Below are 72,089 nucleotides of genomic sequence, written 5' to 3' on the forward strand. Positions count from 1 at the left end.
ATCCCATTACTGGGTATATACCCAAAGGATTATAAATCGTGCTGCTATAAAGACACATGCACATGTATGTTTATTGCGGCATTATTCACAATAGCAAAGACTTGGAACCAACCCAAATGTCCAACAATGATAGACTGGATTAAGAAAATGTGGCACATATACACCATGGAATACTACGCAGCCATAAAAAATGATGAGTTCATGTCCTTTGTAGGGACATGGATGAAATTGGAAATCATCATTCTCAGTAAACTATCGCAAGAACAAAAAACCAAACACCGCATATTCTCACTCATAGGTGGGAATTGACCAATGAGAACACATGGACACAGGAAGGGGAACATCACACTTCGGGGACTGTTGTGGGGTGGGGGGAGGGGGGAGGGATAGCATTGGGAGATATACCTAATGCTAGATGACGAGTTAGTGGGTGCAGCGCACCAGCATGGCACATGAATACATATGTAACTTACCTGCACATTGCGCACATGTACCATGAAACCTAAAGTATAATAATAATAATAATAAATAAATAAATAAATAAATAAATAAAGTATATGTTATCTATAAAATTTAGTACAATTTTAAAAATATGATATTAAATGTTCATAAATTATATCTCATGTAGCCATATAAATATCATCATAGGCTAGCCAAAGGGCATAGCTGATTAGTTTACTCCATGTTTTAAAACTTTTAGTTATGTATCCATTCAATTACAGCAGACCTTCTGCACCTTGGCACTCCGGACATTTGGGGTCAGATAATATTTGTTCTGGGGCTATTTTGCTCAGCATGGTAACGCTGTTTAGTGGCATCTTTGGTTCTATTGCTATCTCCATGAGCAGCTCCCACCTCAAGTTGTGACAATCAAATTGTCTCCAGGCATTACCAAAGGTTCCCTGGTGGGCAAAATTGCTTCCAATTGAGAATTATTTACCTACAGTATAAAGTTGAAATTATTAAACAGAATATGAAGGCCTGTGGTGACTTTATTTATTGTCATTCTTTTTCCCTGATTTTTGCTGGGAAAATATTAATCCCTTTCTGTTTTTATGCATTCCCCCTGTGATTTTCAAACTCTGTGTGTTTACTTCTTTTCTCCCTTCTATCTAATCCATCTTTGTGACTCCTTCACCTGGCAATGGGATTAGCATCTTTTAGAACTTGCCTTAAAAATAACCTCTTAAAAAAAGTTTTCCTAATGCACCAAAGATGAGTTAAGTGCTTTGCTTTGGGGATTATTTACTTCCTTGAGGCTATCTCTGACTTTGCACTTCCACATTGCAAGCAAGGGTTACCAGAGAAAAGTGTCTCAAGGTCATTTAACAAAAACATCTAACTCTACAGACAAATTCTGGCTGTTATTCAAAGAAAGAATTGTGAAAGTAAAGCAGAAAGATGCATTACTAGCAATATTAATTTTAGTGTTAAACTATCATGTGTCTGTCTTTCATCTATCTACTATCTACCTTCTATCTATCTATCTATCTATCTATCATCTATTTTTTTAGTGTAGTTGCCTCCAGTCAAAGAAGGTGATGGTGATGCTATATACTCATACACTGATGCACTCATGTACACCATGAGTACTTCATATACTCATGCACACCCATCCAATGCACCAAGTCATGGGGCTGGACCTTGGGCACGTGTGAGGATTTGCACTCATCCCAAAGGTGGTCCTATGCCCCAAGAAATTTGCCATTAAATAGCAAATACTAACACCATGACAGGTTAGGAAAGAGACTGCAGAAAAAGAAAAACACATTTTTTAAAAAATAGGGTCTCCACATTTTAAATTTGCTTTTGGCACCACAAATTATGTAGGTGGATCTACTTCTGGATGTAAGGAAAGATTCACTTCTGTTCAACTGAAAAAAATCAGACCACCACTACAACTTAAATTTTGATCATTTTAAATTTACTTAATACCACTAGATTTCTTATTTTTAAGTCTTTGAACTCAGAATCAAGACTTTGAAGGTTATTTTCTATATGAGCAGGCAATAGCATCATAATACATGATACTATTAAAATTAAATATTGTCTTCAATTTTTAGTAGAAAATATCAAAATGAATGAACTACAGCTGTGTGCATGTATGTCAATGATTCAATAAAAAATATTGATGTGAAATGTTGCCTTTAAAATTTTTATAGCTCGATTTAATTTATATGACCTTATAGAGCCCATGTTTTATTGCCAGTATTGCAAAGGTTCAATTCATTAAAACACTCATTTTCATTAGTAAGTCACAAAATTTAATATAAAATGAGGATATGCAATCTCACAATTGGTAGCTATTAAGATTACATAAAATTTAACATCATTACATAAAAAATCAGACAGAAAAAGTGAAAATGTCAAAGAAATGACTTTTAAAACTATTACAATAACATTATATGATTATTTCACATTTTATTAGTTAAAATCAAGGCATTTTACTTTTTAAAATCTGTCATTAGTCTTGTATTTGCAAAGCCAATTATGCACACAAAATTAGGTAGCTAATGGGGACTAAAAATTATCCTCTTGCTTCAGTTATAAGAAAATTATAGCATACAGTACCTGTCATTTTGTGACTGGCTTATTTCACTTAGCATAATATCCCTCAGGTTCATTTATGTTATCATATATGGCAGGATTTCCTTTTTTTTAAGGATCAATAATATTCTATTCTATGTATATCACACTTTTTAATGTATTTATCTGTCAATGACCATTTAAGTTGTTTTCATACCATGGCTATTGTGGGAAGTTGCCTTTCAACAGGTAAAAAGTTTCAGTTATTCATGATGAATAAGATCTAGAGATCTGAAAGGCCATGCTAAGAAACCATTCATTTGCCAAAAACGTTATTCAAACATTTAGGTCAGTGATCTCATGTTCCCTTGTTCCCTGTCCATCAAACTGCTATGCAGGGAATGCTATTAAAAACAGTTCTTGCAATAAAGACCACCCACGCTTTTAGATGCTTTCTTCAAAAACACTGATATATTTTACTGAATTTATCAGATTGATTGCATTTTGTCCAGTGAATGTATTTTCAGGATGTATATATCTTCACAGAATAGCTTATTCAATTGTTCCACGTAAACCTTTGAATAATATACATCAGCTTTAGACAGCACTTGTTTCCATTTCTAGTGGTGGGAAACCCTTCTTAGTACTTACAAAAAGAAATCAGGTATTGTCCATGTGTAACAGCCCCTGCACTCATCCACCTCTTATATAGTTAGCAATATTTTGAAAAGTGAGAAAGAAATTAAAAGAGGCTAATATGTTTGACAACACAAATTTAAATTGTCCTGATATCTTAGATTTATAAAAGTGAGATTATACACTATATGACCTTTTGTTTCTGGCTTCTTTTACTATTACTAACATTACTTTTAATGTTATCAAATTCATTTATATTATAGCATGTATTGCTATGTTATTTATTTTTTATAGCTGGGCACTATTCCATTGTATGACTATAACAAATTGTTTCTTCATTTTTCAGTTGATGAACATTTTGTTTGTTTTCAAATTTGTGATATTATGAATAATGCTGCTATGAACATCTGTGAACAAGTTTTTGGGTGGATACGTATTTTGATTTCTCTTGGTTATGTGTGTAGTGCATACATATGTATAAATTGCTTCAATATATGGTAACTCTATGCATAAAATTTAGGGATTGCCAAACTGTTTTCTGAAGTGGGTGCACCATTTTACAATCCTTCCAACAATATATGAGGGTTTCAATATCTCCTTAACCTTGCCAACATTTGTTATTATCCATCGTTTTGATTATAGCCATCATAGTACATGGGAAGTAGTTCCTCTCATCATGGTTTATATTTGCATTTTTATACTGGCGAATGATATTGAGCATATTTTTATGTGATTATTGGCCATGTGCAATAGAAGTTTCCTTCTGCTAATAGTTTGTTGAGTGATTCTCATAAAAGAGTATTTGAATTTATTAAATGTTATTATTGTGTGTGTCTATTGAGATGATCATTTTTTGCCTTTAGAATATAATATATTATATAGATATATTTTCTTAAGTTGAACTAACCTGGCAAGGCTGGAGTAAATCACACTTTGGCAGATTGCATAATTCTTTTTAATATCTTGCTGAAAGTGGTTTTATAGTGTTTTGTTGAGAACACTTAACATCTATATTCATAAGTAATATTGGTCTGTAGCTTTCTTTTCTTGTGATGCCTTTGTCTAGTTTTGGTATAAAGGTAATACTGGCCTCATAGGGCGAATTGAGAATGTTTCCACCTCTTCAAATTTTGGAGAAAGTGGAGAAATATAGATGTTAATTGTCTTTAAATATTTGCAGAATTAACCAGTGAAGCCATTTGGCTCTTGCCTTTTTTAAAAAAATTATTTTGTGAATGATTTTAAAATTATTAATTCATTTGTACTTACTTGTAAGTACATTCATATTTTCTATGATTCTTGATTCATGTTTTATAGTTTGTATTTCTAGGAATTTGTCATTTTTTCTAGATATGTTACCATACAATTGTTCATACTATTTTCTTATAATTATTTTATTTTATTGTTTTTTACTGATTTTAGCAATTTGAGCTTTCTTTATTTTTAGCTTGATCAGTCTATTAACTTTTGTTATTTGCCAATCTGTTCAAAGAAGCTGCTGTTGGTTTTAAATTATGTACATATATATTTTTTCTGTTCTTCATTTATGTTCTAATCATTATCATTTTATTTTAGCTGCTGGTTTAGAATTTAATGTTCTCTTTTTTTAGTTTTTAAAGTGAGACTTTAGATAATTTTCTTAAAATATAGTCATTTACAATTATGTCTTTATCTTTCAGCTGCCGTTTAGTTGCATCCCATAGGCTTTGGTAAGTTTTGTTTTTGTTTTCATTCATCTCAAAGTATATTCTATTTTCCCTTGTGATTTCTTCTGTGGTTATTAGGTTATTAGTTATTTAGGAGAGTGTTTGTGGTTTGAAAGAATAAAATTATTAACAGAATATGATATTTACATAATTAACACAATATTTTTGAAAAATACTGATATATTGGTTTCTCCTAAGAAATAATTGGGGCACAGAAATTGTGTAGTAATTATAACATCAAAGGATGAATGCATTTGAAGCAGTTGATTGAAAGTAGGTACATTAGAAGATATTACAACAATGAAATACAAGATTACCTTAAGAAAATTTAAAAATTACATAAGAAAATTTAATAAAATTTGTCAGAAATTTTTTTAAAGACTTCTAAAATGTTATTTAATACAATGTTAGAATAAATATATGAAGCTATTATTAAAATAGAAGTCAGCTATGTTTAATTAAATATAATTAAATTAATTTATGGAATTAAATTGAATTTATTATAATTAATGAATTATAATTATACTAAAACATTAATTTTATTATAATTTTAATTATTTTATTATATAAGATAAAATTTGTAATATATGAATTCATTATAAAATATTAATTTGAAAATAAAATATTAATCTTGGTGACTCATAATAATTTGACTTATTCAACAAATTATAATTAATTTAGAAGAAAATATTAAATTCAAAAGATAATGAAATTAATATTGAATCAAGCTATTAAAAATTTAATAGCATATGAGGTACCACAATTAGAATCACATGATTTTATATATTTTATTTTTACTCTTAAATATTTTGTATATATAATTTATAATATTTTTTCAAACTTTTAAAGCTACAAAATTTTGTTTTGAAATTATTATTTGGTGATCTTGATGATAACATATGTTTTCCTATATGAGTCAATAAGAAGTAATTTGTAATATTACTTACAAAGAAATTAAATATTTCAGTTAAATTTTGAAGTCAGTAAATGTGTTAGATAAGTTGTGCTGGCAACTTGGTAAAATGATCCTTGGATGAATTAATTTCCAATAAGTTGATTTCTGGAGAGCTTTTAGTAAATGTGGCTAGATCAGAACAGAAAGGAATTTTTAAAGCAACTTATAGTCAATTTCTGTGTGAAAAAAGGGTGACTTTCTAACAAAGGGTAAAATGGTTTTAATGGTGAGATTGAACTTAATTTTCTTTTACTTGCTCTGGATGTTAAAATAATGAGATTCATAAGCATAGCTGTATATACATGTATATACATTTGCATATTTAAGTAAAAGAGTAAGGAACAAAGACAAATGGAGGAAGAAAGAATAAAGGAAGTTTGGAAAGAAGGAGAAATAAAGGGTGCATAATAATAGAAAAAACGTAAGTTCTAAATAAAGATAAATAGAGAATTTGCATTTGCTATTTAGTCTATTTTGAGACATCTACCTATCTTTCGCTCAACATACAGCAGCTTTGTTAGTACTTTGCAAAATAATTATGCTATTATTCTATTAGTTCCATTTACTCTCATTAGAAGGATAATTAGGTAATAAGATGGTGTCAATGACTTTATATATTAAGATATTTACTCAGAAGGTAATGCAAACATACACACATGAATATACACACAGATAGAAGAAAGAAACATACAATTTTATTCTATATAAATATTACAAGAATAAAGACCTTCAGTAAAAGAAAAAGAGATAAAACTTAAAATCAAAGTAGTTAATTTTAAAGACTATACAATTCTAAGTTTGAAAGGAAATACTATGAACTCATAATATATTTTCTTTTAAAATAATATTTCTTACACCTGTCAACATAAAACTTTGACAATTATGTCAGCTGTTTATTGTTGTACTAAAAAAAAACAAAACAAATTTTTAGTGGCTTTAAACAACAGCATTAAATTGTTCACAATTCTGAAGGTCAGAAAGTCAGGACCAGATCATTAGGGACAGCTCAGATCTGCTCCCATAGCATTGTCTGAGAGGCCTGGTAGAAGCCAGAGGCCCTAAGAAAGTTTCACTCTGGCACCTCAGCTGGAATGGCTCATGTGACTGGGGGGCTGCTGGGAATGGCTAAGCATTTTTCTTTTCTTGACCATTTTAAATATTTGGATCCTTATCCTTCATATGGTCTCCCTCTCCATATAGAGTCTTAACCTGCAGGTCTTATCTCTTCAAAAAGATAGCTCAGGTTTTATGTGGTGACTGGCCTCCCAGAGTGCAAACAATGGGAGCTGCAAGGTCTCCTAAGGCCTAGGTCTGGAAGTCACAGCATCATTTCCACCACATTATACAACGGCCTTCACATACACAGTGGCTGAAGAAATAGACCTGACTTCTTGATGGGAGGAGTTAAAATTTCACTACACAAAAGTGTACATGATGGAACTGTTGCCTCTACCTTTGGAAGCATTGTACCATAATCAAATGGCAACAGAACAGGCACTTGTAGCATGAATTCGGGTTAGCTAGATAACATTCCCCATTAAAAGGAACCAGGGCTTTTAAATAAATGGCCAAACCTAGCTGTAGACAGAAAACATCCAAAATAAATTTGTAATATCTTAACATATCAGGAAACAAAGAGAAAGACAATCATGTAGTGTATGCCTCTTGATGTGATGTTTTAGAAAGTACATAGCATATAAAATATTGCTTCAAAAAATTATGAACGTTCAAATATTTAATTATGACAGGCTTACTGGAAATTCAAGAGTCAGAGGAACAAGTTAAATAATAGCATTTTGACAGCATACCAATATCGTGCTAATTTGTGTTAGAAACTAAGTTTTATAATTAATTAGCTTTATATTTTTGAGAAAATTATTATATAGAGACAAATCAGTTGTCTATATCACAGAGGTAAAAAGATACAAGTTTATGAATACATAGCTTATTCATATAAAAATATAAACTGAATAAAACAGTAATCAGCATAACAATGCTGCCCAGGAAAAATAAACTCCCTTATCTGCCCTCTTCTATTTTTCCTAACTTGCCTAATAATACCAATAGTCAAATTCTCTCAGAGTTGGCTGTGGTTCCAAAAAAAATTGATCTTTATGGCTGCTCTTCATCAATAGAATAAGCAGTATTTCGTTAAGAAGATACCTCTCAAAAATAGATTATTTTCTAATGTGTAATGAATAGCCAAACAATGATCCCAACAAAAATCAAAGATTTCTCAGCAAACGCAGAAAACAAACAACTGCTCTAGCTTCTATTGCCCCAATGAACCACCTGTCTACTTCTGTTTCTCTCCTGGTACATTAGATATATTTCCATGTTGTTTAGCAAAGATCAACACTAGCAGATCCCATTCCCTCTCACCTACTCTGACACTGCTCCCACAATCCTCCTCTGACACTGCTCCCACAATCCTCCTCTGACACTGCTCCCACAATCCTCCTCACTCTCTGCAGAATCATTCTGTGTTCTCTGCACTTTCTACTGAATTTTTAACCACTATTAGGCAAATATCAGACCATCATTCTATCTTAAAAATAAAGCTCTGTAACCCTATTTTCACCTGCAAATAATTGCTCATTTTACTTTTTCCCTTATATGAAAACTCCTCCAGTTTGACATAAACTTCTCAAGACTTGTTTATAGTCATTGTGTCCAGATGAGTCTTCTTTGCTGCTTCATCTTCAGCTCCCAACCTTTTTCATAATGTAAACTTCCAGGGCCTAGACCTTGGCCATTTTTTCAATGCTCACTTCTTTTTGGTTGTCTCAAAAACAGTCTGATAGCTTTAAACTATCTAAATGCTCTAAATTAAGACCATTCCAAATGTACAATTCCAGGACGATTTCTCCGTACTCTAGACCTATATACTCAGTTACCACTTGGATATCTAATAGGTATTTTGAAATTATAATGTAAAAGCCTGAACTCTTAATAGCTCTACCTTCAAATATACTATTCCTGCAATCTTTCATATTTCAGTAAATGGCAACTCCATTCCAGATTAATTTTTTTTAAAATAATTATTAATTCCTTTATTAATCTTGTGCTAACATTTAATCCATCACAAATCTAATTTCAACATATAATTTTAAATCAAACCAATTCCCAACCTTTTTATGGTAGATGGTATTTTGGTACCCCTCCCAGATTTCCTTTATGGAGTCAACACCCACACCCTAACTTTTTTGAATGTTGCCCCCTGTTGACTAAAGAAACGAATATTGGAGGGTGAGAGCAGGTTAGATCTCATCTACTTTTCAGTTGGCTCAAATCAAATTCATACTTACAGACAGGGCCATAAAACAACTCTGAAATGTGGTTTGTGCTGCAGTGCCTACTCCTTTTGATTGGGTCAATGTCAGCACTTACCAGAATCATTTTCCTTAGTTTCCACCCCACACCCTGCCCCTTCTGTATCATGCTTCATTCCATACTTTACAGGGTATCTGTTTCGTTTTTCGTGAAAATTATTGCTTCAGCAATTTAGGCATACTACATTCTTATCTCTGATCTAGATAGTTAAAATATTTTTCTTTATTATTGCTTTCACTCTTTCCCTTCTAGTTTATCACCAATACAGTATCTAGAATATTCTGTTAAAACAAAGGACAGGTCATTTTATGCCTCTACTCAAAATATCTCAATAGTTTCTCACATTATTCAGGATAAATGTGTAAGTAACTACCTTGGCTTAAAAAGCACGGCATTATCTGAAGTCTACCTTCTCCTTTCCTATTTCTCTTCAATTCATATAATAATCTCCCTGGATCACTCCACTTCATTGACACTGGCCTTCTTGAAGTTCCTTGAGATAATAGTCATGTTTGCAAACTCAGGGCCTTCACATATGTTCCCTCTGCCCGGATTGTACTTCTCTAGGATATTTGCCTGGTTTGCACCTACACGTCCTCCTGATATTTAGTTCTATGTTAATATTCCACCATAATATTCCATGACCAGTTTAATTAAAAGAGCAAACCCAACTTTTTACTCCATGAATATTACATATGCCTTTTATTACTTTTTTCAAAATCTCACAACACATTCCAAATTGATAAATATCTATAGCTAGAGCTATGTGTATTTGTATGTGTGCTTAATTTGTTTACTGTTACTGTCCTTTCACTACAATAAAAGATTCATGAAGACTGTAAGTTTTAACTTTCATTCACTGATCTATCATCATTCCCTAATAGGTTCTCAATAAATATTTGTTAATACAAAAACCAGTTCAGAGAGCTTAGCATTAAAATCTTATCGTTGTAGCTACAACTCTATTTGATTCCATAGTTCATGTTACTTTTAGCAACCATCTTCCACTGCTTACTTGTCAAAATTTACATTTTGGTATTTAAGAAAAAGTTTCAAACTACTTTTTACATTTTCCCCTAATGACATAAAATATGTGCAAATGTCATTTGTTTTGCATCTCACAATTATTCAAGATGTAAATGAAAGATAAACTTTATTAATGCTATCAAAGAGCTGTAGCTGTTTCATTTTCTTCTCATCAACACCAAATCATCTTATTAAAATGCCCATCCATGCATTATTTTTCTATAACTTTATATGACTACAAGCACATCAGAGATATTTTCATGTTGAGTCGTGGTTTAAAGGTTTGCATTTATTTATCATTTTCCATTTTTTTATTTCTCAATAGACATAAAATTGAATGTATTTATTTTGTACAACATGATATTTTGAATAATAAAGATTTTTAATCATGTTGAAAAAAAAAGAGCTGTAGCTAACACAAACCCACATGCATTATATAACAATAAAGGAAAAGGAAACAAAATCTACCTTTCTCAGCTTCTAGTTTTCACTTTTCAGCACTGTGATATTACAAACCTTGATTTTCTTCTCAATACAATTATCTAAAATATGTCAAAGGTATTATTTTATGGCTATAGAATATAGGGAGATGATATTGAAACCTTGAGACATAACTTTATGCATTGCTAGGGTATCCCAGACCTTGATTATTGCTTTAATATTTCAAGAATTTTTCTTAAAATATATATATGTATATGTACACATATGTGTGTCTGTGTGTATACACATACAGAGAGAGTGAGAGAATGTACAAGCAATTGAAGGCCATAAAGGTATTGTAAATTGTCATTGAATTATTGTTAGACATTTTCCTGATACAAATAAAGTATTTATTATTGTCACAAAGAGGCAGCTATTTGCACAAAATAATCTATTTATTTGATGTTGACTAGTTGTTTCCATGTCAACTGCATTCAATAATGAGGCTTAGTCACCATATGGTTTGTAGAACAATCTGCGTACTCCATGGACTAGCATATTGATGCAAATGAAAACTTCTTTCCTAAAAGGTTGAAAATGACAGAAATATATATATATTAACTGAACTGCCCAAAATATATGTTTCCAGCTGTTTGTGTTCAGCGCTCATGGTTAGTATTATAGAATGACATTTTACTCTAGGTAATAAACACCAAAATGCATTGAACAGATTTTTTTTTTCAAAGAAGGAAACAACAACAACAACAAAGTTTAGTGATTAAGTCGATTTCACCAGGAATTACCTTACCACAATACTCACTGGACATTTTAAGATACCACCATTAAGTTCATTCTAATACATAACCGTATGTAATGTTTTTCAAGCTTAAAAATTTTTTGCTCTGTTTATGGAAGAAATTATAGTGTATTTTAGTAGTAAAACTTTTAATTCATCTTAAATTTATTTCCTATAACCCAGTGGGAATTAAGGCTACTTCCATGAGTATAACTCTTTGTTCCAGGACATTCTTGCCCAGGAAGATACGTTTATAAACAGTAAGTATTCTTTATGCTTTTACAGAAATGTCTTTCAATCTAATTGATTGGATCAAATAGTTTGCTCATCTGAGTAAATACCTCCATTCTCAGAAAAAATAACTTTCTCATTCAGGCATTCAGCTCATTTATCAACAGTGTTTAAGTTATCAAGGCATATTTAAAGACCCTTGGCTTTCTGAGACCATAAGTTCTAACATTATGCCACAATATCAAATTTTCCCAATTTAATTTAGATATCCATACCAAAAGACTCAAATTAAATCTCTTGAACACAGACCCTCCTCCAAGCCTATGAATATCCATCCATGACTTACTTGAGACATTACTAAATCTCTGTCAAGATAGTGTTTTGTCTTCCTGCAAAAGGCTTCATAAACAGCTTTATTTAATCAACCGTTGTCATTTTGGTAAGTACGCTGTCAGCCAACCCAGTGGACTCAGGTACAGATTGTCTTCAACTTAACAGTGGTTTGACTTAACATTTTTTAAAAAATTTATGATGGGTTTATAGAGGCATTTTTGACTTGCAATATTTTTTACTTAATTATGGGTTTCTCCCTAATTGTAAGTTGAATAGCAACTGTATGTCCAATTGAAAGCCCATTTCTCTGGGGATCAAGAAGCTTTACTTAAAACTCAGAATGCTCCTCTGAGATTCCTTTGGCCTTCTTCTTAGGAGTCCTTCAACTGAAACAATTATTGTGACTCTTTTGCTACTGTAGTTTGGTGACCGGAAGGGAGTGGTGCCCAGCGGCTTCTCCAGTCCCATTGTTTACCAAGTGGGAGGGAGGATTACAACTCTTTTACTTCCACTGCTTGCAGCTTGGTGAGCAGGAGGGGAGTGTTACAGGTCTTTCACCCCAGCAGTCTGGAAAGTTCTGGGTTATTGTCCCATGACCAAGAGAAATAAGGTAGGTGGACACCAGAGAGTGAGAAAGGCAGAGTAGAATTTTACTGAATGACAGAAAGAAAGCTCTCAGCAAGGACAGGGGACCTGAAAGCGGATGCCATCTGTGAGGCTGAGTCTGGGGTTTTTATGGGCTTAGAATGGGAAAGGGCATGCTTTTTGGTCCATGAGTGGTCTTGGAAAAAGCACCATTTGATTGGTTAAAAGGCATCATTCAGAAAGAACCAATTGAGAGAGAGTGGGTAAGATGTAGATAGAAGTTCTCACTCCGGTTGTGGACTCTATATGGAACTGGCAGCTCAGTTTTCAGGCTTCAAACTGTCATTGGCTTAAACAGCAGATTTCAGTGGGGACCCATCCCTGTCTGCCTAGGAATTTGTTGGTTTCCTGTCACTATCACAATGAGATAAATCATTCAATGATTTGTGCTCTGATTTCATCTTGCCATGCTCTGAATTTTGACTTTATTTTGATTTATAAGGTTGAATTTTTTTTCTTTTTGAGATGGAGTTTCACTCTTGTTGCCCAGATTGAAGTGCAGTGGCACAATCACAGCTCATTGAAAACTCCTCCTTCTGGTTTCAAGTGATTCTCCCACCCCAGCTTCCTGAGTAGCTCGGATTACAGGCGCCTGCCACCACAGCCAGCTAATTTTTGTATTTTTAGTAGAGATGGGGTTTCATCATGCTGGCCAGGCTGATCTTGAACTCGTGACCTTGTGATCCACCCACCTCAGCCTCCCAAAGTGCTGGGATTACGGGTGTTAGCCACTGTGCCCAGCCAGGATGAAAATACTTTTTAGTGTTTCTTTCATTAACTCCTCTGATTTGGAAGCTTTTATCCTTGATGCAAATCTACCTAATTACTAACAACACTATTCTTTCATTCTCTGATTGTCCTTATCCATTTTTGGGTGTCTTTAAGCAAATATTAATAGCTAAGAGAATATACATAGGACGGTAGCATCAAAAGTTCTCATCAGATTGGCCACCTTTTAAGATAAATTGTGCCTTGGGTCATCTATTAGAACTTATGAGTATTGAATTCAGACCTGTCTTATAATATCTGTAGGAATATGGCCTTGTGAAAAACCTCCTCACCATATTTTTTATCTGCCAAGAATAGTAGATTTTTGGATGTTACTAGAGGAAAATATGCACCACTTGTTTTGGACCCCAGTAAAACCCAAGGTATAAAAGTAATATATCATACCAACTGTTGCCAAGTTTTCATGAGTTTAACTAATTCTACATTTACTCACTCATGGATAGTCTCCTATGATCCTTTCTTAACCTATGCTCTACCCATCTTATATAACTATTTCTCTTCCCTGCAAGCCATTGAAATAATATTTCAAGTGTGTTACGGTTCATATTAAGCACTTGTCTTTTTCAAAGTGATGACATACTGTTAGAGACTTTTTAATGGTTAGACAAGATACACAGACATTTAGAGATTATTTAAAATAGTTCCATTAACATATGATCTAAGGCTCTAAAATATTTATCCATTTGTTTATAGGTTAGTAGGGCCCTCAGATTAAAAAAAATTAATGGAAAAATCAGAATGAAAAAATCCTGATAGTCACTGCAGAGGTCATGAATTTAAGAGACAACATCTTTTGGAGGCCATCCCCAATTCTTTCCTATGAAAACAAAGCTGTAATTCAGTTTTTAAAGTAGTAAAGGATGAATTCACAGGAGAGTTCAAGAGCAAACTCTAATGCCTTAATAGAGATTTGAAATAGATCCCTAAACAAATGATGCAGCTATCTCTTTACTTTAAAAAAAATAGACTCAAACCAGAAAGGTAAGATTTACCATAAGAAACAGTCCTATTCTCAAGTCTCCAAATCCTTGAAGATTCTGGAAGGGCTTTGGGACAAAAGCAGAAGAAATTGATGACCCAAGAGAAACAACTAGATTCTTACACTCCAGTGATCAGACATCAGTGGCGAGATTCACTTGATGAGGCCATCTTTCGATATTATAAGCAAAAAGTATATTGAAAAAAACAATTGTCTTGCACTAGCTAAGAATCTGAAGAGGAAAAATACGGTAAATGATCAATGAACATCTTCTGAGGGAGAAAAAATGATCCAATTTTTCTTTTTACTTTTAAACTTAAAAAAATAAATTTTTCCAAATATAAAAAGTCAACTGTGATGGTTACATTATTATATCAACTTGATTGGGCCACAGGGTACCTATATATTTAGTTAAACATCATTTCTGGCTATTTTTATGAGGGTGTTTCTGGATGAGATTAATATTGAATGAATAGACTGAGTATAGCAGATTGCCCTCTCCAATATGGATGGGCCTTATCTAACCCATTGAAAGCCTGAATATAATAAAAAGCTGAGTTGGAAAGAATTCTTCCTCTCTTACTTGAACTCTGTCTCATACTTATATCATTGGCTCTCCTGGTCCTCAGGTTTTGGACTTGGACTGAAGCTGTATCATCTGCCCTGATGGGTCTCCAGCCTGCCAACTGCATATATTGGGGCTTCTCAGCCTCCAGAATTGCATAATCCAAATGCTTATAGCCATCTCTTCCTATATTCTCTATTCTGTATCTATATACCTATATCTATTATTTACCAATTAATCAATTTATCTGTCAGTCTGTTGATAATATATAGTTTTTCTGGACAACACGGACTGGTAAATAGCTTTTTAAAATTTAATTTTGTAAATGTATAATTTAATTTCTAGGAACACTGCAGTAGTATCCTTAAGCCATACTATAGTACACAACATCCCCCTCAATAAAATACTCAGCTGGTATCTCTAATAACCCTCAGTTGTTACTATGTCCCACACCACAGATATTGTCACTGAATATTTCAACAAAATATATTATTTCATTTTTTTGATAACACATTCAATGAATTGTAGGATATGATATTTGGAACAATTATAATTTATAAACCAAGTGTTTCTCTTACATATTTTTCCTTGGAATACTGATAATCAGTATTCATAGCTAAATTGAACATTGTCTTTAATATACCTGTAACCATGTGTCTGACTCAAACCCTAAACAGATTTCCAGGTCAACATGACTTGAATTTTACAAATTATTGTGATATAGGCAAAAATAAGGCAACTGAACCCACTAAGGTTTAGACTGATCCATTTAATTTCTACTCAAATTTAAGCACTATCTCTAAAACCTAAAACTAAAGGACTAAAGCTAATCATTGAAGTCTATGGGGAAAAGTATTCATCATGTCTTATACCAGTTATTGTAATACTATTTTCTAAGATACCAAATAGATCTGGATACACATATATTTAGAAGTGATATGTTAAATAGCCATTCTTTGTCTCGCTGTATACAAACATAAATACTCTTTAATTTTGATGTCCCTGTTGTCTTCATGTTTTATAGTCATACATGCATGTTTTGCTTCTTTATGATCAGTAAATCAAGATAGCCAATATCTGTTTTCCTTTTAGTGGGAAGGTCAACAACCTTCCATCTAGTTATGAATCACGGGTTTAGAGAAGCCTCATCATATTTTTCAGAATTTATTAACTAGGACTTAAACGACCTTAAATTTTCTTGTAATTTTTCTTTTAGTCAATACGTGGGTAATCTTTTGCTGGATACCAATAATAGTTGAGCTCTAAGATTGACTCCATTTGTCAGTTTGTATCTTCAGTCCATATAGGACATATATGCCCAAAAAATAAATAGCTTTGTTTAAACAAAGTGAATAATTTAGAAAATGATTTATTCCAGTGTAATTTCTTCATTCCTGACATACAACTTCCTGTTTAAAACTTTAATGTCAATTATTGAAAGATGGAATTAATGAATTAGGAATTAACAGAATTAATAAATTCATATTAAGTAAAAATTAAAATAAACTTTTAAAACATGCTCAAATAACTAAAGGAAGGCATATCTAAATTAAGCCAGTTGAATTAAAGTATAGCAATGATTTCCACTAAAGAGAGAATATCAATAAATATATGTGTGTGTGTGTTCTCATGTGTGTATACACACAGAACCCAATTGAAGTACAACTGAAAAGTGTTTTAAATCTGTAGAAAAACCCAAAAGCATGTTTGAGATGATGAAATAATCAGCATCTGATCTGAGGAGCAGAAAGAAAAAAAAGGATAAAGAAAACTTAGAGCCTCAGAGACCAAGAGGAAATCATCAAGCAAAATAACATGTGCATAATAGTAATCCAGTTGTTACTGCTGGAATAGTTTGAGAACTCTCATGATGCTTACTCCTCCAGAAAGAGATTATGTTCCTTTGTGTCATGTGCCCAGTATAACCAGAAATCAAGGCTTGCCTTAATTTAATTTCACAAAATGAGATGATTTTAAGCCTTGCTATTATATAGGCTCTAGTAAGAGCACTACCTACCTATTACCCTTATTTATGGGGAAGTCTTTTGAGTCCTAACTTAAAATAAATGGAAAATTTACTAGCTGGCTTCAAACTGACAAGACTTGGGATTCCCTTTTTTTTTTTTTTTTTAAAAAAAAAAAAAAAAAAAAAGCTCTAGCACCGCTAAGTTGTTAGTGGTGCTAAGCATCTCTGGTTCTTAGTGCCCTTTTCAGAGGATAAGAAAAGCGGTCCCTACCCTAATTCTAGGCTCAGTTCTACATGTTTATATCATCTCTTAAGTTTTAGTTCAGTAATTTTTCACTGACTTTTAAATTGTCAGATGCCTTTCAGCAGACATTTTAATGTTTGAAATAGTATGTTTAATGATGTTTACTTGGAAGATCAATAAAACAAGCACACACAAAGAAATAAAAACTAGCGACATTTCAAGGTAAAGTTTCATCATTAAAATAGGAGTAATGTCAAAGGCTAAGATGCAAGCATACAATATGAACTCATTTTATTCTTTAAATTATTTTACTATGCCAAAGTTATATTAAGATTTAAAACTCCTCTAATTTAGTATTGCAGCTTAGTCACTATGATCAATTTTCTCAAAGATAACAACAAAAAAAGGATGGATGAAAACAGCATGTTAAAACGGATCAAAGAGTTAATGATATAACAAGAGATTACTGAAAATCTACAAAAAAATGCATTTCCAGTTTAGAATAAAGAAAAGTAAGCCTGGTATTTAAAATTGCTTTAGTCTAAAGATCAAAGAAAGTGGTAAATATGTGGATAAATCTGAGAAAATTTAACTTTATAGAGTATTATCAATATCATGGAGTCTTGGAATTACACAGCAAAGTAATCACATGCATTTGAATAGCACTAATCCTAAGAGAGGCTAATATTCTAAGATATTTGTAATGTTCAGGAGATGGGTAAACATATCTGTTAATATTAAGCTTGATGGAATGCAGAAAACTATTGTATATGTTTCTATTAGTGACTAATAAAATGAAAACAGTGTAAAACTTTTAAACTAGTTGAGAGAAAAAAGAAATTATAATACATATTATATCCAAAAGAGTGTGGATTATCTTTTATCCCAGCTCTGGCTGTGACTCCCAAACTGGGTCATCCCTCCAGGAAGATGGTCTCTCCAACGAACTGGGATCTGTAACTCCAATAACTGGGATCTGTAACTCCTCATCTTTGTGGGTTGCCCCTTTCATCCTGTTCAGGCTCTGACTTGCTGAACTGAGCTGCCCCTTTAATGGACCCACTGTTCACCTGGCTCAAGCTCCAATCCTCCAGGCTGGAGAGCCATAACCCTCCACCACCAAATGTGAATATGCGTCTTCTCCTGTTTGTACTTCAACACTCACACAAGCTCAGCACTTTGTGAAGATCATCTCTTAACACTTCTTGGTCTCTAATATCCCACAAACGTCAGTTGGAATGGAATGGCTGCCTCCACTGGACAAAGTAGGCTGTCCTGTGAAACATCAAGTAAGGAATATGAAGATTTCATAATTTTTGTGAAGTTGCAAATAAATTATTCCCAAAATTAAGGAAGAATAGAATAAAATATGTAATCAGAATCCCTTATTATCTGAAAGGATTCTTTTTAAACCTCTGCATGGCATTTGGGACTAGAGTCATGCTTTATTTTTACTGTCTAAAGAAAGCAATAGGCTAAGATATTATCAGTTTGGTTTTAGTTCATTGACCTTTTGAGGTGTGTAATTTACCCTATTTTTTCTAACTAATCGTTTTGAGTTATATCAAATTCATAGATAATTATTCATTTAATGTTTCCCCTTTTCTTTCTCTTTGTTACTTTATCTTTCTCTCCCTTATTCTTTCTTACTCCTTTTCTCTCTTTTTTCCCTTCAATTTTAGATTATTTGTTTGTGTTGCATTTAATACAGCTTTGTAAGCCACATTAAAATATTTCTGGAAGATGATCAACTTTAAGTAAATAGATGAATTAAATAAATAACAGCATAAAGTATGATTTACATTGGAATCCATTTGGTTTCCTGTTTATATACTATATTAAAATTTTACATCAAAATTATATGGCAGTAAGAGGAAAATACCAAAGAGAAAAAAAAGAATAAAGTTTGTAAATACATTTGAAAAGCATAAATAAAATAGAAATAAAAAACTGCGAATAGTTAAAGCCACCAGCCTGTTGAACTCTATGCCTGGAGGCCAATAGAGAGAACCACATCATATTTTAACTACTACAGAATTAGGAAAGGTAGTCACGTAAAGGATTAGTTGCTTGAAAACAATGACTGGTGTAATCTGCTTGCTCCTAATATAAGGCTAAATATTACATTGTTGATTGCCTCCTTGGGGTATAACTTAAATTTAAATGAAGTGATGTGAGAGATTTGAATACAGATCACACACACACACACACACATGCACACACACAAACACACATTCTGAATATTTAGGTCCCCACCTCCCAATTTGTATGTTCACATTCTAACACATTAGAATGAGGACATAGGGCCTTTGGAGGGATGATTAGATCATGAGGTCAGGGCCCTCAAGAACTGGATTAATACCCTTATAGGAGATCCAAAAGACATCCCTCTTGCCTTCTGCCATGTGAGAACACAACAAGAGAGCACACTTATTTTCTTATACCAGTCCAAAAGGACTAAAATATGTGGAACAATATGTACATGTGTGTGTTCATTTATGTTTGTGTATGTTTGTATAGTTCTCAAATCAAGAACTGACATATCCTACTGGCTTTTTGGCAGAATCCAAGATATCTTCACTATCACTCTGGGGCAAGGTATCTGAGTTCATCATACAAGCTTTAGTTCTAGACTGAAGGCCTCAGAGAACTGAGGGGAGACAACTATAAAACCAAAGATAAGCCATCCCACTCAAAATGGTACTGCACACCAAAATTCTAAATTAGATATGTTAGAAAAATTATTCAACTCTCCCAAGGCAGCCATCACAATAAACAACTAGATAATTAACAAATAACTTTAAAGAGTAATATCATAAAATAATTTAAGATACTTGAGTAAAAATATATTTAGATTACCCACAGAAGTAAATAGCAAGAAATAATGGAGCAAAATCATATAGAAATGAAAGAAATGAGGGCATAAAAACATAAATTATAGAATGAAGAAGATAGTCATTGAATTAATAATATAATGAAACAAGTATATAATATTAATCCTTAACCAAACAAATTCTTATCTATATCAAAAGCAACCAATCTGGAAATTTAATATATTGAGATTAATATTCTTATTAATAACAAACATCATAGAGTTTATGGAAATAAATTGTGCAAATGTTCTGCAAAACTTTTAGGAAGAAAATGATAAAGCAGCATTTAAAGATAAAAATCCATTAATAAATGGAAACGATATCACAATGAAATAGAAAACTCAACTTCATGAAGACAGGAATTTTCCATGTGTTAATGGGTAAATTCAGTGATACTCCATTCAAAAATTTAATAGTTTTCCTTGTTTGTTCATAAAAATTGTCTAACATGCTAAAATCCATAAGAAATATTAAATGGGACTTCTATTTCGACCTAAGATTTACTAACAGTGAGTTGCCTTCCTTAATGAAACAAACAAGCAAAAAATTACCAAAACACGTTAACAGCAGATTTCAACACACTGAGCAGCACAAGGAAAGTGATTATAAGAGATGAAAAGCAAACGAGGTTACACCTTTGATTGTCTAAGCTCCCTTCCTTTAGAGAGTTTCCAGGCCTTGGCACAGAAAGAAGGAATACAGGCAGAGCCGAACAGACTTCCTAATTTTGAGGAGAGAGCTGAAAGGTAACTGACACCAAGGTAGCAACAGTGGTTCACAAATCAGAGTGATAAAGAGGAGGTAGACATCCAGCAGAAATATGCATAGGGTTCCTCCTGAATAGTCAGCTGAATATTGATAAGTACATATGTGTGAGAATATTGATCAGTACATACATGAGGCCGGGGAAAGATCTGCATTAAATGATTAGTGGCAATAATACCAATGTCCTGAACTCACACGGCCTCTTTTCATTAGCCAGTTTGGAAAACTTCATGATTCACAGGGCACTGAGTGAGTACACAGAAGGGTAGAGTCTCAGTAGTGAAAAATAATTACCCCTAAACTGAGCGCTGCTCGGGTCCTACCTAACAAATCTTACAACTATCAGGTGAATTATCCCTCCAGGATGGTCAAGAAACTAAGAAACCTAGGGTAGCCTCATTTTGGAGGGCTAACCATAGCCACCTGTAAGTTAAATAATGGCATGATGGGTTGTTGTGTTTCCTTAACACCAAAGGTCTCTTATACACTAAAGTACAAGTGGCTATGTTTTCAGAAAAAGGATGTTTCAATGACTGGCTTAAAATAAGTAATACAATCCAGTGGTCTGATATCCCCAGAAAGAAAAAGTGTTCATTGAAATTATTGGGACTCCCCTGTCCCCACACGCATACAAGGGAAATACATCAGTTAGTAGATACAGGTTGATAGTGTGTCTAGTATGGTCTCCCAGCCACTTGGTAGGCCATAAGTTTCACAGTCCACTTTGAATAATCAAGTCAAGTTTTGTTTTTCAAGAACTGTCTAAGGGCAATGAGTTCAATCTGTCTTCTTGTCCTTGACATCAGCCAGGCAACAATCATCTATCATGTAGAATGACAAGTGACAGTAACAAGAATGGAGACGGAGAAAACATCCATAGTAGTTGACAGGTGTTTTGTATGAGAAGTGCAGGATCTGGGGACATCTTCTGTTGTTTCTGATAGATAAGAGTCATCTGGCCGATGTGACATTTTCAAGATTGAGTCCAATTTAAAGGTCTTGCTATGGTGTGAAGAGCTGCACCAGGGTGTCTTCCTTAATGAGAAAGGATTCAGAGGTGGCTTCAAAAGAGAAACACCACTAATGCCTCTCCCAGTCCCAGATGTCCTGTGTTCTAAGGTGATTCTTCTCTAGGTACTTGAGTTGTTGCTCTCCCTCCACCACTACAAAAATCATGGTGTACCACTATAGTAGCTATACATTTTTCTTTTGCCCAGTAATCTTCTCATACATAGATCTTTCTTCTGGAACGTCAGATGTAAGAGGGACCAGATAATTTTACATAACTTATAAAATCTCATTACATCTCTTACTTTGACTAAGTCTACGGGGGACTCAACAAGGAGTGTACTCAACAAATGGTAACTATCGTTGTGGTTAGGACCATGTAAATCCTATAAGAAAATGCAAGTGATTGAAACAGAGATAAATTTGAATCACTTAAGCCATCTTTTTTTAAAGAGTTTATTTTTAGAGTAGTTTTAGGCTCATAGCAAAGTCCAGAGAAAGATACAGAGATTTCTTTTATATCTCCTCCCCCAACACTTGCATAGCCTTCCCCATTATCAATATTCCCGATAAGAGTAGGTACATTTGTTATAATTGACAAACCTACATCGAACATCATAATCACCCAAAGCTCATTATATACATTAGGGTTCATTCTTGATATTTTACTTCCTATGAGTTTGTATAAATGTATAAAGACATGTATCACTGGGTGCGGTGGCTCACGCCTGTAATCCCAGCACTCTGGGAGGCCAAGGCGGGCGGATCACCTGAGGTTGGGAGTTCGAGACCAGCCTGACCAACATGGAGAAACCCTGTCCCTACTAAAAATATAAAAAATTAGCTGGGCATGGTGGCACATGCCTATAATCCCAGCTACTCTGGAGGCTGAGGCATGAGAATCGCTGTAACCCGGGAGGCAAAGGTTGCAGTGAGCCAAGATCATGCCACTGCACTCCAGCCTAGGCAACAAGAGCAAAAGTCCATGTCAAAGAAACAAACAAACAAACAAGCAAACATGGAAGTTTTCACTGCCATAAAAATTCTTTGTTTTTTGCTTATTTATCCTTTCCCCCTACACAACCCCTGGCAACCACTTTTTACTCCTTATATTTTGGCTTTTTTCCAGAATGTCATACAGTTGGGATCATGCAATATATAGCCTTTTCAGATTAGCCCTAGGCCTTCTTTTAACTGTGTGACATTGTTAGGGCAGGACACGTTGATACCTGAAAGTTTTACTAACCACTTCAGACTTGGTTGCCATAGGTGAAAGAAGAAAGTATAATGTCCAGGAGCAGTCAGGATGAAATTCTAAATTTCCATAAAAGCCTATGTATTACCTATACCTTTGTCTTCATCATTATCTAGACTGAGAGGAGATAATCACTTTCTGAAGGTAACACATTTAGAGACCAAATTGCCTTAGTAGGGTCAAATAAGTCAGCGAGATAGTCAGAATATTTTAATGCATTTTTTAGGAGACCATTCAAGTGCTCAGCAATACCAGTTATAAATGAATGGTGGAAATGTGGAAGTCCCATTAAATAACTTACATGAACATTCAGTGGCTTTTGAGATAAAAGGTGCACTGCTGTTAGTTGGGAAATGACCTGAAAAGCTGGATACAAGGGAAATGATTGATAAGGGCACACAGAGGGAGTGAAGTCTCCAATGAAAAGGGCTTTGCATTTACTTTGTGTACTGAGGGCATAGTAACAACTATGGCTTAACCAAATAAATGTTCCCATGTTTTCATCCAATGTTACATATTAGACAGTGAGAATTTCATTGCTAAGACCATTTTAGCCTTCGGTATCCCTTGGCTCTTCTCCAGAAGAAGCCACTTAGTCTACTTTCCAAGGCTGCTCAGTATGCAAACATCTATGAAAAGATAGTTCAGAATAAAATCACTGCCTCGGTTTGCAAGATATGTAGTAATGTAAGTGATGCAACACGAATTCTCTTTCAGCAGTTGTAATAGCATAATTTTTTGATGTTTTTCTTCTTGTTTTCAGAAATAAAGAATTAAAACCATATTTAACTCTTTTTATGTTAAACAATTCTCAGCCAAACATGTATCCCTGTCCCTGTCTAAATAATAATTTGACAGGGACTTAGCTGTGTTTGTACTAAACACTAAACACTAAATACTAAATACTAAATACTAAGTACTAAATACTTAGCTGTGTTTGTACTACCCAACATTGAAATTAAGTAAAAATTTTTTTCATTCTGCAAAATACTTTCTTCTTAAGACTCGACTGTGAATCAACTAAAATAATTTCATTATCAAGACTCATACATGGCTCAACCATCAATACACATATCAAACAAGTGTCTCCCTATGCCCACCAATGCAAAATTATTAGATAATAAGCTACATTGAATCCTAAATAGATCCCAATATGGAAAAACCCTTCTGAAATTTATACAGACCAGAGCTAAAATTCATCTGAAACACTGTTTCCTCTTTGAAAGACATGATAGGCTCTGTCAAGGTGGTGTTGTTTTATGGCAGTAATATAATAAAGTTTGCTTTGTTTGATCAACAGGAAGAATGCTCAAGCTATAAATGAGAACAAAATAATTTTATATGGTTAACCTTTGCTATTAATGATTTTGAAACATTGATATTAATTGTCCTTAATGAATCATCACTTGCTTGACAAGACAATCTAACAGCATAAGTAGAGAGAGATAAATATTCCATATTTGAACAAAGCATCCCTAAGAGTAATTGGAGTAATACTGAAAACAGACACATTTCATTTCCAATATGAAATGCACTAATATTTTGTAAGGTAGACTAGTATTAATAGATTTAGATTTTAATTTATCTTGAGTACTGAAATGTACCTGAGCACATTACTAGTGCTCAAGTACCCTCACTTCCTAGATAGTTATAATACAACTTGCAACTGGGATTCTGGCACTTTCTACCTGGCAAATTTGAATACAATTTTAGTGTCATTTGAGTTTTGCCATTGCTTATTTTTGAAAATCACATATATTTTAGAAAATTAAATATCTAAATAGTTAACCCCCCCAAAGGTTGACACCTAAAATTTGTGTTATTTTCAACAAATATTTTAAACTTATATATGTATGCAATTTTATTCCTAGTAAACAAAGAATTTATGTGTTGTTTTCGTGTTATCACTAAACAAAATGATTTTATTACATGAGTTTATAAAAAGTATTGTATAGCAGTTCATTTTTACTTCACTCAAGTAACAAATATTTTAGCTCACAGCACACTTTTTAATTCTTCAAATTTCTACCAGCAAATCAAATAATATTGATCATAAAAAAGTATAATTTATACTATTAGAGTAAAATTGTATATATTGTGGAATAAAATTAAAATAAATTGCTTTGTAAAATCATCTCTTAATTTATTTGTTTTATGTTATCAGCATTAATATAAAGAAACACAAGAAAAATAAGCATAACCACAAAATCTATTTTTAAACTTATCTTTTTTTTTAAAATTTTTGAAATGTAAGCTTTTCAACAGTTCTTTAATAAACCCTGGGGATTCTAGGATGTACTTTTTTTGGATATAACTGAGGCACTTAATTATTCCTAATATTATTCCAGTATTGTATTTTGTTTTGTCTTCAACGATCACTGTACAAGAAAAAATAAAAATTTTACCACTTGGTGGTGCTGGTGGATAATATAAAAACCAAACTATTCCTGGAGCATATGTTGAGAGAGCTGGTTACGGTGAGTTAAATAAAATTAAGGGAAGGACAGCTTCATTCACCTCTGTCATTCCCTATTTTTCATTTCTCCTTTTGACATAAAGAGTGTAAATTAGACACAATGGTTGCTACTGATGGCTTGGGTCCTTGCTAACTAGCAAAGAGAAACAAGATCTTTAACACAAATTTCATGGCATTGGAGACTGACGATGAGGCTATTATTTTCATTTTTAAATTGTCTCTGCTTCAGTGTAAGAGATAACTTCAATTACACACATTATTTATATCCTCTCAAAAAAACAAGTTTTTGTATGACCGTTCATGTTTTTACGTGGCATGATGACCACTGAATTGTAACATTCTGTTCTTGGTGGAAATGCAAGTATTTTAACATGTAGTTGATGTGTTTATACCAAAATTAATAGTAAATGCATCTACAAACATGAGTAACTGCTCAATTATAGTTGATGTCACGATATTTTCAGATACTGATAAACAAATAGCTCAATGACATACATTATGTATAATAATTGTTAAAACTGTCTTGAGAAGTATATTGCTCTCTCAAAAGAAAGCTCGCCTAAAGTGGTCACAGTTTTTCATATTTACTTGGCAGTGTTTTTTACTTAGCTCAGCTTCAGGTTTCCAATTTTACTTAGCTCAGCTTCAGGTTTCCAATTTTTAAAAATGTATGTATTATACAATTTTTATGAAGTATCCAACCACATATTTCTTCAGCCACATAAACACAAGAGATTATGTCACTGATATATATATATATATATATCATACATATATATATATTTTATATTATTTATTAACCGGGGGAAAGTCCATGAATATCTTATGCCCAGAGTTAAGCTAGACTGTAGTGCTCTACAGGGGATGTGATATGGCAAAATTATATGGAAAAGATTTTTAATGATAAAATGAAAGTTTTCAGTTTTTGCTTCAGTTCAAAGAAAATAACCCAGCCTATACATTTTCTTTGTCACATTGGTAGGCAGATACATTATTAACATCTTTGACATGGAAGAAAGGCAGCCTGAGGGCCCCAAATTCTGCTTCTATACAGGTAAAAAAATAAGCATTTAATTATTCTCCTGAACAACAACTGTTTTAAAGATAAGGCAAAGGATGATCCCAAATCCTATTTGTAACTGTACAAGCCCATTCAACCCCAGGGGTCATATACTACTTGATTTGAGTTTCCATTAATGCTTTTGATTATTTTAAATACATTTGGTAACAATGAAGGTAGTTAGTGAAAAACTGACCCACTCTGAAATGCATGCAGTGATCATTATGAGAACCCACAGTCTAAAAATTCACTGATAGGAATAAAACTCAATCATTCACCTTCTCTAATATAAAACATAATTACAGCGTGTGGGGTATGTTCATTAGCAAGATCTACTCAGAATCAATTAAAGAAAATTCTACTAGGCTGCCTAGTGTAAGAACTTTTATCACAAATCTGTTACCATTAACTATGTTTTAGACCTAATGTACATTAGGTTTGTTTTCCCAGTAATAAACTTTTGGATTGTTATTCTTATTCTTTGCAGATACAGCAAAAATAATTTCTTTATTTGATAAATTACTTATAGTTAGCTTTTTTATCCAGGTCAATTTTTGTCTCTCCCCTTCTTCTTCTTCTTAATTATTTTAAGCATAATAAACTAATTAAATAAACAAAACATAACAGATAACATAAAACAATTGAAAACTAGTCCAACAGAAATTGGACATCATTTCTCCCACCTATTGCATACATGCTGTATCATTTTATTTGTCAGAGAGGATAGAAATACTGAATTGATTACATGTCAAAGAAAATCTAATGCAATCATAGCTCAACCATTTACAATTTGATCCATCACTTCAATTCTGGAATACAATTTTCTCACTTATAAAATGGCAAGATTTGGCTATCAAGAGCCTAAAATATGATTAATCTGAACTGAAATGTATGTAAGTTTGAAATATAAAACAGATTTCAAAGAATTAGTATAGAAACAAGAATGTAAAGTACTTCATTAATAGTCATCATATATTGATTCCATGTTAAAAAGATAATATTTTGGATATTTTTGATTAAATGAAACATAATTAAGCCATTGTAATCTATTCCTTTTGATGTTTTATATGCCTATTTTAAAGTTTAAAATTACATTGGTTTACAATTTTGGCTTGCATTAGCTTTCTGTGGAATAGTTCTAGGACATAAACTTTAAAAGATTTTTTTGGTTGTTTTCTTTGTTCGTGACAGAACAATACATCTCAATTTTTACCAGTTATTTTGAACATGATATACTTGCTATTTCAGAATAGTCTTTTCAGTTAGTTAGGAGGAATGTGTTCTCATATTCTGTTGAACAACAAGGTAGCTATAATTAATGTTAATATGTTGTATATTTCAAATTAGCTAAAAGGGGATTTTAAATGTTCTCATAAAAATACATAGCACATATTTGAGGTGATAGACATGCTTACTCTGATTTCATCATTCCACAATGTATATATGTATCAAAACATCGCATTGTACTCCATAAACAAATATAATTATTATTTGTCAGTTAAAAATAAAATAAAATTTAAAAATATTTATTCATGTTTAATTTATTATTTGTATGGTGGTGTGTTTTCTTAATAATTTTTTTTTAATTTCAAAACTGTATTATTATTTGTACACTCAAGGTTGACAATCCAACCAGGGTCAGTCTCTCAAAGAAAAAGAAAACACATTCTTACCTGTGAGTTGATCTTTTTGCTAAAGGACATAATTTTGAGGGTAATTTTGGCAACTGTGAGAGAGGAAGGACACCTACTTGTTCAATGGATGCAGCCATCTCAAACCTACTTCTTAATTATCCAAAATCCTTACATGTCGCACTCTTTTCAGTCATGAAAATTAAATTGAGATGCTAATTGTACCACAGTCTATCACAGTATTGCAAATTATGTAGTTTAGGCTTAAAAACATACCTAAGTTTTAAGAGATATACTTTTATAGCTCATTTTGTGTGTGTGTGTGTGTGTGTGTGTGTGTGTGTGTGTGTGTGGATAGATTGATAAAGATAAAAACACTTTCTCAAACATTCAATTTCTTTGTTAGCTTGCATCATTTTCAGAAACATAATCTATTCAACCTGCAGTAAAAGTTATTCTCTCTCTTATAAAAGAATGGTTTTATTTGTTAATGTATGCATTGTTTTAAAAAACAATGCCAATTTCCTGCTCTCTGCAAGGCATTGAACTGTCTATATACAGCACCGGAAAATAAAATAAAACCCACAAGATGGGAAACTATTTTCTTAATGGTAATTGTTTCAGATGATGAGTTTTGGTGCAACAAAGCCCAATTACATTTCTGTTTTTTGTTAAGTAAACAAAAACTACTGAAGAATGCTGATATTAAAAAAATCATTAAGAAACTCCGTAGTTCTCCAATTGAACTCTTTACTATTGAGCCATACTGGTTTATTTGCATATTTTATGATGAAAAAGAAGAATGACAACCAAAAAGAAAGAATTGTTTTAATCCTGATACAAAACTGAAATACTAGAACATTGTAAATAAGCTATTTTTTGAAATATAAGTAAAATCATATATAGTAAATATTTCAAAAGGCATTTCAAAAACATGAATATTAGTTATTATCAATGCATATTATGAATCATTATTTTTCTTTATATTTAAATATAAAAATTTATATTTATATTTATATTTAAATATTATTTATTTTTATAAATATTAAATATTTTTATAATATTAAAGTTCAATAAGGGAGTACAAGTGGAATATTTCCTATATAATATTGAATAATTATTAGTGATTTTAGACTCAACTTTTCTGCCTTGTCTTACTTTTTAATAGAAAATAATTGCTTATGGAGTAAATGAATATACATTTTTGTTTAAATACTATAAATTTAGTGAAAATATATGATGTACTATATTGTGTTTGATATGGGAGGTTCTCAGTGACATCTTAAGCACCATCCCATTAAGAGACCAATTATTATTATTATCATTATTATTGCTTGGTGGTGGTTTTTCATATTTTTTAGTGTAAATTTTTGCAGCACAAAAGTTAAATCATGTTGCTGCAGGTATGGTGCATTTAATTGGTGGATTTATCATTCAATATGTGAAAAGGTAATCCATAATCTAACTATAATATTTGAATAACTCTTTATTTATATATTATTTTTTAAATTTCCTGATTAATAAAATTTTACTTTCCTTTGTTTCTTAAAGCAATTCCGATGGGAGTGATTTTTTACCATGATGTGTAATGATAAATGAAGAGAAGCATTTATAATCAACACTAATTTCACAGACATAATAATTTCTTTTTGCTTCTCACTGCAAAATTTCTATAGTAAAATCTAGTTATGCTAAAAATACCTGGCTAGCTCGTTTTTAATGCTTAAAAGAAAACATAATCAAAATCAACAGAAAATTACAAATCTAAAATGACCCATTATGTATTAGAAAAATATATTTTCTTTCACACATAAAAGGTGTCTTTCCTGGCATTGTCCTAAAGCAACTGAGTAGGTTGGAGCCAGAAAGAAATTGAATCTGTAATCAATGCAGGCGCGTACAATATATGTGACCTTGAACAAGTCTCATTATTGTTAGTGTTCTTTAGGATTTTTAAAGCAACCAAATAATACAACTTTGAAAAGCAAATGTTCTGATATTGTTTTTGCTTTAAAAAGAAATACATATATTCTTTTATATATATTTATTCTCTCTCTTACAAAAGAATAGTCTCTCTCTCTCTACATATATATATATATTCATATTAATTCACAATGCGGTAATATCATTCAGGTCTTTCTTACTTGGGCCATATTGTCCTTCTCCTTAGCAGTAATGTTGCCCTAGAATTTTGATGTATACAATTCCTGAAGTCTCTCTCTCTCTCTATATATATAAACTACATAAAATATATAATATGTAATATATTTTTTATATAGTGTATATTATATATTATATGTAATATATATTATATGATATATATTATATAATATATATCATATATTATATAAAATAATATAATATATATTATATATAATATTGTAATATAATATATTATATATTATTATGTATAATATATAATATGTAATATATTATTATATATAATATATCATATATAATATATATTATATAATATATAATATATAATATATTATTATATATAATATATAATATATAATATATAATATATAATATATAACTTGTTATATATAATATATAATACATAATATATTATATATTATTATATATAATATATAATACATAATATATTATATATTATTATATATAATATATAACATATAATATATAATATATTATTACATATAATATATGATATATTCCTGATATATATTCCTTATATATAATATATTATATATTATATTATTATATATAATATATAATATATAATATAATATTATATATAATTATATAATATATAATATATATTATTATATATAATATATAATATATATTATTATATATAATATATAATATATAATATGTTATTATATATAATATATTATATATAATATGTTATTATATATAATATATTATACATAATATGTTATTATATATAATATATTATACATAATATGTTATTATATAATATATTGTATATAATATGTTATTATATATAATATATTATATATAATATGTTATTATATATAATATATTATATATAATATGTTATTATATATAATATATTATATATTCCTGATATATATTCCTTATATAGAATATAAATAATGTATAATATATAATATATATTCCTGAAGTCTCTCTCTCTATATATATAGAGAGAGATATATATTTATATTTATATAAATATATATTATATTTACATAAATATATATTATATATAATATATTTTTATATATAGTTTATATATAACATATATATTTATTATATATTGCATATTATATACTATATATTACATATATAATATATAATATATATTATATATTACATATATAATATATAATATATATTATATATTACATATATAATATATGTATATATGTATTATATATAATATATATTATATGTATATATCATATACAATATATATTATATGTATATATTATATCCTATATATATTATATATGTGTATATAATATACTATATATTATATATGTAATATATAATAAATATATATGTTATATATATAAACTATATATATATAAATATATATTATATACAATACATTACATATATAATAGATTATATATTACATATATATTATATTTATATATAATTACATATATAATATGTTATATATTACATATATAATGTATAATATATTATATTGTACATATATAATATATAATATATTATATTACATATGTAATGTAATTAATATATAATATATTATATATTACATATATGATGTATAATATATGATATATTACAAAGAAAATGTATAATATATGATATATTACATATAATATATTATATATGATATATTACATATAATATATTATATATTATATATTACATATGATATATTATATATTATATATTACATATGATATATTATATATTATATATTACATATGATATATTACATAGAATATATTATATATTATATATTACATAGAATATATTATAGATTATATATTACATAGAATATATTATATATTATATATTACATAGAATATATTATATATTATATATTATATATTATTACATATAAATATGTATATATAAATATACATATTTATATATTTTATATATATATTTACATATATTTATAGATATATTTATATATATTTTATATATATTTATATGTTTATTATATATTTGTATATTTATTTATATATATTGAGAGAGTCTTCAGGAATATATATTATACATTATACATTATTTATATTATATATAAGGAATATATATCAGGAATATATATAATATATAATATGTAATTAATATTATATTTATATTATATATTATATATAATTAATATTATATATTATATATAATTATATATATTATTTTATACAATTTTTAATATAATTATTTTTATAATTATATAAAGTTAAATTTTTATAATTATATAAAATTTAATATAATTATTTTTATAATTATATAAAAATTATTTTATATAATTTTTAATATATATAAAATATATAATTATATATATTTCATATATATATATAGAGAGAGAGTGGATTTGGAGTACAATGAGCTTTCTTATATTGACTGCTTTGTTGCTGTTGATATTATAGAATAAGAATATCCAATATAAAGTACAGAAGAAACAGTCTTCCAGATAATGGAAGAATAGCTAATGATCATTATGGAAAATTATCTAAAACTATTATTTAATGCAGGCATGAAGACTTCAAGAATTGTATACATCAAAATTCTAGGGCAACATTATTGCTAAGGAGGAGGACAATATGGCCCAAGTAAGGAAGATCTGAATGATATTACAGCATTGTGAATGAATATGAATGGGTGAGTTAGTGTTAAAGATGATGCTCCCTGCAAGTAACATCCTGTTCTTCTCTGTGAGGAAAAGTATCTCTGAATACCTGAAATTTTGGCTTAGCATTTGCAAAGTATCTCTTTTTAATTGGACCACAGTTTTGTTGTTTGTAATTATAATCTTATTGGAAGCTTTCTGATTAATTCTCTTAGTTTCACGTTCTTATTGTGGCCTCCAAATGAGCTGGCCCCTAGCTTTTTCTCCAATATTCCCAACTATATCCCCTTTCACTGTTCCTTATCCTCAGCAAACTAACACAGGAACAGAAAACCAAACACTGCATGTCTCACTCATACGTAGGAGCTCAACAATGAGACCCCATGGACACAGGGAGGGGAACCCCTCACACCAGGGTTGGGGGACTGGAAGTGAGGAGAGGGAGAGCGTCAGGACAAATAGTTAATGCATGCGGGGCTTGAAACCTAGGTGACAGGTCGATATGTGCCGCAAACCACCATGGCACACGTAATCCTTATGTAACAAACCTTCACATTCTGTACATGTATACCAGAACTTAAAGTTAAAAAAAAATGTGAATTACAGTTTTGCTTTATAACATTTGAAGGTGTTTTGTACCTACAAATTGTCCTTTCCCCAAGTATTTACATGGTTTCTTTCTTCACCTCTTTGTTCAGCCTTCAACAAAAGACAAAAGCCTTTCCTAATTGTATTATCTAGAATATCATGGCCTTCCTCTATACATCCTCTTCTCTTAATTTTTAAGTATCTGTAACTACCTTTCAGTAAGTTACACATTTGCATTAGTGAGTGCAATGAACTCCAGCTTCTGTAACAATCTACACTGCCTCCCCACCCGCAAAAAAAAAAAAAAAAAAAAAAATCCTGGTTAAGTCCAGTAAAAGTAGATTTCTTGCTCACATTACGCTTCTGACTCTTGTTAGAGGGTCTGCTCCAAGCAGTGACTGTTGGCTCATAAATCCTTCAATTCTGTGCCCTGCCATTGCCATTTTTTAGAGCATCCTCAGCAGTAAGCCAGTAAATTAGTGCAGAGAGAGAGAGAGAGAGAGAGAAACAATGCAGGGCTTGTCATGGCTAGGTTTAGGAGTGGCATATATCAATTCTTTCCATTAGCCAAAATCCAGTCCCATTGTAACTCCCATTGTAACTGAAAGGAAGGCTGGAAAATCTAAGTCTCTATGCTGTGTACTCAGAACAGGGAAATGGAATTTGTGACCCTTTAACAAAGGTCGACCATAACATTTATTTGTCCAAGTGTTTATGTCTCTTGAGTTACTCATGTATCTTGAGGGCAGAAACATTATTTGGTTTGTTTCCTGCTCCATTCCCATTGTCTAAAACAGAGCTTTGCACATGGCAACTGCTCAATAAATATTTGTTAAATGAAAAAATAAATGCTGTCTTTTATTTTTCTCCAGATTGGCCTACAGGCTGATAACATCCACTAGAGCCACAAGAATCTGCTAATGTTCAATATTTCTGTGCTAACTGGTACTGACAAGTGTAGTTGAAAGATAGCCGGTCTGTTTCACCCTTATGGTGAGCTTAGGTTTTTAATATGATTCATTTTGGTAACACATTTGCATCAAGCTGTTTCATATGTGAAGTAACCTGACTTCCCCTAAATATTTAAATAAAACAATAGAATATTTAATTTCATATAAAATTGTATTATAAAATACAGTTTAAAATTTTGATTGGAGTTTTAAACAGGAAAGTGGGCTAAATATTGCATTTAATTCATCAAAGTACTGGATAATTTTTATAACATCTGCAAAGAACTTAACACTATAAATGTTCAAATGTTCTTGATTTCTGTAGCAATATAAGAAAGCTAGTGTCTTAATTACTATATTTTACAGAAAATAAATATGGGGCTCAGAATGTCACTTCCATAAGATCACAAACAGGTTTTAAACTGGTCATGAACTGTTAGGTTTTAAACTGATGCTTATTCCACTGGACTAATACACACAAGCATTTATGAATAAAGCTCTCAGAATCTCCACAGCAATTTGCTGAGAAAAATTATCAGTTACTGATTTTTAGGTGCATTCTTTGATACCATTGACCACAGTTTTGTAATCTATTGGCTCTAAAAAAGCATTAATTCAAAGCTCACATGGACCCTTTTGTCTGATGGGATGAGACCTTCATGGTGGTTTATCTACCAGAAATAGGAATAAGCCAGAAAATAGAGAAGGGGAAGAAATGTTCAACTCTACAGAGGAAGATGTAAGCTCCAAAACGTGGTTTTCAAAAGTTGGGTTTAATCAATTTGTATAGTTTGGTGACCTTCTGCTCTATGAGAACAGCAGTCTCAGAGGCATACTCACCAAAGAGTGGTTTGGCAAGAATGTTCATTCATGTTAAATTAGAGTTCATGTTCAAGGCAAGCAATCAAATGCAAATTTTACTGTCCATGAAGGACGTAGAGATTCACAAAATGAATTGTGGCTCAGGGTAGGTTACAGACACAATAGGAAATTAGATCAAATTGCAAACAAAATCCTAATGTTGTAGATGAAAACAAAAATAAAATAAAGAACGGAGTACAGGTGGGATACTGCAGCATATGCCATAATGGGGCCTCTGTAAACTTGATGCTAGCACTTCAGATTATATGGCTAGGCTGCAGAATATTTTCAAGCCTTACCTGTCAGCAAGGATACAAATCTAAATACTTAGAATTTCGTGGTGCTTATTTGTCCAGGTCCTGGGCAAGGCTAAAGCCATGAACTAATGGCTTCTGGATATCTGCTTTAGGGCAGGGAAGTTCTGAGGAAATCAGAACTAGAGGGACGACCAATGGCAATTTTAAACATTCTAAGAGGGCGTGCTACTGGAAGGCAGGATGACTGATAAAATTCTATAGTATTATTTTTTAGAATTTGTTTGTTCCATATTTTCAACTCCTTCATATGTATTTTGAAGAGAGAAATAGTACAATGACATATAGAAAACAAATTGTGAAAGTACATGGAACTGTTTCTTTGTCAAGAGTATGTTTGCATAACAGCTATAAAATATTAAACAATGGAAAAGTCTTTCAATTAAGAACTTTTGATTTCTGTCATATACTTAGAATTTTTAAATTTCACAGTGTCTTATTTGATAATAATTAAAATTTGCTTTAATACAAACTATAGTAAGATATTTATGTTTATGAATTGCCATATTACAATGTTGTTGTAGACAGAATAAAATAAAAAACTGATAGGTCCATGCTTGTTTCCTTTTTCTAAGGCAAAAGTAGATTTTAGTCATTTTGGTTTTGCATTCTTTGTTTTTTTAAATTATGTACCAGAAAAATTTTGTCACTATTTTGGCTATTATTTGGGAACTGCTTGGGTAACCTTGGCTATGAATCAAAATTTTTGAAGCTGGTTACAGTGGCTCACTCCTGTAGTTTCAGTTATTTAGGAGGCAGAGGCAGGAGGATGGCTTGGGCCAAGGAGTTTGAGGCTGCAATGAGCTATGATCTTGCCACTGCACTCCAGCCTGGGATACAGAGAAAGACTCCATGTCTTAAAAATAATTGGAAATTTTTCATTCTTAAAAAATAATAATAATAATTGGAAATTTAATGGTTTAAATGAGTTTAATGTGTAAACATTTTGGATATTAATATTTGCTAGTTTTATGTGTTATATCATCTTCCAGGGTGTGTTTGCTTACAATTTCTTTATGACATTGCCTATTGTGTAAAACCATACATTTTTTATATCCTAATTGATCTAGTTTAACTCTTCCTTAATTACTTATAATACCTCTGCTGCCCTTTATCAAATTTTCTATATATGGTTGGTCTAATTTAAAATGTAGTTTCTGTTGCATTGACTGATGTTTCTACCCCTCAGCAATACTGAACCATCTTCATTTTTATAATTTTATAGTATATTTCTGCTAGGAAAAGTCTTAACACTTTGAGAGATTAATCTAGGAGGTGGGAGACTGTATTATATCATTGTGTATTTCAGTCCATGAACGACAAGACTGCCTTTTATATCTTTTTATTATTTCGGAACCATCTCCTAAGAAGCTTTGTGTGCCTTTTGTTAGGTTTATTCTTAGCTATTATTGATTTTGTTATCCATTTTGAATGGGATCATTGTCTGTAATCAAAGAGCAATATTTATTTTATATGATAATTTTTATCTAACAAATATGATTAATATTCTTATTAATTTAAATTGCTTATATATGGGAGTTTCAGGATTTTCTATGTAGTCACTCAAGTCAATTAAAATTAAATATGTTTTTATTCATTTTTATGAATTATTATGATTTTTACATTGTCTTTGATTTTATTGCATAGCCCAGGGCCTCTAATTAAAGTTTGAATATGCATGGTGAAAAGGGCTATTTTCTTCCTATTTTAATTTCAGTTCACTTCGATGCTAAATATACTGTTTATTTTCAATTTATGTCATTTCTTAAGTTAAACATATTTCATATCTTTTTCCTACATTCTCCTTAAATCACAAATTAATGTTGACATGTGTTAACTATTTTTAAGCATCTACTTGTGAGGATCATAGTTTTTCACTTTCCAATTAATTGCTCAATATAACATATTTAATTGGTTTTCAGACTGGACCCCTTAAAAATGTTCAAAAACTTTCCAGGGACTGTACAGGCTTGAACGATTTTAAGAGAATCAATTTAAATTGTGTTTTTTCTTAATATAGATGTGTCTGAAAATAGGCACACATTCCCCTTTCCCAATTGTTCTTCTTGCATATAACCAAAGGAAATCTTAATTTTAATCTTTCTAGAATATAATGAGTTGACACTGGTTATAAAATACCCTAGAACACAAAATTAGGGGAAAAATTAAACATATTTGTGTCATTTAGTCAAGGTGCCCTTAAGCCAAGAAAGGCATTATGTCATTCTTCATCCTATGCATGTTTTGCTTAAGGGTGGGTAATGTGATATAGGAATGTGACATTCTGAATCCAGAAATGGTGTAACAATGTGGGAGAGATGACAACCTTCATTTAATAACCTCATCTATTTACCTCCACTATGACTCTAAAAGAATGCTTCACTGCTAATGGAGAATACAACAAGAGAAAAGAAAAGGCAGAGTCCTTAAATAACAATGAGTGCTATTTAAGTGGCGTTTATTTTGTTCAGGTTAAATATTTATGGCAAGCCTCTCTACCTTATCCGTCTTTTAGATATTATATTATGGTTTCCTACCTTTTACCCCTTTCTTGGAAAACGAATGAACATCCAATGACTTTGTCATATGGCATTGCTTTGGCTTCTGTTACAGTCACCTGAGCATTTATCACTGGTCACTTCACTTGGGGTTTAGCCTTCTTAGACCAATGGAATATGAAAGAAAGAAAAGTGGCAGTATAAGTGTTTCAGGCTGATGTTTTAAGAAACATCAAAAGCTTCTACTGAACTTTTTGCATGCTCACTTTCCACCATGAGACAAACACATTGCAAAAGTGATACTGCTTCTTAAGTCTGGGTCCCAGAAAGAGAACAGGTAGAGCAGACTTGAAATGGCCTAAGGCCTAGCCTACCTTCAAATAAAAACCAAGAAGGCGAACCTGAAAACACTCACACTGAAAGAGTGAGGGCTGAACAATCATGTTATCTGTCTTACACAAGACACATATCTAAGATAGTGAGGAAAATTAACAACTAAAATACTTGTATTCACATGTGTATTTGTGAGATGTTTAGTAACTATGAAAAACCCTCCTTTTAATCATTGTGAATAATGAACACTATTATATGTAAAATTAGGAATTACTTTTTTTTCACTTGCTATTCTCTTTGCTCTGTGAGTCAAAACAGGGCAGGCAGCTCTAGATTTTCCCATGAACACACATAGGAACACTTGAAAAAATATAACACAACATAAACCCACAAGGCATGCGGAGTTATTTTATGTGAATAAATGTGAATAAATTTATTATGTTCCATTATTCTTTTAAAGAATAAACTCATCTTCAGTGTTATTATAAACTGTGCCTAAATTTAAGGGACAAAAATCATAACATAGTGAATTCCTAAATGAAGATCTATTCACTGACAGGGAGAACCATCACACTGTGAAGAATAACAAGATTTTTAAAAAAGGCTTATGTGAGAGCTAATATTTCTCTGCAAAGGACTTGGCTGAAATGGAGCACTGAGGATTATATTTAGATACTGGTATTCTTGCACTCAGAGGATGCACAGGAGAAAATAGAAACGGTTGAGACTGATGTATGTGTTATAAATTCTAGTTCTGGAATTATAAATATCCAAGGAACAACCTGGATCATATGGAAGGATAAATTTAGGGCAATCAAATATTGCTTCAGGTTTTCATTAAAATTTATTATATACATACAATACAGGAAACTTTACAAACTGTATGAGAACTCACAAAAGAATTAAAGCAGCAGGGCATATGTATACTAAATGCTTTGGTCAACATTTTTTTTTTTTTGAGAACTACAATCCAGGATACATATTTCTCTAGGCTCATAGATATCCATTGAACATATTTTGTTGTCAAGGATATTATCACAGAACCTCTTTTACAACTTTGTCTAGCAACCTCTTCAACAGAAATGAGAGAAAAAAAAAGATTAATTGTTTAAAGATCCAATACCTATTAATGCTATTTTGGAACTATGTATATATTCAGAATCATACTGGTCATTGCACTGGTCAAAACAAAACAGTTATTAATTAAGGCAATTAAATAACATTATTGGGTGGGGGAAAACTAGGAAAAACAGAATTGTAGGCCACAACCCTCAATTATTTAGAAATATCCCTGGGGAGAGAAAAAACAAAATGGTTGGTCACAAAGAAAAGCAAGGTAGCATTTGATAATTTATGATTGTACCTAAAATATCAGTATAAGAAATGGTGGAAAATCAGATAATGCATGTCTTAGATACAAACCTTCCTTAACTTCCTCTTCTCCTCAGCTCACACTCAAAACTAAAGATTATCGAAGGCCTGAGAAGGAAGTATCTCAGATCACTGGAGAGAATAGAGGGGTCTACGGCCCTCTCTCATAAAAGAGTATAAACCTGGCCAGGTGCGGTGGCTCAGGCTTGTAATCCCAGCATTTTGGGAGGCCAAGGTGGATGGATCACTTGAGGACAGAAGTTCAAGAGCAGCCTGGCCAACATGGTGAAAGCCCTTCTCTGCTAAAAACACAAAACTTGGCCTGCCATGGTGGCACACGCCTGTAATCCCAGCAGAGATCACACCACTGCACTCCAGCCTGGGTGACAGAGTTAGACTCCTTCTCAAAAAAACAAAAACAAAAACAAAAACATAAGTTCATTTTTCGCTTATGAAGTTTGTGAGCAAAAGAGATAAGATTTCATGGGTCAAATTATTTTATAAGGATCCAGATGATGAAGGGGGCACAACGTTTGTTCTAGAGTCTTACCATTTAGATCGGGGTAAGATAGGAAAATGATAAAGAAAGTAGTGAGTAAGCATAAATGTATGTTTGTCAAAATCATGTTTACTGATGATTTTGATAAATACCTACCTTAAAAAACAACAAAAGAAACAGTGTGCTATTTATTCTCTGAAGGTACTGGAAAGTCAACAGTAACTCGGTATTTCTAGTGTTCTCTGGGACTTTGAAAGGACAAAGAACTAGTTCAGGTCTAATAAGAAATTGCCAAGAAAATTCATGGCTTCATAATCATGAATTAATAAAATAAAGATATAAAGAAAACATATGCGATAAAAACCAACATGGTTGTAGCAACCATGCTATAATGGATCACAATAGATGGTGGTGAAGAAGAGGGAACTGTCTTTGAGTAGAAACACTTGGCAAATAAATGTACATGACTAAAACAAAACATTATGTAAAGGTTAAGTCAAATATGATTCAAACTTTACAAAATTTTAAGGAAAAGTTAATGATTTTAACTATATCCAGAATATATATCTTGACTAGAATAATCTTTAAACCATAAGATAAAGAACAGAAATATTTATGAGACATAGAAGTCCTATGTCAGGCTGGGCACAGTGGCTCACGCCTGTAATCCCAGCACTTTGGGAGGCTGAGGCAGGCAGATCACCTGACATGAGGTATTTGAGATCAGCCTGGCCAAACACCTCACCGCGGGCAAAACCCTGTCTCTACTGAAAAAAAAAAAAATACAAAAATCAGCTAGGCATGGTGGTGAGCACCTGTAGTCCCAGCTACTAGGAAGGCTGAAGCAGGAGAATCACTTGAACCCAGGAGGTGGAGGTTGCAATGAGCCAAGATTGCACCACTTCGCATGGGTGACAAAGCAAGACTCGGAGAAAAAAAAGAAGGAAGGAAGGAAGGAAAGTAGGGAGAGAGAGAGGGAGGGAGGGAGGAAGGAAGGAAGGAGGGAAGGAAGGAAGGAAGGAGGGAAGGAAGGAAGTCCTATGTCAGTAAAGAGTTATTCAAATGACATCAGTTTCTGACAAAAATTATCTAAAACAATAACAACAAATGGCAAAAGAGAATCTTTACTTCAAAAAATGTAACCTCTAAAACTTAAGACTCAAGACAAATTAGAAAAGTGCAGGTAGGGAATATTTTTCTCAACAAGAGCATAGTGAGCAGTCAGTAAACTTTTGTGAATGATTATAAGAATCACTGCAATACATCAGCAGAAATGGAATGAGAATGGAAAGCAAGGAGCAGGTACATATGAAAGATATTGTGGGGGTATGGGTACAATTATCAAAATCTGTTCGTTGCCCAAATGTCATAGCACTGAAGACTAAGAATTCAACACTTAAGTTTCAAGCCTTGATAAGTAGAAACAGTACATGTACCTATAAACTAGAATATATTAGAAACCCTGAAGGAGGGTTACTTTAATTTGTGCTTGTGTAAGTTGATTATCATTGTTGTTAAATGCACTGAATTTGCGAAGCTGTAGCTATAATTAGGTACATTATTCATTTTCTTATGAAGCCATTTATATAACATTTATGGAGAACATATTATGTACAAAGAACCCACGTGTATATCAGAATAGAGAAAATACTGAAGCTATGAGAGTTTAAACACTTACCAAAGGTCACAGGGTCAGCAAGGGTAGAATCAAAACACTCGCCTATTTAACTCTAAATCCCATGTTCTTTTCTTTAACCTAAACATATTTGGAAAATAAAGTAAAAAAATAACAAACGAGAGCAAAATATCTACTTATTCGTTGTTTCATTTCCAAATTCTAAGCTTTTGTCCTGGCACTCATAGAGTTAACTCAGTTTTTCGAGCAGTTATGTTTTCCGAGCCTTCAAAGCTGTAGGTGGAATTAGATTCAGTCAGATGTGGGTTTGAAGCTAGACTCCCTATTAACTAGGTGTGTGACCTTGAGTGAGTGCCTTAACCTCCCTGAGGTTGAACAAAGCTGTTAATGAGCTCACAAAGCTGGTTGCCTAGAGTAGTCCTCACAAAGTGCAATTAGGAAAAGGAAGCAGGCCAATTAGTAATCTGAAACAGGAATTGATTCAAATAGGCATCAGGAATGCATAGTGCTGGGTTATATCAATCAACCGATCGATCAGTCTGGGTTAAGAAAGAAGTGACAGATAGCTTGGAGATATATATACTAATTCTGACTTCTTTTATATCTTAACTCCATGTCACCTCTTTTTAAAGGGCTGTTCATCAGAGAAGCAATGAGCAATTTGAAAAACTAGAGCACTAAACGCAGAAGAAACAATTTAGTTTAAGATTATTATTTGCTCATTGCCAATATTATGGCTTAGATTATAAAAATAAGAACTAAGGAGATTAGATCCCCAGTACTTATTTTTTAGGAATATACTGTTGATCTTTACTGCCAGTCTTTGACTGTATCTCTGAACCCTAATTATCTAGCCTGTGAAATGAAAGTTAAGGAATAAATAATATGATATGTTTTTGATATGAGAGTTCTAGAATTCTATTGCTTGAATTTTAACAAAAGTAACAGAGACAGAAAAGAGAGCTACAAAAAATTAAAGCTATGTACATATTAAATATAAACTGTGATTGAAAAGAAAAAGTCCCACATTAAGAAAATGTTTTTCAGTTAATGCATCCTGCAATCAATCATACTATTGGATTTAAAGGGCGATTACATGTAATATACACATAAGTATATAAAATATATGTATATAAAATATACATAAGTAGATAAAATAATATTAATTGGGTAAATATAAGAATATTTGAGTAAATTGGGTAAATATAAGAATATTTGAGTAATTGGGTAAATATAAGAATATTTGAGTAAAATGTAAATTTGTAGTAGAAATGGAGGGCGTAAAAGCAAGTATTGAATCCTACCAAATAAAAAAAATAACAGAGGATTGCTGTGTTATAATTTAAATTAAAAAATCTAAATATTATATGTAAAATAATAATATACATGCATATGACCTATCGTATTTAATTGAAAAGGAGAAAGCTTTTGTCCATTAAAAGAAGAAAAAACAGTAAGTCAAAGATGTAAAATTTTAGCTAAGTATTTAGTGAAATTTCACTGGGACATTTTATGGTACTAAAAAATTGTCAGTTTCCTCATTTTTATGAGATAATTATAAGAATTTAAAAAAAAGTGTACTATCTTTCACCTCATTGTTTTTATCATTTCATGAATCACAGAATGCCCAAACACTGTAGAGGCTTATATTCTGTGATCGTAAGATGTTGACAATGAACTACCTTGCCACCTGGTCTGATTCCATTATTCAATGTCTTTTTATTTGCTATACATGGGATTTCTCTATCATCCTTATTTAATTCATCCAGAGAGGGCTGTTAAAAGTGCTGTGCTTGTTGTTCTTGCATGCAACCAGCACGGTTGACCATGAAACATGGTTTGAAATTGAATTTCATTAATAGCTCAGCAGCCTATTAGTATCCCCTCTGTATGAATGCATGTCAGATTCATAGAGAACAAACAGGGACCTGTCTTAGTTTGATCTCACAGACATCATCCCTTCTAAAATAAGGTAAAATGCTTAATCAAACCACAGGCCTTGATGCCTCCTCATTTCTGAAGACCCATACCCCAGGCATATGGGCTTGTCTCATTTTTAGATACACATAATAAAATGGTCATTCTGAAAGTTCATTCATGTGGGCCTGATACAACTGCTGACACAGTGGGCTTGTATTCTTTTAGAACATGGGGCACAGTGGGTGTTTGCAACAGGCTCTATTTGCTAGTCAGCTCTCACAATGGATCACAGTCTAAGTCCTTTCACCCCAGGCTTCAAAATTGAAACATGAACCCTCTGAGAAATCTTTCATGTATTTCTTTTAAACTAGGCTGCAAAAATAATGAGCAATTAGCTCTTGTAATGATGCACTGCTGTTTAGATGAACGACTTGTAGATATTTCAAGTAGCCCATTTGGATCCTGGAGAAAAGAAAAGAAGTCTACCTAGGATGAGCCTTCCTATTTAGTCTTCAAAGTCGTAGGTTGCTCACCACCAAGCTGAGCTTCTGAATAAAATGGTTGCTTTTAGCCTCTATAAAATGTTGGCACCCTGTCAGAATCATGTTTTTCAAGTTTCATTTCCTAGTGCCAAATTTTCATGCTATGTAATTTTTAGGTAACCTCCAAGAAAAGTCAAAACTTTAATATCAAAAACCATCTTCCTGTTCTACAGATTTAGTTTGATTAAACAGGTTTGTAGCTTTTAAAGTATGTAGGATTTTCATTAAAAAAAAAAATTGAAACTCAACCCTTGATCCCTTTCTCTGAAAGCTAGTCAAGGGTACATCTGTCAGCTGATTATTTTTGTTTGTGTGTTTGTTTGTTTTCCTACCAACATGAAAAAAACCCCACAATACATCTAGATCATATTAGATTTAATACATCTGAAATATCTGAAACACGTTTTCCCAGTTCATAGAGTTTGGTCATCCATGATTAATGGATCAAGTTTACTTTGATTTTTTTTTCCATTTTGTAAATGGTGGGAACTCTTCTAGAAAGCTCTAAAATTCCAATATGAGCATTTAACCAGTATAAAGTCTCAGAAGGGAAATATTTTTCAGGCATAAATACTCATATTTTATTGCCAGAAACAAATTCCTTATGGCGAGTAATGATTATTCACCTCTAATGTTGGATAAATAGTGCTTCAAAATAAGGTCTTATGACAAAAGGGCAAAGAGTTAAAAATGCTTTCTCTACTGACTCTGTAACTTCAACACATTACTTAACCTCCCTAAGTCACATAATTAAAAAAATTAAATTAACTTGGTGAGGCAAACATTGGTACAATTATTTATTAACACCTTGGATCAGATTAGTTTATCAGATCCCTAAGACTATTATAGAAAAAATAAAATGGGACACTGATAAGAAAATCTTAAAGGAAAAAGGAAAAAAAAATGCTTAGAACATGGGGCATAAGAGACCAACTCTGAATGATGTACTCTAATAGATTATTAGTAACTAGAAAGCAGAGGCTCTCATGAGACACCAAGCTTCTTTTCATCAGAATCTGTTTTTTCAACTTTACCTAACACAGGATACATCATTCAATTCCTAGCACCTAGCATTTAGCAAGAACTCAAACTTTACTAAGTACAAATGTATGGCATTTGGTCTATAGAGTCATGAGTACGCTGAGCAACGTCAGGATACAGAAAGTAGAATAAGATGCTATAAACAAAGAGTTTTCGTATATTTTTTCCATGATACTCCTTCATACATTCTGGTTTATGGCTTCCTTTCTGTGAGTGTATAAAAAAGGCCTGTCTTTAATGTCTGCCAAATTCTCTCTAGAATCTTATTCTGCTTGGACCAGAAACCAGTTTAGTACTTGCCGCCCCTAAATTGCTGATGGCAGCAGAATGTCCCAGGTAGAGAGTCCTGTTTGAAGCCCTGTACCACCCCAGGACAGTAGGGAAAGCACAATCTAGAAATGTTAATGGCGCAAAGATACAACATAGGAATTGGAGGAGAGAAGTTCCCTACGTACCAGGCTCTATGTTTTTTGTAAATCTGTTTTATCCTCTCCAGGGGATGATTCAGTATGAATGACATAATTCTCATTTCTGCAAAGCAGGAATATATTTCTAGTGAAGGATTAAGGACTAAGAAAATTAGAAACACTCCAGGAGCTGAAGAGGGTGGGAAGTTAATAGATGGCTAGTAATGGAGAGATCAGAACAAAAGGCCTGGGGGGATTATGAGTCTAAAGACCACTTCATCAAAAATTTGAAGTGAGGAAAATCTATCAAGTAGGAAAGCAACAGAACCGTTTATTCAGCTCACAAAAGAGACTTTAGATGATTCTTGTTGAGACTTTCTAAGCAAAAAACTTGTAGCGAGGGCACAGCAAAATCTGTACACATGGGGAATCAAAGAGAATAGTAAATCCACCATTTTTCTGCATGGCAGGGCTTTAATGTTAGAAAATTTCCTGACAAAGAGGGTACAAGGCCCACAGGCTCCTTTTTCTGCCCCTAGTAATGATCTCATGCATTCCAGAGCTACAGGCACTTAGAAGCACAGAATGCTTACACCTGGAAAATAAGTTTCTGGGTTCTCTAAGTTTTAAGTAGTGCATATCTTTCTTATTTTAGGTATGTTTGTTGGTGTCAAAATATTCATTTTTAAAGCCAAGTTCCCTGAGCAGTTTCAGTCCAACTGCTTACAAAATTTTTAATTTTTTTGTTTTTGTTTATAATTTGAGCAAAGCAGCCACTTGAATGCCTCATTTTATCTAAACATAAACTCTTTAGAGTGAGCAGGGGTGAGCTGGACAGCGACTTGCCCAGCTGTCACAAGCAGGCAGCTTCTCTGTGGAGCTCCGACTCTTCATCTCTCTGACAGCCTGTGATCCAAAGCTCTTTCCTGCTCAAATGGAGTTCCAATTCAAATGGGAGCATATAACACTAAAACTATGGGATTATGGTAGAAAAGATACAAGTGGATAAATCTTCTCACCTGTCTCACAAATTTCTATTGTTTTCTACATTTCCAGAGGATGAAATGAGTAAGAGAGAAGCAAACTGAATGCTTTTCTGTTTTTTTCTTTTCCTGAACTACACACCTAGACAATATTTTGGGGGGAATGAAAATATGAAACTCTTACTCTTTTTTTTTTTTTTTTTTTTTTGGAGTATCACTCTGTCGCCCAGGCTGGAGTACAATGGCGCAATCTCGGCTCACTGCAACCTCCGCCTCCCGGGTTCAAACAATTCTCCTGCCTCAGCCTTCCGAGTAGCTGGGATTACACGCATGCGCCACCACACCAGGCTAATTTTTTTTTTTTTTAATTTTTAGTAGAGACGGGGTTTCACTATATTGGACAGGCTTGTCTTGAACCCCTGACCTTGTGATCCACCCGCTGCAGCCTCCCAAAATACTGGGATTACAGGCATAAGCCACCTCGCCTGGCCAAAAGTATGAAACTCTTATACCCTACCCTTGAACCTTGCTCCTGCTGAATTCTGAACATTTAGCTTTCACCTGTCTTTGACCACCTTGCCTAAGACCCTGTATTCCTATTGAATGCCACATGAAAAAAAAATATGTATTTGCCATTTCAAACATGAATACCTTTGCCTGACAACTGAGGCACACCAATTATTTTTTTTTCTTGTTTCTTCATATGTAAACAAGAAAACAATAACGGTGATACGAGAAAGGTGATATCTTTGGGGTGATATCTTTAAAATTAAATTCACAGAAGTTACTCTTAAAAGGAAGTTAAGGCACTGTTTTTTTAAAATGATTGAGAAAGAAGTCTCATTTTATTTCATTAAAATTATATTAGCCTTTCTTCATTTAATTAGAGTCCATCATAAAAGGGAAGCCATCTGAACTTTGAGAGGACTACCTGGAAAGAGAAATCATTTTCCACCTACCATTGAAGACATACTCTATAAACTCAATTATTGGAAATTTTCTTTAAAAGAAAACTTAAAGTCTAAGTCAATCAAATTTCTCTAATTGCCTCCTCAATCGTCTCTACTAGCAACAGATGAAAAAACAGATGAAGTTGACATATTAAAAAGAGAAATGTCTGTTTTGTCCTTTCAAATCTGCTTTCGACAATTTCATATTGAGCACTGTTTCACTTTGAGAGCAAGTCTCTAAAATGGCAGGTGTGACATCGAGACACTGTAGGAGCTGACTGACGGCAAAGACTGTACAACATAGAATTTTTATTTTTTTCATTTTTCTGACAGTCTGAAGTCAGATTGACCTTTTATCCCTCTGGTTTTTACCCTTAAACTTTTTTATCTCATTAAAGAAGTTGTTATAATTTTAATGATTAAGCCTTTTTATAAAGTTAAACATGTTTACAGGAAAGGGATCTTGAATTCTAAATGAGAATGTCTCGGACCTAAGGAGAAAGAGGTCAAATTCTGAAATCAGATTAGAATCATCCTATCTATCACAGTGTTCTCTTTATCTTTCTACACTGTTGTCCAGTCTCTAAGCAGAATGAGCTCTGCCTAATAAAATTCCTCCAAAGAGCATGGCAACAAGAACTTGATTAAAAATACAGGCTGAGATTTCAATTACACAAGGGCCACTAATTAGTAAAACATTCTACTTTTGTGTTTTAATATTAATACTTATTAAACTTCTTTAGTATTTTAATTTTTTTTTATTTTTCTCTGTTCTGTTGTACTCATGAGGGTCTTATTTATTTGCTAAATCATGTCCTTTTTATATTTTAGAATACTGGGAAATCCTAAGATATAAAACATAAACACTCAGCTCATATGTCATCTTCTCCAGTTGGTTCTCTTCCCTTCTCTGCTCACAGACAGGAAACAACAGTCGTTTGGCTTCCTTGATAAGTGCTTTCACTCATGACAAGGAGGTGGTTATTAGCAGAATTTTCAGAGTTCAAGTGCCTAGGCTCAACTTGTAGATTGCCCAATCGCAGGTTGCATTGTGTGACAGTGAGCAAATCCATTTATCTCCACCTGTTTTATTACTAATTTACGTGTAATAATAATAAAAGTGTATCTCACAGAGATGTTGTGATAATGAGCTAAGATATTCTAATTAAAGCACTTAGTGTAGTGTGTCACACCTATGAAGTACTAAAACTGGATTTTGTTAATTAGCTTGAAGTGTGGGTAAATGGTATTGATACAGACATGGGGATCTTAAGTGCAGTGTGTGCTCTATAAATATGTAATCAATTAAGGGTAATTCATCTCATGCGGTAGAGCAAGCCTAGAAAATGAGGCATTGGGCAACCACCTGGTGCCCAAAGTGTCTGTGTAGGAAGTTTGTATCAAGTGCTTTGGAAATAATACACTGTGAAAAATAAGACTCAAAAAGGTGGAAGATAAAAATTATTTACCAAGTTCAGTTTTGTTGTAGGGATAATGGATGACAATATTTTGTGATACAAATAAATGATTAAACATGTTATAAGAGTAAATTATATTTATTGTTTTCTTATTAGGTTCCAGATATGTTTAAAATACACTATAATTTTAATGAAATTATTACAGGTATTGTTAGGGTTCTCTAGAGGGACAGAACTAATAGGATAGATGTATACATAAACGGGAGTTTATTAAGGAGTATTGACTCTCACAATCAGAAGGTGAAGTCCCACAATAAGCCGTCTACAAGCTGAGGAGCAAGGAAGTCAGTCTGAGTCCCAAAACCTCAAAAGCAGGGAAGCTAACAGTGCAGCCTTCAGTCTGTGGTCCAAGGTCTGAGAGCCCTTGGCAAACCACTAGTGTAAGTCTCCGCTGAAGAACTTGGAGTCTGATGTTCGAGGACAGGAAGCATCCAGCACGGGAGAAAGATGAAGGCTGGAAGACTCAGCCAGTCTAGTCCTTCCACATTCCTCTACCTGCTTTTATTCTAGCAGAACTGGCAGTTGATTACATGGTGCCCACCCAGATTGAGGGTGGGTCTGCCTCTCCCAGTCCACTGACTCAAATGTTAATCTCCTTTTGCAACACCGTCACAGACTCACCCAGAAACAATACTTTGCATCCCTCAATCCAATCAAGTTGACATTCAATATTAACCATCACAGGTAGAAAAATTATTTCTTCATGCACTTAAATAATCTGAGAGAAAGATATCCTGATTATAGTTAAAGCTGCTATGACACAGAGTGTCTAAGGTAGCGAGTCTAATATCATGAAACTAGTGGTTAGTTGTTATTGAAATTTGAGATAAGGTGGTAGAACGTCTGATTCGATTGATCAGCAAAGCAATGCTTCACCTAACAGGTGATATTTTTAAAATCTATATGAATTGATTTATTAAATATTTATTTGATATTTACTATTGGTATGTGCACATTCACCATTTATAGACAGGATTATATTCTTAAATAATTTATCATGCAAGGGGAAAACACTAGGTACATCATTAAGTTTAATGCAAGGTATAGCACATTGAAATAATTAAAATTGCTATGCATGTTAAGAGGGCAAGAAGTTAAAGTGACTAAAATTTTTGGAGTACATCACTTGGCATAAATTGCATGATCATGTGAATGTATCACATCAGTTCTGACGGGTAAATTTTATTATTCTCTTTTCTAGATGAGATCACTGAGAATGAGAACTGCTAAAGTTGGCCCAAAGTCACACAGCTGGTGTGAGGCAGAGCTGTATCTAAATTTACTGGTCTAACTTAAAAGCTTGGGTTCTTAAAAACTTTTGAATCAACTTCCACATCCAGGCACTGGAAGAATTAAAGGCCTGATGACATTGGTAGCATTTATAATGATTTATTAAAAAGGGATAGATTTCTTTATAGAACCATAGAATTTCATAGATGAACAGGGATTTTTGGTGTTTTCTATTTCCACCCCTTTGTTTTACCAATGAGATCAAGAGAATTGTGACAAGCAGATATTTGTAGAAAGATGAGACAAAAAGTGTATTTTATGCAGGGGAAGTAGCATAAACAATTGCACAGATCTATTAGAGAAGGTTGGTATTTTGAAGTAAAATTGGGTAGATCAATTTGACTCAAATATGGCCTATATATATAATTAGTGGAATATAAGACTGGAAATGATGGTTGTGGCTAGAAATTGAAGAGTCTGAAAATGACTGGCTGAGGAGTTTAGAAATGACTCAGTAGGCAAAAACCGCAATTCCTTTTGCACCAACCTATTAGGTTGTAATCACTGAGAGTTTAGAATTTAGGAGAAGTGTAAAGCTAAATATATTGTTTTGTGAACTGGTAAATACAGGTGCTATTTGAAATTCAAGGGGTTGATAAGAAGTGGAAAGGGTCCTAGAAGAGAAGAAAGCAAGGAAATGAACTTAAAGGAATGCTTTTATTTGAAGAAGAAAAAGAAATTGGAGAAAAAGAATAGAAAGAGGAAGAATAACATAAAATCTTGTGACAAGGTGAGAAAGAGCAACATGAGAAATAGATGGGGAATTAGAGAAAAAGAAATTGTCTTACAAAGTAAAAATATGAAAAGTACTATTTGCAAATCTAGATTACTATCATGTGCATAGTCTATATCCTTTATTTAGTTATTATTCTACATTTTATGATATATTTAAATGAAGTGTTAACAGCTATGTAGCTTGTAAGTTCAACTAAATAAACGAATGTAACTTTTAACTTAGCATGTGTCAGAGTCTGTGGTGGAATCTGGAGATAAGAGGCTGAATATAGCACACTTTCAAACCTCTGCTTATTCACTCTACACTATCTACCTAGGAAAACAGACAATAATGCATCATAGCTGTTCATTTCAAATGGAAATGCTACAGCAGAGGTCTGTAAAGGATTTGTGTAAAAGTGAGATTATCCATGCAGTCTGCAAGACATACGTTCATGGAATGATAACCACAGATACCATTCAGAAGATGCTTCAGAGGAGATCATAATGAAGAGGTGGGCTTTTGAGAAAGTGAATTTTATTGCAGACAGATATAAAAAGTTCTGCAGCGTATTGCAGGAAATTTTATGACTCAAGAATAGGAAAGTAGTAAATGTGAAGCTAGAAAAACAGACAAGAGCTGGAAAATTAGGGAGATTTGAGTTATATTCAGCATTCAGGTTTAATTCTATATAGAAAAGGGTATTATAGAATGGATTTAAATAGAACTTGACATAAGCAAATTGACATTTTTAGAAATACCATCTTACAGGTAGAGTTCAGGTCAGATTATACATAAATGATACCAGAAATATAGAGGCAGGGCAGCTGCTCAAGCAGTTGTAGTGGTCAGTGGGTGAGGGAGGTAGAAATTCAGAACTATAGCAATGACAGTGGAACTTAGAAGCAAAATATTTATCGTAGTTAGAGAACAGAAGTTTTATATTTATAAAAGATGGACTTCTGTCTGAGTCATCCAAACATAATAACTTGCAAGAGTGAGTGTGGTTACATATTCTAGATATTTATATTGTGGGGGAAATACTTCTCAGAAGTGAAGATTAAATCTCAATCTAGGACATGTATTTAAGATGTTTATCTGTAACACTGTGAACATTATTTTTGGAGAAAATACATCAACTTCTCCAAGAAATGCTATCAAGTGACTTGTAACTCTCTGGACATGTCCGATGTGTTACTGGACCGAAGTGGTGTTTGATCATGGAAAACTGAGCCTCCCTGTCTATAGTTGAATCTGTCTCTCTCTCTCTCTCTCTGAACGGAAGAGAACATAGAATTGATTAACTTATTGCACAAATACCATATATTGTTATAGTGCATTTAAAATTATTCATAGCAATAGATGGTATCAACATAATGTGAATAATGAATGCATGCTAAATGCAAGTCTTTTTTACTAAAGTTAGCAGCTTCTTGAAGGTCAGTTTTACATACCAAAGTCAGTGCATGTGATTCAATTTAATAAAAACTCATTGATCTCTTTCTATGTGCCAATCATTACACTAATACTGGGACTGTAGAGGGGTCACAGAAAAAGACAGACTCAGCAAATTATGGCCAGGATGTAAACCAATCCATCAAATTAAAACTGATTGGGGAGATATATAGTATACCTCTCTTTACAGGAAAAAGATGCCAATTATCAACTCTAAAGATGATTCCAAAATCTAATTATGAATTAGGATTAATAATTGTATTAATATATCAGAACTTCCTAACAGTCAGAGATTCTAATAGAAAATATTCACATTTGTCGAATTAGAAATATATGTTATTTGCTGTGCTGAATGAATGGGAACATATTAACATTCCAAAATGTAAGCTTGCTGTGGTATATTTATTGAGACTGAATATTACCTTTTAGCCATATTCATGCTCTCATATTTTGCTTTTAATGTTTATAAGTTAAGATTAATTCATCATTTCAATACTCAGAATGGAGAATAAGTGCAATACATAGAGTTTAGAAGTGTAACCACTGAAATAACCCACGGCTTTACTCTGAGTTGTCAGGTCTCCATGAGTCTTGTTTAGCTTCTTTTTTCCCTCTGATTTTAAAGGGATCTAAAAAATCCACAGAAGTACTTACACAAATAGATATAGAATTCTGATTTGCGACACTTTTGTCTGTCAAGGAGATCAAATCCATTCAGTTAACCTGCCATTTCTCAATGTTAAAAAGGGGGTAAATATTTGTTTTTAAGTTTTAATTCATGCTAGCACAATGCAAACAAAACAAAACAAAACAAAACAAAATACAAACATTCTTAATCCTTAGCAAATAACAGTAAAATTTCAACAGTGTAGAGTGGAGCAGCATGCCCGCATCATAGTTCTGTAGCAATTACTGTGGATGATGGTATTGGCTCTCTCCAGGAAATGTCACTAAAGAGACTGGCAAGAACAAGCTTTACCTATTTGTGGCAAAAATAAAACCAGAGGTGGTTGTGGTAATGGGGGAGATTTAAAGCTTCAATCATACTAAAAATACGCTTGCTCATTTTAACTACATTCTTCCTCTGAGTAAAGAAAAAACAATTAACATGTACCTGGTCTTATAAGAATTTTTATTTGTACTTTTTCGTTAAGGATGGCCACTTTAATCTACGTTGACTGATATATTGCTGCTGAAAAGAGAAGTCCGTGATTGTTATATACTGAAATGAAAGCATTTTCTTTGTTTTGAAGAGAAGCCGTATCTATTTATTAAAGCCTCAGGGCAAGGGTTTGCTCATGAGGTTTTAAGCATGTGATTTTCATGTCTTCATTTCATTGAATATAAAGAACATATATATAAAAATTATATAAAATTATATATATATATTTACTTGGTGGAGCTGAAATTTTAGCCACTCAACTTAATAGATCAAAATCTTTAAAACATGTATAGTTCAGATCTATTAAAGAGATTGCAGATTTTAAGATTTCATTCATATTTCATAAGTATTTGAGTTTTATTTAATGTTGACATTAAATATTGTCATGAAAGCAGCATGTGTGCTATTGATTACAATACAAATGTCAGAATCAGATATTATACTTCTGTTTTCCATTATTACAAAATTAATTTTACCTGATCAACTTAATCTTTTTTAAAAATTAGAAACAGCCTCACTGTTCTTTTTAATGTCTCAGAAAATGTTGTTAATTCATTGATACTTAACCGAGTTAGACATATCTAAAGGCAACTGAATTTTATAAAGTACAAAATTATTTAATGTCATACTATATCTATGTTTTTCAGTACTGTACATCAGCACCTATCATATTGCTTTTAATTTTTATTTTACTTTATTTTATTTTTTTGTTTTTGAGACAAGGTCTCCTTATGTTGCTTGGCTGGTCTCGAACTCCTGAGCTCAAGGGACCCTCCTGCCTCAGCCTCCCAAAACACTAGGATTACAGGAGTGAGCCACAATGCCCAGCCTGTTATTATATTGCTTAACGCATGATGTGGGGACTCAGTAAATATTTGTGTATAAAATAAATGAATAAATGAATCAGCTAGAAAATCAGCTTTATGAAAGTTTAAACTCATTAATTTCTGTCTCACAATTTTCATATGAGCCAAAGAAAAAAATATTGTGAAGGAAACGTTTTTTCCAAATAAAATTATTTGCAAAGACAATTATATTTTCTAGGGGAACACGTCACCTCATCTGACTCCTTCATAATTATTCACATCAATTCCTTTTGGAAACGGAGGAAACTAGGCTCAAAGTAACTAATATGAGAAGTTTCTTTTGTTAAGTGTAAGAAAAATCTTGACAATTTATAAGGATTTTTGTTTTTGTTTTTCATCAATGTAATTATTTTATATATGAATAAATAATTTGGTATTTAATAAACCCTCTAATGTATCAATATCATGATATAATACTTCATAAGTATATAGTATTCTATAGTGATTAAAAATAACTATTTTCACTAATCAAAAATTATATGTATGTTTATTATATTTTTAATTTTATCTCGATAAATTCTTATGTATAGGTATCATATATATATAAGATAGTATAGCTAAGACGAGATAGAAATCGCTGTATCTTTACAGTGAAATTTACTATAGGTGTGCATAGGTGACTTTAATTTAGGCAACTATGATTATATTTTTTTGGAGACAGAAATATTAAGTGAGTGAAATATCTAAATAGAGCGGACAAGAAAACGTATTTAAATAGAGTGCACAAGCTGATTTATGCAGGTGAGCTGACGTGAGGTGGAAAACAGAAAACCATGTTCCGTTTATTAAATTCAAATTGTGAAAGACCTGTAATGGTTTGATCATCTCACAAAGTAGTGTGCAATTCGTGTTCTAATGTACAATACAGATTTTTCGTATTACTTGGCTGCTAATATTTTTAATCACTTTAAGAAATTTCAATCTGTTTCAATGTCAGGTGAAAAACCAACTGTTGAAACTAATAGGTTTCTTAATGGTTGGCTTAAGTGACTTTTAGACAGACTGCATATGCGAATTCACTTTACCTCCTGTATATAAAGCTTAATCTCCAAATTTTTACTTGGCATCAATGCATTTATAATTTCTAAGAAACTTTCTAAGGTGAATTTTTATAATTATAAAATACAAAAAAAAGACAGTATTATGCACTTTTTGTCTTTGAAGAAAATATCACATGACTGTGCTGAGATGCAAAAAGAGAAAATTATTCCGAGTAGCATCTGGATTATCAATGAACAAGTTACCATAGCACTCTCCAGATTTCTTTTCACCACCCTGACAAATTTGAGAAACGTTCCACAGTGCCCATATGGAAGGGATTTCCAGATACGAATGAAGTACTCTGAAATTAACATTAGAACATGAAAGAGACAGAGAACTATCACTTGGGAAAAAAGAAAGCATTCACAAGTGATTCTTTTATATTTTATTGAGAGCTCTCATAAGAATCATTCCCATTAAAGACTGGTGGGCATGCTACACAATTATAATTCACACTTACATGCACACATGTACACACACATATTCAGGGAAGAAGAATGTCAGTGAGGAAGAAAAGGGACATGATGCAATTAGAGGCAAGAAAGCCCATAAATCAAATACTGAATACTTTATAGGTTTGTCTAGTAGTAACTTATTTACATCATCTCCCTCCTCTTGCTCAGGTACTTCATGAAAATGTCTGGAATGATGAGATTTATGATAGATTCTTAATTGGAGACCTTAGGCATAAGGATGTAAAATTGGCTATGTGGCTCTGGCCTCTTCAGTGCAGTCTCCCAGTAATTGAACTGCCTAGCCAGGCACATTCCATATTAACTACTTTTTAATACATATACTTTTATATGTATATAATATAATTGCAAGAAAATACATGAAAAGCTTCTTACTATTGGGCAAATGGATAAAGACTAAACAAACTAAAAACTCTCCAGACTTTAATGTAGATGATAAATCCACGAATAACAAACAATAAATACAAAATAAAAGACTGCGTATGATAATGGTGGCTTTTTCTTTTATTGTTTTAGCATTCAAATCTTAGACATATTTGATGTTACTTTTAAGTTGTATTTATTGACTGCTTTCTTATTTATTCACAATAAAAGGTACCAAAATACTATAATAAACAAATCTATAAATTTAAAATTAATTCCAAGAAATAATGTCCAAGACAGCCTTAACATTTCTCTTAGTTCCTTGCTGCCTCTGGGCCCCTGACCTTCCTCTCACCCTGGCCCTTACAACATCCAGATTGCCCAATCACAGAGGTCTCTTCCCTCCCTTTTCTTAAAGCATTGACTTTAGAAAATTTGTCATTGTAAATTCTTTCTTTGCCTCTTTGAGATGTAGGTAAAACCTTTGTATAAGCCTCTTGCAAGTATTACAACTTAGGAATGTGTCTCTCCAAAACCTGAGGAACATCTCTCTGAAATGTAATCATCAAGGAAGATAGCACCCCTATCTCTCATGTTTTTCTGAGCGAGTAGGGGCCAACTTAGGTAAGAACCTTCTCAAAGTAGAAAAACTTTCTCTTGTCATGAGATATAAGGAAATCTACTTTTCCTATGGGTTGGGCCAGTTAGCAAACAGATGGCCCACAGAACCCTCTATCCCATCTCTTAAAATCTATCCTGCTCCTTGTTTCATTGCAATTCAGTTCACTCTGGTTTCTCTCCACAACTGCAATAGCCTTGAATAAAGTCTTCATTACCTGCTTAACTGTTCCAGAGCAATTTTTGATTTGGCAGTCATTATGAAGGATTATAGAATATTTTAACATGTTAAAGGCCAAAAAGAAATTTAAAATTATACTGACCTTTGAATTCCACTGAGAAAAATCATTTATTTGAAATTCCTTAATGATAGTCAGGCTCGGTGACTTATGCCTGTAACATCAGCACTTTGGGAAACCGAGGGAGGTGGATCACCTGAGGCCAGGAGTTCCAGACCAGCCTGGCCAACATGGCAAAACCCTATGTCTACAAAAATTAGCAGGACATGGTGGTGCATGCCTGGAATCCCAACTACGTGGAAAGCAAAGGCATATGAATTGCTTGAACCAGGGAGGCAGAGTTCGCAGTGAGCTGAGATCGTGCCACTGCACTCCAGCCTGAGTGACAGATTGAGACCGTGTCTGAAAAACAAAAACAAACAAAATTCCTTAATTTTATGGTATTCATATATTCATATTTTAGTATTATAGATAATTATATTCATCCCTGATTATTTAAAAACAAATCTTCTGTGAATCTTCAAATACTATATAGTTTCATTGAATGAGTGTGTGTCTGAAATTCGTGAGTTCTTGGTCTCACTGACTTCAAGAATGAAGCCACAGACCCTCACGGTGTGTGTTACAGTTCTTAAAGGTGGTGTGTCCGGAGTTTGTTCCTTCTGATGTTCGAACCTGTTCGGAGTTTTTTCTCCTGGTGGGTTCTTGGTCTTGCTGGCTTCATGAGTGAAGCTACAGACCTCTGCGGTGAGTGTTACAGCTCCTAAGTCCGTGCATCTGCAGTTGTTTGTTCCTCCCATCCGGAGTTGTTCATTCCTCCCAGTGGGTTCATGGTCTCGCTGGCCTCAGGAGTGAAACTGCAGACCTTCGCAGTGAGTGTTACAGCTCATAAACGCAGTGTAGACCCAAAGAGTGAGCAGCAGCAAGATGTATTGCAAAGAGCAAAAGAACAAAGCTTCCACGATGTCCAAACAGACCTAAGCGGGTTGCCGCTGCTGGCTCCCACGGCCTACTTTTATTCCCTTATCTGACCCCACCCACATTCTGCTGATTGGCCCATTTTACAGAGAGCTGATTGGTCCGTTTTACAGAGAGCTGATGGGTCCGTTTTGACAGGGTGCTGATTGTGCAGGGATTTACAATCCCTGAGCTAGACACAGAGTGCTGATTGGTGTATTTATAATCCTCTAGCTAGAGGTAAAAGTTCTCCAAGTCCCCACTAGATTAGCTAGACACACAGCACTGATTGGTGCGTTTACAAACCTTGAGCTAGACACAAGGTGCTGACTGGTGCATTTACAAACCTTGAGCTGGACACAGAGTGCTGATTGGTGCATTTACAAACCTTGAGCTAGACACAGGGTGCTGATTGGTGCATTTACAATCCTTTAGCTAGACATAAAAGTTCTCCAAGTCCCCACCAGATTAGCTAGATACAGAGTGCTGATTTGGTGCATCCATGATCCCCGAGCTAGATAGAGTGCTGATTGGTGTATATACAATCCTCCGGCTAGACAGAAAAGTTCTCCAAGTGCCCACCTGACTCAGGAGCCCAGCTGGCTTTGCTTAGTGGATCCCACCCCAGGGCCGCAGGCTGAGCTGCCCACCAGTCCCACACAGCCCGCCTGCCCTCATCAGCTCTTGGGTGGTCTATGGGAACAGGTCCTGCAGAGCAGGGGAGGGTGACTGATGGGGAGGCTTAGGCCACGTGGGAGCCCACCTCGGGCTGGGGGGTGCTCAGGCATGGCAGGCTGCAGGTCCTGAGCCCTGCCCGGCAGGGAGGCAGCTGAGGCCAGGTGAGAATTCGAGCATGGCGCAGGCAGGCTGGCAGTGCTGGGGTAACCGGCGCCGCCTCTGCAGCTGCTGGCCCAGGTGCTAAGCCCCTCACTTCCCATGGCGGGAGGTGCCAGCCAGCCGCTCTGAGTGCAGGGCCCACTGAGCCTGCTCCCACCTGGAGCTTGTGCTGGCCTGCGAGCACTGCACGCAGCCCCAGTTCCCGCCCGTCTCTCTCCCTCCACACCTTCCCACAAGCAGAAGGAGCCGGCTCCAGCCTCGGCCAGCCCAGAGAGGGGCTCCCACAGTGCAGCGGTGGGCTGAAGGGCTCCTCAAGTGTGGCCAGAGTGGACGCTGAGGTCAAGGAGGTGCTGAGAGCCAGCAAGGGCTGCTAGCACATTATCACCTCTCATGAGTATCTACATAACAAGTGATAATAGGAAATAAGATTTAATAAACAATTTATTCTGCAACAGAAATTGTGATTAATGGTTTCCACATATTGCCAAATGGGATCTTTGTATAACCCTCTAAGGGAGATAGTGTTATCATTTTTATAGGAAATCGAGGCTTAGAGTAGTTAATTTAACTATTTCTGATTAAAATCATCCAAGTTAAAAATATTTATAAAGTATGACAGTCCACTTTCCATTTAATCTAGATATATAATACTGATATTATTTTAATATTTCAATGATGTATAATTTTTGAAGTATATAGAATCATTTTTCCTCATGCTAAAGGAGTCCAAATCGCTTATCTTGCTTTTGCTGCACAGATTAATGTATTCCATGTTTCTTCTTTTGGGGTTTCATAAATGCCATCAAACACAATGTTCCAGCTTTGAGCTTATCGTTTACAACTGAAGTAAAATTGAAAAAGCCAAATAGCAATTTTTTTGTGTGTGCAAAGTGTAACCCTAAATTAAACAGAATATTAAGTTAATGCCTCTGGTTTCAAATCATCTATGGGTTTTTCTTTGGTAAAAATATATTTTTTCTAGCTCTCAAATTTTTATAAATTATACCTTTGTGTACTTCACAGTATTATAGATACCATATGAACTTTGGAGTCAGATGGAATTGGGTTTTCATTCAGTCTATTGGGCATAGTTTCACAGATCACATAATTTCTCAGATACAAAAAAATCTTCTGTACTATATAATGGGAATAGTAATAACAAAATGTTTATACAATGAGATTAAGATGAATTTAAAATACAATACTATTTTCTATTTGTTTTTATCTTAACTGAGTTTCTTCTGCTTTTCCTTCACTCTGAATTTATATGATAATCAATTATATCTTGTATAACCAGACCTATTTCAATTCCAATTAATGGAAATCTATTTCTAAGTAGTTAAAATAACAGAAGAAAATTATATTTCTTAATTTAAAAAATTATGCCAGCTTTAGAAATAGCCAACAATTTTAATGAAATCAGAGACTTTATCCTCTTATCTCTTTTATTCTTTGATGACTTTGTGATCTCAGTCTAGCTGGATTCATGGCTCTCTCTTCATTCAGGCTTACATACTTCTAGTTCTATGAGCACACAGGAAGAAGCTACTTCATACTCAAAACAATTTGGAAGTTTCTACGAAAGGACACACACAGGCCTGGATCACATCCATTGTCTACACCTTGAACCAATGTCATTGTAGAAGAAGTGGCACTTTTTCACCTCTGTGACAGAGATGAGATATTATGAGTGGATGCCTGATGTGTGATTGCAGGTAATTGGTGAATCAAAAATAATATCCCAGGTTTTTCATGCCCTAGTAACAGAAATAACTGACTAGGGCATATGTCAAACAGCTGAGTTTGAAATTTCCTCTGAAAATTATGCTGTGCTTAATTTCTACGTTTTTAAATCAAGAATTAACATTTTATATACAGCATTGTTAATTGCAAATAAAATAACATATAACATCACCACTGAGCACTATAAATGCCATAGGCTAGCTTCATTAATGAGCCAGTGACTCCAACCTTGATGTCTCTTCTAATTACGCACAATGCAGTGTTTCTTTCAAAAGAAAACATCTAATTAATTAGATACAAATGTCATCTATAGGTCATTAACAGCTAATGTGATCACTGATGATTCAGTTTAGTCCAAGGCAACTTAATACTCCTCTGGGATTTCCAGAAAATATTATCTTTGAGTCAAAAAGTTAATCTGCAGCTGAAGGATTACAGAAAATAAAAATAAACCTCCAAATCCTAAACTTTTTCGTATGGAGTAACTCTTGTCTTAACCAAGTGATAAATACAACTTTTTTCAGACACACATATGTGAAGATTTCCTGTTAGTCATATAAAGTAATTAGGTGTTTGAATTAAAGCATGTTCTTGAACAAGAAAATATTTGTCTTTGCCAATATTTAAAATGTCATTCTTCTTCAGGAGAAGAAATATTATCAAATTCATATTTGGACCACCATATCATCATGACAAAATAATCCTTCACAAATTTGGATTATGTTCACCCATAAATGTATTAAACATTAAGTAATTTATCACTTGATAACTTGGGGAATACCTGTTAAATATGTATTATTTTAAGTCAAAATCTCAAAATAATTATTTTAAGTCAAAAACTTATTTTAAGTAACAAAATAGTACTTCAAGTGAATGATTAAAAGTGGAATAAAAATTGTTGTGAACAACCCACGGAATGTCTAAAAATTGTATTATTTTAAAGAACTCATGAAAATACTAATATCAGATATGGAATGAGTGTTTCATTTTACGCCCAACATTTATACGAATTATACAAATTGCATGACTTCAACTTGCAAACATAATTATTAAAATCATAGTTCACTTACAGACTATTAACAAAAGTTTTTACATTCTAACTTTCATGGCATCTTGCTAGCTTTGAAAAGTAAATGACTCTTTAAAAGTATTCATTTCAGGCTGGGAGCAGTGGCTCACGCCTGTAATCCCAGCACTTTGGGAGGCCGAGACGGGCAGATCATGAGGTCAGGAGATTGAGACCATCCTAGCTAACACGGTGAAAACGCATCTCTACTAAAAATACAAAAAACGTAGCCAGGCATGGTGGTGGATGCCTGTAGTCCCAGCTACTTGGGAGGCTGAGGCAGGAGAATAGCGTGAACCTGGGAGACGGAGGTTGCAGTGAGCCGATATCGCGCCACTGCACTCCAGCCTGGGAGAGAGAGTGAGACTCCATCTAAAAAAAAAAAAAAAAAGGACTAATTTCAAAAATGAATTTTAACCCAAATACATTTATTTATAAAAGTCAAATTTCACATATGATATTTGGCATAATATATTGAGTTATGGAAAAGGAAAATTTTTACTTTTTCTCAATGTTTTATAATTCTATAAGAACAAAGTCACTTTATTTGTAGACTTAAATTTTTAAAATTAGAAGTAAATTTATAGATATATATTTTATGCTTATTTTAATAATTCTCATTTAATAAAGCTATGATAGAATTATGTATCTGTTTTACTAAAATACAACTAAATTTTGTTGTTCTGGTTATATGTTCATTCAAATGTTCATTCATGTTTCTTCTATATAGCTTTATAATGGATGATTTCCAACAAAACATTCCTACAAGAAAACATTGCTACATATGTTAGCTGAGTAGATTCTTCAGGACTTTGTGGATTCTAGCTACCGTTGTCTGGCATTTATTGTTTACACGGATTTTTGTTAAGCACCTATATCTCTGTATAAAAAAGATTAAGACGATACGTTCTTAAAAGTAATCTGGGATAAATAAGAATATTTTTTGAAAGACTATCATAGAAGTTATAATCTAAAAGAGTTACTCTGTGATATGATTTGGCTGTGTCACTGCCCAGATCTTATCTTGAATTGTGGCTCCCATAATTCCCACGTCATAGGAGGGATCTGGTGGGAAGTAATTGAATCATGGGGGTAGGTCTTTCCCATGCTGTTCTTTGATAGCAAATAAGTCTCGTGAGATCTGATGGTTTTATAAAGGGGAGTTCCCCCACACACGCCCTTCTACCTGCCATCATGTAAGACAAGACTTGGCTCCTCCTTTGCTGTCCACCATGATTGTGAGGCCTCACAAACCATGTGTAACTATGACCCAATTAAACCACTTTCCTTTATATAAATTGTCCAGTCTTGAATATGTCTTCATTAGCAGTGTGAGAAAAGACTAATACAGTCACTTGGTACCGGTAGAGTGGGGTGCTGCTGTAAAGATACTCAAAATGCGGAAGTGACTTTGGAACTGAGACACAGGCAGAGGTTGGAACAATTTGGATGGCTCAGAAGAAGACAGGACAATCTGGGAAGATTTGGAACTTCCTAGAGATTGGAGGGCTCAGAAGACGGGAAGATGTGAGAAAGTTTGGAACTTCCTAGAGACTTATTGAATGGCTTTGACCAAAATGCTGATAGTGATATGGACGATAAAGTCTAGGCTGAGGTGGTCTCAGTTGGAGATTAGAAATTTGTTGAGAACTAGCGTAAAGGCCACTCTTACTATGCAAAGAGACTAATGGTATTGTGCCCCTGCCCTAGAGACCTGTGTAACTTTGAACTAGAGAGGGATGATTTAGGGTTTCTGGCAGAAGAAATTTCTAACCATCAACATGTTCATGAGGAAGCAGGGTATAAATGTTTGAAAAATTTGCACCCTGATGACGCAGTAGAAAAGAAAAACCCATTTTCTGGGGAGAAATTCAAGCCAGCTGCAGAAATTTATATAAGTAACAAGAAGCTGAATGTTAATCACCAAGACAATAGGGAAAGTGTCTCCAGGGCGTGTCAGAGATCTTTGCAGCAGTCCTCCCATTATAGGCCTAGAAACCTAGGAGGAAAAAATGAATTTCTGGGCTGGTCCCAGGGCCTCCTTGCTGTGTGTAGCCTAGGGACTTTGTGCCCTCCATCGCAGCTGCTCCAGAGGTACAGCTCGGGCCATGGCTTCAGAGGGTGCAAAGCCTGTGGGTGCACAGAAGTCAAGAATTGAGGTTTGGGAACCTCCACCTGGGTTTCAGAGGATATATGGAAACACCTGGGTGTCCAGGCAGAAGTTTGCTGTAGGGACAGGGCTCCCATGCAGAACCTCTGCTAGGGCAGTGCAGAAGGGAAATTTGGGATGTGAGCCCCCACACAGAGTCCTCACTGGGGCATTGCCTAGTGGGCTGTGAGAAGAGGGCCATCGTCCTTCAGAAGCAAGAATGGTAGAGCCACTGACAGCTTGCACCATGCACCTGTAAAGGTCGCAGACACTCAGCAGCAGCCCATGAATGCAGCCAGAAAGGGGTCTGTACCCAGCAAAGCCACAGGTGCAGAGCTGCCCAAGACCATGGAACCCAACCTCTCGCATCAGCATGATGTGGATGTGAGACATGGAGTCAAAGGAGAACATTTTGGAGCTTTAAGATTTGACTGCCCCACTGGATTTCAAGACTTACATGGGGCCTGTGGCCCCTTTCTTTTGGCCAATTTCTTACATTTGGAAAAAGGTGTATTTACCCAATGTCTGTAACCCATTGTATTTAGGAAGTAATTAACTTGCTTTTGATTTTATACGCTCTTAGGTAGAAGGGACTTGCCTTGTCTTAGATGAGACTTTGGACTGTGGACTTTTGAGTTAATGCTGAAATGAGTTAAGATTTGGGTGGAGGGAGGCTGTTGCGAAGGCATGATTGGTTTTGAAATGTGAGAACATGAGATTTGTGGGGATCAGGGCTAGAATCATATGGTTTGGCTGTGTCCCCACCCAAATCTCATCTTGAATTGTAGCTCCCATATTTCCTATGTATTGTAGGAAGGACCTGGTGGGAGGAAACTGAGTCATGTGGACAGGTCTTTCCAGTGCTTTTCTCATCATAGTGAATACATCTCACAAGATCTGATGGCTTTATAAAGGGGAGTTCTCCTGCACATGCTCTCTTGCCTGCCCCCATTTAAGATGTGACTTTGCTCCTCCTTCGCCATCCTCCATGATTGTGAGGCCTCCCCAGCCATGTGAAACTGTGAGTCAACTAAACCTCTTTCTTTTATAAAATTGCCCAGTCTCAAGTATGTCTTTATTAGCAATGTGAGAACAAATTAATACACTATGCATAAATCTAATTAATTAAAATGCCAGAAAGAAGTGTTTAGTTTAAAAGTATTACGAATATTGCTAGCTCCTAGAATCAGGGAAGAAATGATCAAGAAATAAAGTGCAATTTTCATGAGCCTTGATGAGAGGCTATTATCATTATTACCACATGGAGAGAATAATTTAGTTAGAGACTTGGAACCCGAAGTAAAGTCACAAAATGGAAATGAGAAGTGACGTTTCTAGTAAATGGCAAGTGTTACAGAATTTCACTGGTGTCTAGAATGCATAAATGGGAAGATATAAGAGAAAATATTTTAAAATATGTGGGAGCTAAAGTAATAATAATTTAACAGCCCTATAAATGGCTGTTTAAAAATTTGTCTTTGTTTTGGTCAAAGAGTTTTCACAAAGTAAAAAACTCATTCAGAAACTTTCAGAGATTAACCCCACAGCACCTCAGAGAATAAATTAGAGTAAAAAAAACACATGGTAATTTTAAACTGTTTAAATGTGTGCTTCTCCATTTTAATTATTACAAACACCCATGGATTTCTTTCTATTATACCACTAAACTTTAATTTATTTGAAATAACAGGAAATGGGCAAAATTGCATACACATAAAAGCTGAACTTTTAACTAATAATTACAGAACTTACCACTCTGTAATAGAGATCCCCTTAAAATTCTACTCCAATCTACAAGACTTTTACTTATTTGAACAATTTAGCTAGAGTTTTTATAATTTAATTTGCTATATATACTGTTTAATATATACGTATATACATATACACATTCGTGTGTGTAAGTTATATCTCAGGATAACAATCTTAGGGAAGATGTTATTCAAAAGGGAGTATAAACAGAAAATTATTAAATGATGTTCTGTTTATGTTTATGCTCAAAAATGTTTAAATTACAAGTTTTGATTTTACTAAGAAATTAATGATTTTGAAATACCACAAATTAAATTCTACTTTGAATTTCATATCAAGAACTACCTAAATAAATTCTGCCCATTCAATTATTGAGCAGTGTGTTAATGCATTGGTGGTAATTGATAGCCAGAATTATTGCTTTCTTTGAGATTATAAACTTGGCTGACATTTATTACATAAAAAACCCTGAACAATATCATTAAAGAGAAAACGTTAAAGAATATTAGAAATACATATCAGAATGCTTTGATCTACTCTAAGATGCCAGGGAAAACTTCTGTGATAAAGTCCTATTTAAGCCTAAAACTAAAGATATGGTTCTCAAAGTGTGGTACTCTAGTCAGCATCTGGGAACTTGTAAGAAATGTAATTTCTAGAGTCCCTCCTTTCCCAGGCCTACTAAATCAGAAACTGAGTGGTGAGATCCAGCAACCTGTGCCTTAAGACGCCATCCAGGCAACTTTAATGTGCAGTTAAGTTTGAGGATGAATGACACATTGTCCTAGAGGAAGAGAAGGAACTGAGAATAAGAGGGACAGGAATAGATTGTTCTAGGCAATATGCATCAAGGATAAAGAGGAGGGTCTGTGGAAGAGATGTTCTGCTCAAAGGACTTGAAGACAAGGGCAAACCTGGTAAAGGTAAATGAGGGGAAATGAGGCTAGGTATGTGGTCAGGAGCTCACTTGTATAGATCTTTATTTGTACTTCATTTTAAAAAGGATTTTATTACACATTCAGTGTATGTCATTTTATAGAATGTCACAAATTTTCATTCCTTACAATACCAATAAAATTAAATAATCTGATTAAGGAGTTTATATATCATTCTTATTATGTCACAAAAAAGTGGTGTCCTTTTTTTCTTTTGTTAAACTCTCCTTTGGTCCTTTCTCACTTTTACGTGTTATTAATAAAAGCAATGAAACCCAGTTGATAAGAGCTACAAAATCACTTGATTTTCAACTGTATTGTAACTTAAAAGAAACAAATATGTATAGAAATAAACTAGAAAATAAAATAATTCTTTCCATACTTATAATACTCTATAATATCAATCACTTTAGACTTCAGAAGGCACTTTTGCATAAATTATTGAGTTAACAATTTCTATATCCTTTATAAGATCTATTTTATAATTATAAATTTTTAAACCCTTATCCAAGATTCCATATTAATTAACATCCATACTGAAGCATGAGCACAACAAAGTTAAATATGTTTAATCTGTTTCCTTTACTGACATACCTCAAGCAAGCATCTAGAAGAGGGCATGAATCATAGTAGGTACTACGTGAATATGTTGGTTCAATGAGTATTTTAAAAAGTAATTGAGTCAGTATAGCATTATCAGATATCAGTATTTATCAATTTAATATGTCAAACATTTCTTTGGTCATATACTTTTAAAATTTTCCATTAGATTTTAAATCAATGTGTGAAATGATATGACATATGCACATTCTTCATTTAAATAGGCATGTGGAACATATATCTGTTTTTTCCATTTCTTATCAACTGACCCTCTACAAGTTTTATCTGGAAGAGATGAAATAGCATTCATTTTTTTAATAGCTAGTGTATATATATATAAATCTGGTTTGTTTTGCGCAGTTATGCAAAGTGGAAGAATCATCTGTCTTATGCATACAATCAAGCAGTGAGTACTCTTTGTGACAATACATAGAAGCAGCTATTTGTTCATCCTTTCAACCATGGCAAAAAGATGGATTAAAAAGAAAAGAGCAAAGATGCACATTTTTCCATTATATGTTTTTATATAGCCCCAAATAAGATTGTTACAGCTAGAAGTTTACAAAAATGTATTTTCCCAATAGGCTTCCATTATATTAAAATGCATGACAGACTTGGCAACCTTCTACATATTTATATCCCACTTCCATTGGGCTTATAAAATGCAGGTTAAAAACAAATCTCTGTAATGCAATGGATGAAGTTAGTGAACAGGAGTAATCTTCTAAGTTTGTACCACATTAGGTACATTTACACAATTTATTTCTTTTTTTGTCCTAAAATAAAATGTATACATTTAACTGGAAAGGATGATAAAAAAATCAGTATGTAAAACTGATATATATGAAAATTATTCGATTACTGAAAAACAAATTTATATTTGACAACATTTTTCATAAATGCTAAACAAATTGAGCCCCTCAAATTATGTACATACTTCTCCCACCACACACATACACACACACTGACACACACACACACACACACACACATACATACATACATACATACATCATCTCCACAGGAGACCCAAATATTTTTTGTCATGAAATAAGCTTTCAAAAAACAAAAAAGGAAATGTATACACTTATGCAAACTACAATGTGCTTCCATTGTTTTGACTCTCCAATTTAGTACCATGGTGGAAAATGTGTATGGACCATCAGATATCTTCCATAATAAGCAAATATTATGGAAGCACCTTTACTTATAAGATTTGATTTACTCCTAAGCAGTAGCAATTCTTAAGCCTGATGGTAGAAAATATGGCTCTAAATCACATTTCCCTTAGTACAATGCTAAACTTTGACATGCCCCCAGCTGACTTAGAGAAAGCAAAAACTTCTTTCAGTTTGGAATGTGGTACTCTGAGGAACAAATAAGATATGACATAATGTACTTCGGTCAGGTACGTGTTGAAAAACATGTGCCATCTTTGACATTAAATATAGAATAAGAACAATATTTAAGGCATACTGTAGTTTAATTTTATTTTTAAAATCCATGAGATCCACCATTATTGTTTTTATGATCATCTTTAAATTATATCAAATTCATTGTTATTTTTGATAATATGTGAAACATTTATCTCTAAAGTAAAAATAAATTTATAGGATTTTTATTGTATTAGTGTAGAAAATACCATAGTGTAAATCTCTATAATTTTTTTTGTCTTTTATATCTTGATTCTTCTGTTCTCGTTTTACTACCCTCTGGAAAACCATATATTTCAATTATTTTGAAAAATTCAGATTCTTTATATTTTCTAATTCTAGTCCTGATCTTACAAGACTGTGGTCACTGTTGAGCACAATAAGAATACAAATTCTATAACATGTGTTGTCATAATACTGAAAATCTATCTAAATCTTGGTTTTTAATGTTTTATTCATTTATATTTTTTATATTTTTATAATCTGTTAGTTGTTTTCCATGTTTTTGTCTGTTTTGTTATGCACATATTTGTTGTCTAAATGAATATTTTTGTATTTATATTCTTTTGTTTCTATTCACCTTGGGGCCCTATTAATGGTAGAACCCATGGCAATTGGCTTTATGATTCCTCCTTTCTCTATTTACCTCTGCAGTATAGAGTAAAGCCCTAAGTTTCTAAAAGAAAAGTTATTACTTTGTAAATGTTTAAAATATATATTTCTGATGATATGAAGTAGAAATACTTACTGGAGGTATAAATGGGCTTCTGGTGATCTTCGTGACATTTGCTAAAAATTGAATCATGCTGTGAATTTTACTGATCAGGTTCAAGTGAGATCAGTGAATAAGTTGTGGAAAACTGGCACTTTATATTTTGTAATCTTTGAAATGAATGCACTGACCAATTTCAAGGTTTAGCAGAAAAGAATCAGAAACGGTGCTGTATTTGTTTAGAAATGTGCAGAATGTGTTAGATAAACCAATCAATATCTAATTACTAGTCTGCAGCCTTCTCTATTTTAATGCTTAGGCTTTCACAGAGATAAACCACCTGCTATGTGACCTGATGTATTTGTTCTGACAGCACTTTTAAAGGGACTGCTCAAAACCTGGCAATAACTACATTATTCCAAGAGAATTTTCCAGGAGACTTATTTCCACACATGTTCAAATAAACATAGAAAGTCAAAGAAACTCAAGAGCGAATAAATGTACAAAGCCAAAAATCTTCTGTTCTATATAAAATAAGCAAAATACTTTTTTTTTAAAAAAGCATGTACTTTATACAATAATTAATATACAAAGTTCAGGGATATTAGTTATAATGTACACATCTATCTATAACTGTATGTAGGCTGGGTGATGGAATGAAAAACAATTCTAACTGTTATAGTTGCTCAAACCTCAGTATTTGTTGACACAGCACTGAAGGCTCTTAGTGGTTCTCTCAGTGATTACACCAAAATATAATTTTTTAAAAAAACAAAAATGAAACAGTTTAAAGATCTTATTTAATGTTATTCATACATCATTATTCATCCCAAGCAAGACTCAGTGCTAAACTCTGAAAAGAATCCATGTACTTGTAATCTATGGCCCTTATAATCTATTTCACAAGATAAATAGGTAGCCAGAGTATTTGATCACAAGATAGCATCTTCCTTTGCCTTAAAATCCAAAAAAGGAGGAATCCTCAGCTAAAGAATTCTTAGGAGGAAGGTGAAGATTCATGAGAGGAAGCTTTTTTTCTTTTAGGGTACTTTAAACGTATTTTTATTTAGTTAATGTAATTAAGATGTGTTACATGAATAAATTTGAAATGAGAATATATTCCATCTAGATCTTATACCCAGATCTTGAGCTATATCTAATTTTTAAAATTACCCTGAAAATCCAGATGTATTCTTAATGGTTCATGTCACAACCATGTTAGTATTTAATACTGGTTTGTATCTTTTCTTGGTAGTTAATACAATATTTGTTATGCATTTATTTTTAAAAGGAAATGTTATCCACCTTATATCTTCATAATGCTACCATTTCTAGAATTTTTCCCATTTATTTGTCCTTTACTTCTGAGAGAAGTTTGTATTTCTTAGCAGTAATTACAATTTTCACAATGTAAGTTTTGTCATCAATTGTTCAAATATAAAATTTAATGTTAATACAGCATTTTGGATTTCTACAGAAAATTTTTTCATGAATTCGTATAAGTTCATTTTTAATTCAGCCAATTTCAGCCTGTTTTATGCAGTAGCACCTTGCTCTAGCCCAGAAATTTCACATAGCCTAACGCCTGTTAGAGATGTGAACGCTCCTTGAATGCTCATTCTGTTTAGTGGAGTCATTCTATTGAGTGGTGACTTTCCTCTGTGTATCCCCTTGTTATAAAGAAATGTTCTATGAAGTCATGTTGCTTTTTTGTTTCATTTTATTTATTTTTGAATGAGGATAGATTTAACTAGACCCAGTGTTTAAAAACTTGCAGATGATGAGGAAGGGGCTTTTTGGTGCTTTTGGAGTTTATTTCTCAGAGTGTAAACCGAAGTGGAGATTGGATTCTTCAGCTACTGGTGGTTTGCAGGACTTGCAGACTTTGATCTTATGTCAGTTTGGTGGAGCATAGTGAAATGAGCTCTGTCAGCTCCTTTTCTTTGATTAATTTTGAAAGTGATATGGAATAGGTAGGTATTTTATTGGAGCAGAATTTACAACATTATTCCAGTGCTATATCCAACTCACCAAGATGAATACTCCCTCTGAATTCTTCCTATCACCATCAATATTTGCAATTAATTTTTAAGACAAAAAGGGTGCTTGCCTATTCTAAGTTATCAGAACTAAAACCTACACTTTTCTACTCCACAGCTGTTTTTAAATCTGCAAGCTATAGCTATATATAATCAATAATTAGGAGACTGGTTCTATGAATACAATGTCCTTAACCACTATAGATAATATTTTAATAGGGCATGCAGAAATGTTTGTGTATCAGGTGTGTGTGTGTATGTTTCACGATGTCATATACTTATTTAATATAACCATA

General features: G+C 33.0%; 1 long non-coding RNA gene across 1 annotated transcript; it reads right to left on the bottom strand.

The window, feature by feature from the left end:
• Positions 1-10,993: 10,993 nt before the first annotated feature.
• LOC129011777 (uncharacterized) lies at positions 10,994-42,362 on the bottom strand. The gene is made up of 3 exons (XR_008493433.2): positions 42,073-42,362; positions 18,316-18,425; positions 10,994-11,185 (listed from the first exon to the last, which is right to left on the bottom strand). It is a non-coding gene; the product is annotated as an uncharacterized LOC129011777 (long non-coding RNA).
• Positions 42,363-72,089: the final 29,727 nt, after the last annotated feature.

The sequence above is a fragment of the Pongo pygmaeus genome, chromosome 14 (assembly GCF_028885625.2).
Source record: "Pongo pygmaeus isolate AG05252 chromosome 14, NHGRI_mPonPyg2-v2.0_pri, whole genome shotgun sequence".
Classification (NCBI taxonomy): Eukaryota; Metazoa; Chordata; class Mammalia; order Primates; family Hominidae; genus Pongo; species Pongo pygmaeus.